The sequence below is a fragment of the Myxine glutinosa genome, chromosome 4 (assembly GCF_964187855.1).
Source record: "Myxine glutinosa chromosome 4, kmMyxGlut1.1, whole genome shotgun sequence".
NCBI classification, from domain to species: domain Eukaryota; kingdom Metazoa; phylum Chordata; class Myxini; order Myxiniformes; family Myxinidae; genus Myxine; species Myxine glutinosa.
The window spans coordinates 161,231,485-161,303,573 of record NC_136264.1 but is presented as its reverse complement, the minus strand read 5'-3'; the positions used below and the strand labels follow the sequence as shown (position 1 = coordinate 161,303,573).

Here is a 72,089-nt window from a genome sequence, read left to right as displayed (position 1 = left end):
CAAGATCACACCGCTGCCCCCCACCACCAACAAGATCACACCACTGCCCCCCACCTCCAACAAGATCACACCACTGCCCCCCACCTCCAACAAGATCACACCACTGCCCCCCACCTCCAACAAGATCACACCGCTGCCCCCCACCCCCAACAAGATCACACCACTGCCCCCCACCACCAACAAGATCACACCAGCTGCCCCCCACCTCCAACAAGATCACACCGCTGCCCCCCACCTCCAACAAGATCACACCGCTGCCCCCCACCCCCAACAAGATCACACCACTGCCCCCCACCTCCAACAAGATCACGCCGAAGCCCCCCACCTCCAACAAGATCACACCGCGGCCCCCCACCTCCAACAGGATCACACCGCTGCCCCCCACCTCCAACAAGATCACACCGTTGCCCCCCACCACCAACAAGATCACACCACTGCCCCCCACCTCCAACAAGATCACACCGCTGCCCCCCACCCCCAACAAGATCACACCACTGCCCCCCACCTCCAACAAGATCACACCGCTGCCCCCCACCCCCAACAAGATCACACCACTGCCCCCCACCCCCAACAAGATCACACCACTGCCCCCCACCTCCAACAAGATCACACCGCTGCCCCCCACCCCCAACAAGATCACACCACTGCCCCCCACCTCCAACAAGATCACACCGCTGCCCCCCACCCCCAACAAGATCACACCACTGCCCCCCACCTCCAACAAGATCACACCGCTGCCCCCCACCCCCAACAAGATCACACCACTGCCCCCCACCTCCAACAAGATCACACCGCTGCCCCCCACCCCCAACAAGATCACACCACTGCCCCCCACCTCCAACAAGATCACACAACTGCCCCCCACCCCCAACAAGATCACACCACTGCCCCCCACCCCCAACAAGATCACACCACTGCCCCCCACCTCCAACAAGATCACACCGCTGCCCCCCACCCCCAACAAGATCACACCACTGCCCCCCACCTCCAACAAGATCACACCGCTGCCCCCCACCTCCAACAAGATCACGCCGATGCCCCTCACCTCCAACAAGATCACGCCGATGCCCCCCACCTCCAACAAGATCACGCCGATGCCCCCCACCTCCAACAAGATCACACCGATGCCCCCCACCTCCAACAAGATCACACCGATGCCCCCCACCTCCAACAAGATCACACCGCTGCCCCCCACCACCAACAAGATCACACCACTGCCCCCCACCTCCAACAAGATCACACCACTGCCCCCCACCTCCAACAAGATCACACCACTGCCCCCCACCTCCAACAAGATCACACCGCTGCCCCCCACCCCCAACAAGATCACACCACTGCCCCCCACCACCAACAAGATCACACCAGCTGCCCCCCACCTCCAACAAGATCACACCGCTGCCCCCCACCCCCAACAAGATCACACCACTGCCCCCCACCTCCAACAAGATCACACCGCAGCCCCCCACCTCCAACAGGATCACACCGCTGCCCCCCACCTCCAACAAGATCACACCGTTGCCCCCCCCCCACCACCAACAAGATCACACCACTGCCCCCCACCTCCAACAAGATCACACCGCTGCCCCCCCCACCCCCAACAAGATCACACCACTACCCCCCACCTCCAACAAGATCACACCGCTGCCCCCCACCCCCCCCCCCAACAAGATCACACCACTGCCCCCCACCCCCAACAAGATCACACCACTGCCCCCCACCTCCAACAAGATCACACCGCTGCCCCCCACCTCCAACAAGATCACACCGCTGCCCCCCACAAGATCACACCACTGCCCCCCACCCCCAACAAGATCACACCACTGCCCCCCACCTCCAACAAGATCACACCGCTGCCCCCCACCCCCAACAAGATCACACCACTGCCCCCCCACCTCCAACAAGATCACACCGCTGCCCCCCACCCCCAACAAGATCACACCACTGCCCCCCACCTCCAACAAGATCACACCGCTGCCCCCCACCCCCAACAAGATCACACCGCTGCCCCCCACCCCCAACAAGATCACACCACTGCCCCCCCACCCCCAACAAGATCACACCACTGCCCCCCCCCCACCTCCAACAACATCACACCGCTGCCCCCCACCCCCAACAAGATCACACCACTGCCCCCCACCTCCAACAAGATCACACCGCTGCCCCCCACCCCCAACAAGATCACACCACTGCCCCCCACCCCCAACAAGATCACACCACTGCCCCCACCCCCAACAAGATCACACCACTGCCCCCCACCTCCAACAAGATCACACCGCTGCCCCCCACCGCCAACAAGATCACACCACTGCCCTCCACCCCCAACAAGATCACACCGCTACCCCCCACCTCCAACAAGATCACACCACTGCCCCCCACCTCCAACAAGATCACACCGCTGCCCCCCACCCCCCACCTTAAACAAGCTCCTCACATCGAGTGCTTCTCACATGTTGAACCGTAACAAGGTTCAACGAGAACGGCGCTCAGTAGAGAGCAAACCTCTGCCTCGTTGGCCATAATCACTCAATGCAATGCCAATGCCAATGGTGAAGAATCACTTAAAAAATTAAATAATTAAATAACGGAGACTTTGACGATGATTCCACAAACTATTTCGGCATTAGAAGAAAATATATTAAAATTTGATATTTCATTCACCAAGAGAGTTCCATCACGTCATGTCAGGTCACCTCACGTCACGTCATGGCGTTAGATTCGGGTTCGGCCCTTTAAACAGCTTCCTTCCGTTCACATCCCGGAAAAGCAGAGGACCTCGGCTAGTGGATCGGCACGCGTGCCCTCCACTACCGGCTAGTCCGAGTAGGCCTCACAGCAAGGCCCCAACAAGTCCATTACAGCTGAGGCCTTACCCCGGGCTTTGTCGGTCGGGTAGCGTTAGATTCGGGTTCGGCCCTTTAAACAGCTTCCTTCCGTTCACATCCCGGAAAAGCAGAGGACCTCGGCTAGTGGATCGGCACGCGTGCCCTCCACTACCGGCTAGTCCGAGTAGGCCTCACAGCAAGGCCCCAACAAGTCCATTACAGCTGAGGCCTTACCCCGGGCTTTGTCGGTCGGGTAGGAGTTTCTCAGCTTTATGGAGGAATCGGAGTGCCCGGTCCTTGTCACCAGCCGCGAAGAGCTTGTTGCGCGATGTCCCAACAACGTTCAGCTTCATCTCGGTTCCCGTCCATAGCGAGGACCGGAGGATGACGTATCTACAATCGCGGCACTAGGGGAGCTAAAACTAAGCCCGGGTTGTTGGGGTTCGGGGAAGAGGGGAGGGAGAGAGAGGTGGGAGGAGTGAGTGAGAGGTGGGAGGGGTTAAGGCGCAGGGGTGGGGTTAAGGGGAGGGGGGAGGAGTTAGTGGGAGGAGGAGGAGTTGGTGGGAGGGGAGGAGGAGTTAGGGGGAGAGGCGGGGAGGAGGAGTTAGGGGGAGAGGCGGGGAGGAGGGGAGGGGAGAGGTGAGGGAGAGGTGAGGGAGAAGTAAGGGAGAGGTAAGGGAGAGGTGAGGGAGAGGTGAGGGAGAGGTGGAAGGGGTGAGGGAGAGGTGGGAGGGGGGGTGAGAGAGGTGAGAGAGAGGTGGGAGGGGTGAGAGAGAGGTGGGAGGGGTGAGAGAGGGGGGAAGGGGTGAGGGAGAGGGGGAAGGAGTTAGGGGGAGGTGGGTGGGGGAGGGAGTTAGGGGGAGGTGGGTGGGGGAGGGAGTTAGAGGGAGGTGGGTGGGGGAGGGAGTTAGGGGGAGGTGGGTGGGGGAGGGAGTTAGGGGGAGGTGGGTGGGGGAGGGAGTTAGGGGGAGGTGGGAGGAGGAGAGGGGAAAGGTGTGAGGAAAAGGTGGGAGGGGTGAGGAAGAGGGGGAGGGGTGAGGAAGAGGTGGGAGGGGTGAGGAAGAGGGGGAGGGGTGAGGAAGAGGTGGGAGGGGTGAGGAAGAGGGGGAGGGGTGAGGAAGAGGTGGGAGGAGTGAGGAAGAGGGGGAGGGTTGAGGAAGAGGGGGAGGGGTGAGGAAGAGGTGGGAGGGGTGAGGAAGAGGGGGAGGGGTGAGGAAGAGGGGGAGGGGTGAGTAAGAGGTGGGAGGGGTGAGTAAGAGGTGGGAGGGGTGAGTGAGGCTGTGGGAGAGGTTACGGGGAGGGGTGGGGGTTAAGGGGAGGAAGAGGAGGTTAGGGGGACGTGGAAGGGTGATGTTCCATCCGTTTCCGTCCCAACGATGACAATCGAGGCACCCGATGATAATTACCAACCGGCTTTGTTTCATCACCTGGACAACTCGCGTGCCTGTTCTGTAAACATTAACTGTAACATGCGTTACCGTCAATATATTATATATGCATTTAAACTATACTCGTGCTAGTTATTGTTTATCCTTTTTCATTAATTAGAGCCGCTGGGAATAATCCGCCGCTGAGCTGAGCCGTGGGTGCAGCACGAGCACGATGGTCCAAACGGTCTTCTGGTCGTGATTGCGTGATCAAACCGTGAATGACGAGGAAAGGTGCACTCACTCACCTGTCAAACTTCCAGAAATATTTCCACGGATTTGGAAATCAGAGTCTGGGATTGGAAACAGGGAAGGAGTTAAAAAAAGAATGGCCGTTTTATTGTGATAATTAGCACAGCTTTTAGTTCCAAGGGCTTTGCTTTGAATCATGTCTGGCGGTCCCCAGGGTGTTCATGGGGGACAAACTCAAGACAAAAACCTCACAAGAACATCGGATCGTGGGCAGGAAAAGCATGGACACCATTGTGTAAATGAAACATTTTGGTCCTCTTCAGCTGAAAAGTTTGTGGATAGATTAGGAGTTTCCTTGCTTTGATATCGAGTTCGATTTCTTCTTGTGACCAGTTTATTATTCCGCAACACTGATAATGATAATGCAACTTAGTTTATGCCTTTGATTTTGTTCCTTGGAGACAGGTAAGTTTTCACGATCATCCTCGTTCAATGCAGGTATTATTTGGCAATTGTTTCCACCGTTTGTTTATGACATTTGCTGGGAAATGATGACGCTATAGGTCACGTGGTATGGCAGCCATCTTGGATAGAAAAAGGTACCTTATCCGATCAACACGAAACTTCACAAACGTGATCCCCTACCCATACATATGCAAAGTACATTTTTGATGTCATATGTCACGTGGTTTGGCAGCCATCTTGGATAGAAAAACGAACCTTATCCGGTCAACACGAAACTTCACCAAAATGATCCCCTACCCATACATATGCAGAGTGTACATTTTTTTTATGTCACATGTCACGTGGTTTGGCAGCCATCTTGGATAGAAAAACGAACCTGATCCGATCAACACGAAACTTCACCAACATGATCCCCTACCCATACATATGCCGAGTGTACATTTTTTATGTCGTGTGTCACGTGGTTTGGCAGTCATATTAGCTTGAAAGCCGATATTTAAAAAACCCTTCTCCAAAACCGCTTCACCGATCGATGTGAAACCTGTCATGTCTGGTAAAAATGTGATAATAGAGAACAGCTGAAGGGATTTAAATCAGACTTGATTATTTTTAGGGCAGTCAACGAGGACATCTATCCATCGTCACGGGTAGGGACAACGCGGAGACATATTGGCGACACAGTCGCAGGGCTCTAGTTATTCATAATTCAAGTACGTATAGATTCCAAAAATCCAATGTTGCCGCTTATTCGGTTGCACGTTAATTTTCTATGACGTCATCAAATTTGCATATGCCCATTCAATATGTAGAATCAATATCGGACGTTTAAATCCGTCAGCAAAGTGACTGATACTTTTGCTAATCTATCTATAAATTTCAGTACCGTATTTAGAATATGGATAAATTTGATTGATGGAATTGGGCTTAAAACGTTAGAGTTTACAAAATAACTGAATCGACAATTAATTCAAATAACTACTTTTATAAAGTGTGAAATGTTTTCTACAAATAAAATGTTATATTGAAGATTATGAAGAAGTGATTGTAATGTGTGCAATGGTGCCACCTGCGGGCATTCCGACATCACGTTAACCTTTAATGGCGGAAAGATACTGAACTTTAATTTACCATCCTCCCAACAGTATCTCTTCTTATACAAAATGTCGAGGCTCATAAAAGCAGTCCCATCGGCGTGTACACAAATCGATTAATATTGTAAAGTATTGCCAAAGTTCATGGTCATCAGTTTCCCTCATCAACTGCTCGACGTTAGTTTCCGACTCACCTCTAGCTGAGCGTTATGGCCACGGATTTGCACGACACTTGCTGGACAGGTTGGGTGTGTGACAATGAAGAATTGGTACAATTTTGGTGAAAATTTGAATCCGGATCAGAGAATTGTTTTTTTAACGATTCTTCACCATTGAATGATCGGGCTGAAACCGATATTATAACACGATATCTCAAAAAGTTATGGATGGATTCAGACAAAATTTGGTGAACAGGATTGGCGTGTGACAAGGACAAATCGAATTGGTTTTGGTGAACATCAGAATCCGGAAACGAGAATTTGTACATTTTTAAAGTGATTCGTCACTATTGAGAGAGATGGCCAAAAACGATATATTTCAATTATAACGAGAACGACACTCGTAAAACGCATAGTCTCACCTCACACGTTCATTCTTAACAAAGATACCATTGTTAACTGCACACGCTATGGCCCATACATCTGTGTCAACCATGCAACCAATTAATATGAAGTCAGTTTCTTGGTATGGGTTATGTACGTCACAAATTTAATTCGTCCATCACATCAGGTCATACGTCAGAAATATGAAGTTTCAGATATTTTGGATAAAGATTTCAATTCAACCAATTATGGCTGGAATACCACTTCACTACTGACGTCATCGTTATCACCCCATATACATCCCATGGGGAGTTGATATATATCAAATTTCATTTTTTTTTCGTTGAGCTGTTTGAGAAAATGACAAAAAATTTCCTTTAATCCAACATGGCTGCCATACAATACGACCTATGATGTCAGAGTTCTCCATGGGGAGTCCCTCGCACATTTAAAGTTTTGCATCGATCGGACAAGCGGTTACAAAGAAAAACATTTTTAAAGCAAAATAATATGGACAAAGACGACAGAAAAGCAAACACATACACCCACTACATTCGCATCCTTTTCGGGGTGAGTAATAAAATAACAATTTTAAAGATCGTTTATAAAATCCAGAAGTTTAGCTCTCCTGAAGCAATTTTATACACCACCCACCCTTATGCACACTGTGATAAGACAACATTGAGTCGCAATTCAGGACATGGAGGCTTTATTGATAATGAGAGCGCAGCATCAATCAGCATGGTCATTATGGCGGCGCATTTTTTACCCCGATACACATGCCACACCCTCTAATGCTATATTATATATCGATGTACAGTATTGCATGGTTCTTGGGAGTATTATGAAGGCGACTTGTTTTCTACAGTCTTGAAGTATATAATTCAATTTAAGTAAAGGTTTAAAGATTATATGAATAAAAAAAATCTGGGTTTTACCGCCATTTTTCCCAGTGTCTATTACACCACCCCATTTAACACATTAAATTACTTATCCATGCCTGTTGTTTGTGTCCATTATGACATCCTTAAAACGGTAAATTTCCTGTTTGGAATGATTTTCAATTTTGCTTGACTGCTACGTAGGCAGACAGCAAAATAAATTATCCCACTCCTCTCTGCGCATGTGTGAACGGGTCAATACAATGTGACATGTATGTACGTGCAAATGTTCCCTGTTCAAACGGTTCTCTTTACGTTTCCAGGAGTTATGCCAGAGTGCAAATGGCGTGGACGTGAAACAGTCCTGTATTCTGAGAGTTAATAAATGTACGACAAGCGATCGATGTCTGTCGACTTACATTACACAATGCGTAAAACTTTTCTCCTTCACGTCCTCCGCTGAGCGATAGTCATGTCAATCACACCTTCTTCCTCTTCACAAGAATCGTGAGGGTTTTGGAAAATTTACTCCCAATGAGCTTTATAGTTATACGATCTTCTGCCGCTCAACACAACATATCTGGTTCAGTTGGAGTAACATTTGCCTTCCTCTTTCTCGTGTGACTGACTTCATCCACCATGATTTTATTTTTTTTCAGGCAGAGGAGACAGTGCAATGCATTGTGGGACATTGGCATCTACCAATCAAACGTTTATCCAGCGGATATCTACCCAAACGTACTTTATCTGAAAATAGTTAACTATCAAATAAAAATCTTAACCACAGGCTAGTTCTTATCCAGTGGTTAATTCATCCGGGCTTCCAGCAACCGGGCCCTGGTGCTGTGGGATGGTCCGGATGGTGGGGGAGGCCATCACCACCCAGAATAGCACCTCATGGCCTAGCGAAGGTTTAAAAAGAACAAAGACAAATTTACGAAGGGTAGAACATAAAACAAAGGCTCGCAGGGATGGTGATTTTAGACATGTCAGAGTGGGTAGATCTCATCTATCTATTACATAAGCTACATATCGAATATCACAATTAATTATTTCACACTTGCTCTTAAGACATTTACTAAGGAACTGCCCAAACGATACTAAGCAATGTTAGTTAGCCTCTAGGAGTTACTACCACAAAAATACATGGAAACACGCAAAAAACATTTTAACACTCATTGTTGCTGCTGTTGTGGCTGATTGTTGTTGTGTACCTTAATTGTTTTTACGGCGTAGCCCATTGGGCAAAGCCGTCGAGAAGTGTTTCTCTGTCCGTATGTATGTCCCCTCAAAGTACACCAATCAGAGCTGAAGATCTGGTCACATGACAGGGGTGATGTGATGTCACTACGGCGGTTCGACTGCTGAGTGCTGATTCCACACATCGCCATTTTGATTCCTATGCCGTTCAGGCCGAACGTATTATCGTCAAAACTGTCATGTATCACAATCTGTATGCTCCACCTTTACGTTTTTCATTCAGTGTGAAGACACAAACACGTGAAACACATGAAGTAAACCCCGTGAAAATAAGGATCTTTTATAACACTCGATTGTTATCATGGCTGTGGTTGTTGTTGTTTGTGCGTTCTTCTGTGTAGTTTTATATATTATTTCTCTATTGCTTTGTAAAATATCACTACTGTATATATAATTTTGTATGCTCGTTCCGTGTTCTTCTAAAGTGTTTCTGTCGTATAATAATAAATGTTTCCGTTCAAACTGCTGTGTAAATAAACCATACATTAGCGCTTCTTCCTCTTCTTCAACCTCACAGAGGCTTTTATAACTGGCAAATTCGTTATTCAATAAACGATTTTTTAAGGAGTAGATGTTTGGTTTCTGTGTTTACAGAGTTTGTCTGTCTATGTATGTATGTCCCTCACATATTATTTTAATGAGTTTTATTGCCGACAATTACGCTTCTGAAAGGTAGAATGCAATGAATGCCATTTATGTTCCTTTCAACACCCTTTAGGCTTAGGGAACGTTCATATATTACGTCATATACCAGGTTGGGGCAAATTATCATGGATTGGGAGGAACTGAAATTATGACAACGAGGTGATGATATATGGAGGGGGGAGGAGGGGGTGCATGCCTCCCAGATCATATATAATTAAAACTGATTGAGGGCTCTTCAAACATTGAAGCATTTATTATGACTGCCTCAAACCACCCTAAGCCTGGTGGTAACACTTCATTTGTACTCCAGCCGCAGTAAAACACCTCATTCCGTAGCACACAGTGGTGTGTATCGGGATGGTGCTGAGTCCACTTTGATAGTGTTGACTAACTGACCAACAAATAGAATAAACCAGGTGTCTCAATGCAATCTCTTCACTTCCATGGTGACAGACAGCTTAGAAGACATACAGTACTTCAAAATAATTTAATACTTACATTATTTGTTAACTGGGGTCTCCACGCAGGTCATACTTTCCTCTTCAACTAAAGTATCAAACAAGCCCGGCTACGCCACTGTTAGACTTTCGGTCTTGTTAATATTATAGGACATGAGCAGCCACATGAAAGCTCGAGGTCCTGCTTCTTCACGTAACAGACATCTATTAACAGTAACCACCCATTGCCTCCAGAGGCAACAAGGTGTCAATATTGGTGGATTGCAAATTATAGAATCAAATGGCAGAGCCAGACGTACATAGACAATTACCGTATTCTGGTAGGTTTCGAGCGTACAAAACCTGTCTTTGTCGGACTTGATAATACAGATACTACAAGGACAGCTATTTGTAATGCAGATTTAACTGCTTAACATTTACAAATCCAATCCAAAAGTGAATCAGTGTTGCTTTGGAGCACAAGGTTTCAATGTCAAACCTCAATATCAAAAGATGAGATATTCAGACTAATGAGAATTCTTTGGACAAATCCTACATTTTTTTTTTTAAACCAGAGCCCAATGTTAGTGAAGATGTGCAAGTGAATGAATGTGCAGTGAAAGTGAATTTTGTGCAGAATTGAATGAAAATGTGTGGTACCCCCATTTTTTCACATACCATAAACCAAATTATCAAGCAAACTCCAAGTTTACAAACTTGCAAGCCCCAACTTCACAAACTGTAGAAGTACTCGACAACTAAACATGGTGGACCGTTTCAATTTCAAAAACTCAAACGTTCATTGGTAAATGGTCCAAAATGTGATCCTTTAAGTTGTGCAACTGCTCTTGTGTATCGGTTTTTGTTCAATAACCTGTCCGAATGAAGTTTGTACCCCTCAATGTGTACTCGATCAGTACACCTGGGTTAAACCTAAACAATCACTTGATACAGAAATTTGTTTTTAAATGTTAAGCTTACACCAAGTGACCTAAAGGAGATTTTAGAACCTTGAAAAAGTTCCAGTACAACAGTTTGCTTCCACACAAACGCAGCAACTTGTCAAAACGCAACAAGTCAAAAGTGAAGTTAAACAAGGAGAATTTTGCAATGCATGTCGACTACTGGTCCCAATGAATATTCTTGGATTCAAAACGCTCAGCAATTTTGAGCCATATACAGGACAAATCGTTTTCGGTATGCAAAGCCACACAAGTTGCAGTTTTTGCAACTTATCATAATAAAGCCATGTACCACGTTTCAGTTCAATATGTCAAAGGGTAAGGGTAAAAAGTCTGGAAAACCGACCCATATATAATGTGACATTTTCGAAGTTCAAAAAAAAGGGCATAATAATAATAATAATAATACATTTATTTTATATAGCGCTTTTCAAGAAGCCCAAAGGTGCTTTGACAGAGTACAAAAGCCAAGTGCAAAAAGACAAAAATCAATAGGTAAATAATCAAAGCAAAAGGAAGGAGAAGTAGAAGAGATAGTCAGGGGTTCAATGCTGTGGGTTAAATGTTGAATGCAGTGTTGAACAGGTGGGTCTTGAGTGATGTTTTGAATGTGGTGAGTGAGGAGGAGTCTCTGATGGTGTGAGGTAGTGAGTTCCAGAGGGTGGGAGCAGCGATGGAGAAGGCCCTGTCCCCCGAGGATCTGAATTTGGTCCGCATGGCGGGGGGGGGGGGGGGGGGGTCAGGAGGTTGGTACCAGCAGAGCGGAGGTTGCGGGTGGGAGTGTGTCTGTGTGTCTGGAGAGGTCAGCCAGGTAGGATGGGGCCAGGTTATGGAGAGCTTTGTAGGTCAAGAGGAGGATTTTGTACTGGATTCTCTGGGGGATGGGGAGCCAGTGAAGCTTGTAAAGGACGGGGGTGATGTGGTCACGGGTCCGGGAATGGGTGAGAAGACGGGCAGCGGAGTTCTGAATGTATTGGAGTTTATTGGTGATTATTGAGGGTGAACCAAAGAGGAGGCTGTTGCAGTAGTCCAGACGTGAGGTGATGAAGGCGTGGATGAGGGTTTCTGCAGCCGTGGAGGAGAAGGATGGACGGAGACGGGCGATGTTTTTCAGGTGAAAGAAGGCTGTCTTTGTGATCTGTTTAGTGTATTTGTCGAAGGAGAGGGTTTGGTCAAAGATGATGCCAAGATTCCGGATGTGAGGGGAGGTGGATACTGGGAAACCGTCGATGTTGAGGGCAAAGTTATGGGTGGATTTGGTGAGCGTTTTTGGGCCAATGATGATTATTTCAGATTTATCATAGTTAAGTTTGAGGAAGTTGATTTGAAGCCAGGATTGTATTTCAGTGATGCAGTTTGTCAGGATAGAGTGGGTGGCGGTGGAGATGGACTTGGTGGAGATGAAAAGCTGGGTGACATCGGCGAAGCAGTGGAATTGGAAACCATGACGGCGGATTAAGTGACCAAGGGGGGACAGGTACAGGATGAAGAGGAGGGGGCCAAGAACTGAACCTTGGGGGACACCTTGGGGGAGGAGAGCAGTGGGGGATTTGCAGTTATTGATGGAGATGAACTGGCGTCTGTCGGAGAGGTATGATTTGATCCAAGAGGGAAGTGCCGGTAATGTTAAAGGTGGTTTCAAGTCGGGTGAGGAGGATGGTGTGATTGATGGTGTCAAAGGCGGCGCTGAGGTCGAGGAGGATGAGAATGTTGAGGTTGCCAGCGTCAGAGGAGAGGAGAAGGTCGTTAGTGATTTTGAGGAGAGCAGTTTCAGTACTGTGGTTGGAGCGGAATCCGGATTGGAATGTTTCATACAGGTTATTGGCAGAGAGGTGATGTTTGAGTTGAGTGGCTACAGCGCATTCCAAAACCTTTGACAGAAAGGGTAGGTTGGAGATGGGTCTGAAGTTGTTTAGGGTGTCAGGGTTGAGTCCAGGTTTTTTCAGAATGGGGGTAACAGCAGCAATTTTGAGGGATGGTGGGGCGATGCCTGTAGACAGGGAGGAGTTTATTGTTGCAGTGATAAGTGGAGAGAGAGCAGGAAGGGAGGCCTTGACAAAGCTGGAGGGGATGGGGTCAAGAGTGCAGGTGGCAGTTTTCATTCCTATGAGGAGTTCAGAGAGGTCAGTAGGGGAGACTGGGGAGAACTGAGACAGGGGTTGGCAGGATAAGGGGGGGCAGGTGGTTTGAGGAGGAGCAGGTGCGGTGGTGGTTAAGCTGCTGTAGATGTTGTCAATTTTGCTTTGGAAGAATGAAAGGAAGGAGAAGCAGTTGTCTACTGTGAATGACTGGGTGGTGGTGTCCAGGGGGCTGAGGAGTTTGTTTATTGTAGAGAAGAGTGCTTTTGGGTTTCCAGAACCAGAGTGGATAATTTGAGAGTAGTAGGCGGAGCGGGCGCGGGAGAGGGCATCTTTGTAGTGTTGTCGGTGGTCCTTGTCGGCTTGGGAGTGAATTGTGAGACCTGTTTTATTGCGGAGTCTTTCAAGTTGGCGAGCACGAGTTTTCATCAGGCGGAGTTCAGGGGTAAACCAGGGAGCAGAATGGGTGAAAGAAAACGTTTTGGTTTTTATAGGCACAAGCTGGTCAAGGTAGGAGGAGAGAGTGTGCTTGTAGTAGTCAGTGAGGTCAGAAGGGGTGTGGAGGTCAACGAAGGGAGAAGTGGACATTTTTTCAGAGAGGGTGGATGAGAATGAGGGAGGTGAAAGAGCGTTTAGCTTACGGAAGTTGATAGTGCGATAATGCCTTGGTGCTGGGGTGGGGATGTTGATGGTCATAGTGATGGCCAAGTGGTCAGAGAGGGTGAGGTCGGAGCCAGAGAGATGGTGCTCGGTGAAAAACTGGTTAAACACCACCACCACCACCACCACAACAACAACAACATGCATTTTAAGGCCATTTTCCCTGCTAGAGCGGGGGTTAGCCTTGACAATCTTCTCCATCTTGCCCTATTTTCTGCATCTCTCCTTGTTAACCCCCTTGCCCGCATTTCTTCTTCCACCATCTTTAGCCAAGTCTTTCTCGGTCTTCCCCGTCCTCTACTTCCTTCTACATTCATTTCCATCACTCTTCTCAACCAGTCACTTTCATCCTTCCTCAACACATGACCAAACCATCTCAACCTGTTCCTCTTCACAGCATCAATCACAGGCTCTATTCCCATCATTTTTTGCAATTCATCATTTGTCTTCCTCTCTCTCAACGACACTCCGCACATCCATCGAACCATTCGCATTTCCACCCTTTCCAACCTTCGTTGCTGCTCTACATTCATTACCCATGTCTCGCTCCCATAAATCATAACACTTCTCACACATGCAGCATACACCTTTCCCTTCAGCTTCAACGGCACTCCCCTCCTCATCAGCACGCCACTCAGTTCCCGAAACTTCTTCCATGCACATCTCACTCTAGCAACCGTTGCCGAGTCTGATCCACCTTCTCCATTCAGCATGTCTCCGAGGGAGCAAAATGTTTTCACACCTTCCAGCTTCACGCCATCTCCAAGATCCAACTCAACATTTCCTCCATCTGCAGCTCCCTCTGTGCACACCTTACATTTGAATGTAGCTGCCACACTGGTTAATGACCCTCTCAGACCACTACGTTATTGATGAACCCACTCAGCGCACATTGTACATTGAATGGAGTTCACTCCAACACCCTTCCTGCATACAGCACAGGGCCACTTCCCAATTCTTTCCACCTCACCACATGCTTTACCACTTGCCATCACCTTCGGCTTTCCGATATTCACCTTCACACCTTTTGTCTCCATACATTCCTTCCACTTGTTCATCTTTTCCTTCAGTCCATCCATACTTTCCGCAATCAACACCAGATCATCTGCATACAACTCCCACGGTAAACCCTCCTTTACGTTCTGAGCCAGCACCTCCATCACAGCTACAAATAGTAGTTGACTTAGTACCGACCCCTGATGCACTCCCACCTTCACCTCAAACTCACCACTGTTCCCGTCCTTCGTCCTTACAGCTGTGCGCGCTCTTTTGTACATTGCCATCACTACTCTGATCAACCATTCCTCCACTCCTAACTTCCTCATTGCCCATGTCAATACTTGGCGTGGAACCCTATCGAATGCTTTCTCCAGATCAACAAGCCCAAGAAACAACTTCTTCCTCTTCTCCATGTACTTCCCCTGCAACTGCCTCACAATAAAAAGCACGTCTGTCGTTCCTCTTCCTGGCATAAATCCAAACTGCATTTCGTCGATCTTCACCTTCTTCCTTATCCTCCTCTCCAACACCCTTTCCAATACCTTCATCCCATGCTCCAATAACTTTATCGCTCGGTACGAGCCACACTCTAGAGCTGGGGTGGGGAACCTTCGGCCTCCGGGCCGTATACGGCCCGTGAGACCATTTGATCCGGCCCGCGAGGCAATTCATCTATCTATAATTCCAGTAATCTCTCCTTTTCAAGGTTTTAAATTAATCGGACAAAGGGTAACCAAGTTATGGCCAAAAACGATTCAACCAATCAGAGAGGAGCGAGCTTTCACGTGTTGTAACAGTCAACGAATGCCGAACGTGGCGAGCAGACGCTGCCTCGGACGACACATTTGAGAACTTATTCATTTATTTGACATTGGCAAAATATGTTGGCGCTAACAGAATAATTGCCATCAAATTAAAACTAATTTGCGATTAATCGTAACTGCGATATGCGACCTTCCGGCGAGTCAAGTGAGTTCCGGACAGTCGTAACTGCGATATGCGACCTTCCGGAGAGTCAAGTGATCGCGTGATCTCATGTCATCATTTCATTCAGTATATGCAAACATGGCGACTCACAAGAAAAGAAAGGTAGATGCGGAATGTCGCACTTTCCAAGAGAAATGGGCAAACGATTATTTCTTTGTGGAAGCAAAAGGCAAGCCAGTATGCCTAGTTTGTCGGTAAGCACTCTCGGTGATGAAAAAGGCCAACCTCGAGCGTCATTACAGCTCAAAACATGCTAAACTGGACGAGTTGAAAGGACAAATGCGCTTGGATAAAGTTAACGTTCTTCGGCGGAGTTTTGGTGCTCAACAAGCAGTCTTCATAAGACCACAATCTGACCGAGGCAACACGACACATGCTAGTTTTGTGGTGAGTGAGATTTTCCCATTCTGAGGAGACATGCACTGAAGTTTGCATCACTGTTTGGAACGACCTACAGCTGTGAGCAGTTCTTTTCAAAACTGACTCTTGCAAAGACTCGGTTCCGCTCAAGACTGACTGACCCAAACCTGCAAAACCAGCTGTGAGTAGCATCATCATCACTACCACCTGACACCAAACACCTCGCCAAAGAGAAACAGTTCCAGCCATCGCATTAGGTGAGTCCGATATATGTATTCAATAATTTAGCATGGCCCTCGAAGGATGTTCTAAAAATCGAAATGGCCCTTGACAGGAAAAAGGTTCCCCACCCCTGCTCTAGAGGGTCACCTTTCCCCTTGTATAGAGGGACGAGGGTACTTAGTTCCCAATCCACTGGAGTGCGGCCTTCTTTCACCGCCAGATTATAGATCTCTGTCATTCTCTTCACACCCCAACTTCCTGCTGCCTTCAACATATCTCCCACAACTCCCGCTTTTCTACTCTTCATTGCTTTTATCGCTTCCTCAACTTGCTTCTCAGTTATCTTCTCGGCCGGTCCTAAAACTGGGTTACTCTCTATGTTGCCATCCCATTCATTCTCTGTATTCAACAGCATTTCCATATATCTTTTCCATCTTCCTTTAATTCCATCTGGGTCCACAACGATTTGTCCCACTTCATCCTTCAAGCAACTCACCCCCATCACATCACACAACTCTTTCGCTATCTGCTTTGCAATCCTGAATACCGCTCTCTCTCTCTGACCCTCTTCCGAATCCAAGCGTTCTCCAAACATTTTCCTACATGCCTCCTGCGCCTTTGCTACCTCTTTCTTTGCAGCCTTCCTGGCTGCCTTATAACTTTCATGCTCTGCTGTTTCTGCTCCCGTACCCTTCGCCTTCTGCCACTCCTTGAACTTCTTCCTCTTCTCGTCAATCCTCTTTCCAACTTCATCATCCCACCACCATGTTTCCGAGTGCCTCGGTGGTCCTTTTTTCCATCCACATTCCACATACCTCACCAACGGCTCCCAACAGACTAGCTTTCATTGACATCCAACCACTTTCAAGCTTAACCACATCATCCTCTACCCTACTCAGCCTCTCTTTTAATGCCTCCCTTACTGTCACCTCTTTCAACCTCCACACCTTCATTCTCGGTTGGTACTTCACCCGCCGAGCTCTCCTCGCACCTTTCACCCTTATGTCGCAGACAACCAAGTGGTGCTGTGAAACAGCCTCCTCCCCCGGGATCACCTTTGCGTCCCGGAGGTGCCCCCTATCTCGCCTACGCAACATCAGGTAGTCAACGGTTGTCGTCGACCCACCTGACGTGTATGTAACAAGCTTATTGTCCTCTTTCTGGAACTGAGTATTACAAATCAACAAATCAGCTCCATCAGCAAACTACGGTTAAACTACGGTTTCAGGGTTAAACACCCTGAAACTCAAAATTGTTCTGTAACTTATGATAAAGCAATGTACCAAGTCTCAGTTGAATATGTTAGAGGTATGGAAAACAGTCTGGAAAGAACACAGGTGGGATGGACAGATAGCAAACCAAAAGTCCCCTCTGGTGAAACCGGTATGGGACTAACAAGCACAGACTTATGCAAACCATGCAAAGGTTTAGGACTGGTGCATTAGAACATAGCTTAAAATATTCCGATTCTGCTCAATGCACAATTTTATGGACGACGTCTGCACACAATTATAATTGGGAGTGCAAATCAAGATGAAGCTGAAAAATAAAATGAATAACACATTTCTAACTTTTATTTATTAAATGCAAAAATATAATTTCAAAACTACAAACTACTTTCACGTAGCAATGCAACTCCTCGTATCAACAGGTGATGTATAACAAGCTGAGCATTACTAGATATGTTAATACAATTTGAAATGTCAATTTGGAATAAAAGGAAATGCATCAAATGCAACTCCATACAAACCATGTACTGGGAAACAAAATCTGAAATCACTATGTTCAAATGGAATAAAAGAGAGCACGTTATTTCGGCGAATCCAGATGGATTTATTTTATAGCTTGGAGGGTTGGGGGAAAGTGGAGGGGAGGGGGTGGGGGGAGTAGGGGGAAAAAAACCAAACAGATATCACGAAACACTCATTTATTCTGACTATCATTCAAAAAGTGAAACAGCAGATTTATTATTTTTCCTTTTACATAATCCATTGTGACATGCATCGACATATTGCATGACAACTTTAAGTTGTATGCAATTTGTAGTACTGGAGGATGGAGAATGTAGGTAGATGCCATGAAAATACCTTACTGGTTACATTATTGGGTACCAGAGAACAAGGCAACCCAACAAGCTTTCAAAATGATGGAAAAACAACTCCGTGTTCCATCCGAATTGTTGTAATGAAACACCAATGAACAGAGAACAGGTGTGGAGGAGGGCCATGCAAGGTGTGGTTAAAGAGCAAGTAAAGCAATGGTGATAGATACAAATGCAAACAAAAATGGAAGAGATGAAAACTTCAATGTACATAAGCATTAAAAACATATACAACAGAAAGCACACCATGGAATTGCTGAACGATCTGGTGTACACAGCATGAGACCATTCCAAAAAAACGAATGAAGATGAAACTTTTTCTTTTTTTTTTCCATACACTGGCCCAACCTGGAACGTTTGATTTGGTCAATCCGTACAAACCACGAGCATCTGCAAAGTCTCCAGTGAGGATTGGGACGAGATGGCAGAGTTTAAAATAGAAATAGACAAAGTAGAGTCCGTAACAAGCAGACGGGAAAGCTTTTCAGGCAACATGGGCAGGTTGGAGAGAATCCGATTTTTGTGCAAAATTTGAATGTCATTTCCTCTCAAAGCTTTCCTTGGAGAATGCAAAGGTAATTTTACTCGACCCTGCAGCAGTTAATGCTACTGTCAGCATGGTTGTCACGTGATAAAGGCCAATGCAATGGCTGCACCTGCTAAAAGCACAAACTAACCAACACTGTACAGACCTGAAACGCATGCTAAACAATGACATTTCAATCCTGTTATACCAGAAGCCAAGCAGTGCTGTAGGCGATGCGATGATGGCATAACAATCAGCCGGTAATACTGCTCTGGGAATGCAAGTTATATGGTAGCAGACCTCAGGATGAAAATTAACATTTTACAATATCTGTTTACTCAGCAACCTAATGAAAATAAAATTGTCATGGGTTAAAAAGGGTATAGTAGTGAATAGTTATTGCATCACTATTTAACCAGCACCCACACCCCCACCCCCCAACCTTTTCAAAGACATTTTGAGAAAAGTTTATTGCAAATGTGCCTCATTACAATGTTGATCACGAAATTTGAACACCGACTTACGAATGCTAGATTGTTAATGCAAAGTAACATTTTCCCAAGCGATTCAATAATTGGCACGACCAATGACAGATCAAAGCAAAACGTGCTTGCAGTGTCAATCTTGAGAATCCAAGGCAAACGTTTCATTTTGCAGCCATATGGTGCACTTTAAACCTTGGGATCCATTAGGGAAGGAGAAGGGGTTGGGAATGGAAACCGGGTGTTTAAAGGGCTCATATAGGAGTCAAAGCTTGGTATGAAGGAACAACAATCTCAGACGATAATAGGTTGACGAGGTCGTAGGTCACCATAATTTTTTTTTTTTTTTTTCCAGGCAGTCAACCCCTACAGAAAGTAGTCTGGTGTACGCCGTGTGACGTGAGGCTCCCCACGACGTGGCGCAGGATCAAACTGCAAACTGCACAGCACGGGATAAACTTTGTTTCGTTCCAAGCAGTCAACTACATTGTCCAAGCCAACAACAAAACAAACAAAGTTATCAATTCATAATATATGCAGGATGGGAAGGGGAGATCCTGAATTGAGAAAATTTAAATGGGTGGAGGAGTTAGGAGAGAAAGGGAGTGTAGGAGTGTGTTGGGAAATTCAGTAAAGGAATTTGGAAAGAGTCCATCTGCTTGTAAATCCACAATCACTGAATTACATAAAAAGTACAAAAATGGATCCCCTTAACCACAGACTAAACAGCTTACTTCCAATCATCAGCAAGGGCAGGTAATCCATCATAAATGTTGATATAAAATCCTTCCTTTTCTCCAATGGCCTCATCTCAGATCACCAATTTAGATTCAGACCAGGTCACTCCACTTTGGACCTGCTGCTTCTACTCATCCAATGGATGGAGGCCCTCTATGACAACATGAGATCAGAGCTGTGTCTCCAGATACAGTGCCGTCCATAAGTATTGGAACAGTGAAGTCAAATTTATTATTGCTACATACTCAAGAAATTTGGATTTGAGATCAAAATATTAATATGAGGCAAAAGTATGGGTCAGCCTTTATTTCTTGGTATTTCTACGCATACATGTTTTACCATTGTTGAACAACAGCACGTTTGATGTACAGTCACCCCCCCCCCCCCCCCGCCCCCCAGGTAATCACAAGTGTTGGAACAGATGAATTTAAAGTAAATTAAAGTAGTATAATAGTTAGTATTTGGTTGCATATCCATTGCATGCAATAACTGCATCGAGCCTGTGACGCATCAACATCTCCAAACACTTGGTATCTTCCTTTGAGATGCTTTGGCAAGCCTTTGCTGCAGCCATTTTCAGTTTGTTTTGTGAGGTTTTTGACTTTGGTCTCACTTCAGCAAGAAAAATGCATGCTCCATTGGAATTTAAATCAGGAGATAGACTTGGCCAATGTAAAATAATCCACTTTTTCCCCCTGATGAACTCTTTGGTTGCATCGTCAGTGTGTGTTGGGTCATTGTCTTGTTGCATGGTGCAGCGCCACCCAATGAGTTTGGAGGCATTTTCTTTTACATGGCTGACAAAAAATTTATGCACACTTCCGAATTCATTCTGCTGCTGCCTTCATTAGTTACTTCATTAATAAAGATGAGTGAGCCAGTTCCAGAGGGAGCCATACAAGCCCAAGTATGCTACCTACATCACACTACCTACATCATTCTTCACAGGTGAGGTGGTATGCTTTGGATCAAATGCAGTTCCTTCCTTTCTCCACACTTTCACCTTTTCATCGCTTTGGTAAAGATTTATCTTGGTATCATCTGTCCATAAAACTTTGTTCCAGAACTCTACCGACTCACCTCAACTTCTCGGCAAATTCTAATCTGGTCTTTTTATTTTTGGTGCTGATTAGAGGTTTGCATCTTACGGTGTAACCTTTGTAATTATGCTGTCGATGTCTTCTGCAAATGGTAGATTGTGATACGTTCGTCTCTGTTCTCTGGAGGGTGTTGGTGATGTCACTGACAGTTGTTTCAAGGTTTTGCTTCACAACTTGGATGATTTTTCTGTCAACTGCAGTTGTTTTCCTTGGCCGACTTGGCCGTTGTCTATTGCTAAGTATATTAGTGGTTTCTTTCTTTTTCAAGATATTCCAAACTGTTGTATTTGCAATGCCCAATTGTTGTGCTATGGTTCTAGTTGAATTATTCTGTTATCTCAGCTTCCAATTTGCTCGCTTTTCTTTCAAAGACAATTCTCTGGTCTCCATGTTGGTTTATGCCTGTAGACTCCAACGGTGATGGTTTATGCCTGAAGGTGAATATCGGAAAAACGAAGGTGATGGCAAGTGGTAAAGCTTGTGGTGAGGTGGAAAGAACTGGGAAGTGGCCGTGTGCTGTGTGCAGGAAGGGTGTCGGAGTGAACTCCATTCAATGTACAATGTGCGCTGAGTGGGTTCATCAAAAATGTAGTGGTTTGAGAGGGTCATTAACCAGTGTGGCAGCTACATTCAAGTGTAAGGTGTGCACAGAGGGAGCTGCAGATGGAGGAAATGTTGAGTTGGATCTTGAAGACGGCGTGAAGCTGGAAGGTGTGAAAACATTTTGCTACCTCGGAGACATGCTGAATGGAGAAGGTGGATCAGACTCGGCAACGGTTGCTAGAGTGAGATGTGCATGGAAGAAGTTTCGGGAACTGAGTGGCGTGCTGACGAGGAGGGGAGTGTCGTTGAAGCTGAAGGGAAAGGTGTATGCTGCATGTGTGAGAAGTGTTATGATTTATGGGAGCGAGACGTGGGTAATGAACGTAAAGCAGCAACGAAGGCTGGAAAGGGTGGAAATGCGAATGGTTCGGTGGATGTGTGGAGTATCGTTGAGAGAGAGGAAGACAAATGATGAATTGCGAAAGATGATGGGAATAGAGCCTGTGATGGATGCTGTGAAGAGAAACAGATTGAAATGGTTTGGTCATGTGTTGAGGAAGGATGAAAGTGACTGGTTGAGAAGAGTGATGAAAATGAATGTAGAAGGAAGTAGAGGACGGGGAAGACCGAGAAAGACTTGGCTAAAGATGGTCGAAGAAGAAATGCGGGCAAGGGGGTTAACAAGGGGAGATGCAGAAAATAGGGCAAAATAGAGAACATCGTCATGGGGACCGCAAGGCTAACCCCCGCTCTTGCAGCGAAAATGGCCTTTAAATGCCTGTTGTTGTTGTTGTTGTTGTTGTTGTACTCCAAAGGCAGACTCCCAAGGCAAAAGCAAAGGTTAAAACCAAGACTAGACATTCACAGCTCTTTTATGCGTGAACAATCAATGCAACAATAAACACCTGTCAGTCATATGTTCCAATACTTAGGCTTACCAAAAATGGGAGGACTGAACATAAAAAAGTGCAATTGTTGTACAATGGCAAAACATATGTTTAGAAATACCAATAAATAAAAACTGACCATCTGTACTCTTGCCTCATATTCATCTTTTGATCTAAAATCCAAATTTCTTGCATATACAGCAATAACAAATTTGAATTCACCGTTCCAATACTTATGGAAGGCACTGAATATCTCGTGCTTTTGATAGTTTGACATCCAGCCTTGCTCTCCAAATTCTCTGCCTATGTCATCCAAGGACAGCTCCACACATGACTTACTGACTTTCTCTACTCTCACAGCCAACATGTGGCTTTCAACAGAATTCTTTAATCTCCTCCCCCTGTCAAGACTGGAGTGTCCCCAAGACAGTGTTCTGGGCCCAATCCTATTCCTGATCTTCATCAATTATCTCTCTGGAAAATCCCCTTTATCTCATTGCTGACGACTCCACCCTCTGCTGTGCCATCCCCCATCCTTCAGACAGGCAGGCATCAGCCTCTTCCCTTTCTTCAGATCTTGACAAAAATCACAAACTGATCAAAAACTTGGAATATGTGTTTCAATCCTGACAAATCTCTCACTCTCTTCGCCAAAAGGACCAGATGGTAAATCCTCCCATATACTTTACCAATCCTCTTGAAGAAGGTCAGGCACTCAAACTCCTGGGTCTCACTATCAGTTATTATTTTTCTTGGGCAAACCACGTTTCAAAGTTGGTTTCCAAAGCCAGCAAGCCAAATGGGCATTCTCAGTCATACAAAACCCTTCCTTGGCATGCCTAAACTCCTTTCCACTATCAAGGCTTTCATTGGCAGGTTGTGTGCTGTGCTCCCCAATGGGTTGGCTCTCCTGCCTCATACCTTGCTCAACTTGATACCGTGAAACCCAAGGCCTTCAAGATTATTGGAATCTCCCATGCTGAAGCTGAGTCTATCGGCCTATCACTTTCCCATCGCAGACAGGTCAGTGGTCTGTCTGTGTCTGTATCTGTCTATTCTCTTACCACTTCCTTTCTTGTCTTACACCCTCTGCCCTTTCAGTGCTTTCTCCCCTCCCCTCTTGCACCTCCCCACAGGTTTTTGCAGGGCTCACAATCCACAATCAACCCCTTCTGTTGAATACCTAAATCCAGGAACACTGCTATATGTAGGTTATCAATACATAACCACTGAGCAACAGACTACCATGTACACACCGGATCATTTTGGTGCGGGTGCATGGCAGTGAATCTATAACACAATGCTGTTAAGCATTACAATCCGAGTATGACATGCATAAAATTATCATTCAATGATTTGCACACCTCACCAAAAGACTTTTAGGCAGTCAAATTATATTTTATCGTTTCCAAACTTGACCGTATCTGGGGGGAAAAAAAACAAAACAAAAAAAAACACCTTCATCAGACAAGCCCATGCAAGGTATATCCATACTTACAATGAGTATTTCAGAGTATCATCCAGCTCCATAATCGAAGCCTGGTTCCCACAGCGGTAGCAGTAGTTTGGAGCACTGAAAATAGTCACCACATTACGATCGTGACACCAATTGTATCCCTGGAAAGAACAACAGCCTAGGTGTCAATAGAGGCATTTTTCTCAGGCTGGCATGCCACAATATCTCAATTCAACAAACAAACAGAATATAACTCTTCGACGTCGACCAATATGCCTGCCCCCACATTATTAAATCATTATTACAAACAGCATCAGCCCACGGGTCCTAAAATCCTGCTCTGCCGCTCGTTCACACCCTCTCTCTATTCTCTTCACCCTCTCTTTTGCTCAAGGTCATCTGCCATCAGCTTGGAAATCAGCCAACATCACCGCTTTACACAAAAAAGGTGCAAAAACAGATCCTTGCAACTACAGACCAATCAGCCTTCTCCCAATTATCAGCAAAGTCATGGAATCCATCATTGCTTAGGATGTCAAATCCTTCCTCTTCTCCAATGGCTTGATCTCTGATCATCAATTTGGTTTCAGACCAGGTCAATCGACTCTGGACATGCTGCTTCTGCTGTCTCAACAATGGATGGAGGTCCTCATTGCCAAACAGGAAATCAGAGCTGTCTCCCATGACATATCACATGCCTTCAATACAGTCTGGCACCCTGCCCACCAAACTCTCCTCTTATGGTATCCAGAGAAACCTCCACACATTGCTTGCGGACTTCCTCTATGGTCGTAGTCAACGTGTGGCCCTGAATGGATTTCTCTCATCACCCCTTCCTGTTCAGGCTGGAGTTCCCCAAGGCAGTATTCTGGGCCCTGTGCTTTTTCTTGTGTTCATCAATGATCTCTCCGACTCTCTGGAAAATCCTCTCTATCTCTTTGCTGATGACTCCACCCTCTGCCGCTCCATTCCTCATCCCTCAGATCGGCAGTCTGCAGCCTCCTCACTCTCTGCAGACCTGGACAAAATCACAGACTGGTCAAACAAGTGAAACATGTCTTTCAATCCTGACAAATCTCACACTCTTACTATGTCTCTCCGAAGAGACCGACTGGACAACCCTCCCATCTACTTTCTCAACAATCCTCTCCAAGAAGTTCTGTCACTCAAGCTTTTGGGTCTCACTATCTGCCATAATAATTCCTGGGAAAACCACATTTCCAAGCTGGCCTCCAAAGCCAGTCACCAACTGGGCATCCTCCATCATGCAAAGTCCTTCTTTGGCACACCTAAGCTCTTCACCACATAAAAGGCTTTCATCCACAGCTCAATGGAATACTGCTCTCCCCTCTGGGCTGGTGCTCCTGCCTCACACCTTGCTCGGCTTCTCACTGTTGAATCCAAAGCTTTCAGAATCATTGGAATCTCCCGTGATGAAGCTGACTCTGAGGACCTTTCACTCACTCACCACAGGCAGGTAGGTGGTCTGTCTTCTACCGACTCCTATCCAGCCTGGCTCCCCCAGCTCTATCTGTGCTCTGTCCCGCAAATATTCCTACAGGTCGCACAAGATCTGCTAGAAACCCTCTTCTGGTGAAATTTCTAAAATCAAGACTCTCTATTCACCTTCACTCTTTCATTCCTCATTTCTCCCACCTCTGGAACAAACTCCCTCACTCTCTTCAATCCCACTCTTCCCTCAGGGTCTTTAAAACGGATGTACACCACCATCTCTTATCTTCCCCCATCCAAAAGTTTTATCTTTTCTACCCCCGTTAATTCACCCCAGATCCACTTTTTTGAAATACCAACTTCTTTCCTGGAAGTCCTAGCAGTGTCCATGTATTTTGTACCTCATTATATAAAATTACATCATTATACAAGCTTGTACGAAGTTAGATTTCAATCCCTTCGGCTGTTCTAAAGTATCACGTTTTACCTGACATGACCTCTGACCATTGACACTGAAATCTAATGAGTTCACTTTGAATCATGATAGTCGGACCACGCTATTGGCGGGGGGATGTGTTCCTAGAAAATCCGCTAATAGCGAAACCCACGAATAGCGGGGCATTGTTTCAATGGAAAAAGGGTGATAGGTTCCCGAGTCGCGAAAATCCGCAAATAGAGAGGACCAAACCGCGAACGGCGAGGCAAAATCCGCAAATGGTGACACAAATCCTGAGAATGTCGAAGATAATCCGCGAAGGTTGATGAAAGCCCCGGAAATGGCAAGACAAACCCCATGAATGTATGCCGTGGCATTGTTTCAATGGGGGAAAAGCGAGATACGTTATAGGTTCCCGGCGGTTCCTGATTCATAGAGGAAAAATTTTAATGTTTAAAATGTTTTCGACCGCAAATGCACATGATTACAGTTTCGCAAAAAATGCTTCCAAAAAAAACAAAAAACAAAAAACACCAGGTACCATTTCCAATTTGTCGAAGGATTACGCTTACAGTTTATTAACAGTGATTAACCATACCACACTGTGAAAGTAAAAAATATATATAAAAAAATAAACACCATCATGTACCGTTTAACCCTTTGAGTACGGGGGTTTTTTTGATAAAAATACCCCCGGTACGGAATTAATTTTGCATTTTGGTACGGGAATGCAACCACGTAGACGATCTATTTATAGGTATAGTCAATGACGTGTAGCAACGTCATCCGTACACAAAACTTTTTCGCGGGTTGCAGCACTGGACGTCATCCGTACTCAAAGGGGTAAAAATTTGTATTTTACAAACGCACAACTTTCAAATGATGATGCTGATGACGATACAAAAAAAAAAAGAAAAAAAAAAGAGCTACATTTATTCCTCGAACTCTGTGGATGACCCAATGATAGTCCTGCAACGTCATGCACCGAGGGAGAGGCAGGACAGGCAGCAGTTTAGGGTGTTGGTGAGGACGCTAGTGAGGACACAGAGGGTGGCAGGAGAAGAGGGGGCTAGTGGTGTTTAGGTGGAGGGAGCAGAGTGAAAGAAGTGGGTAATGGAGAGCTGCCTGGCAGATTGCCGCAGGTTTTGAGGCAGCTCTTTGTCGGGGGGGGGGGGGGGGGGGGGGGGAAGCAAATCATCCAAGCTTCTCTTGAACTTGAGGTACTTCTCCATGACTGGGTCAGCATCTTCCAACTTGTCGACAAGTGTTCGCATGCCATGCAGCAACTCACCCAGGAACTGGACTGTCAGGTTAGACCTCGGCACCTCTTCCTCATCACTGCCCGCCTCCTCCTCCTCAGAAACCTTAATAATGGCCTCCAACTCCTCCTCAGTGAGGTTGTCGCCATGTGAGACAATGAGATCCTCCAACACCTCAGGCTGAATGTCATAAAATCCTTCCCCTCCCAACTGCCGTGCCAACCCGACAATCCCATGCCTCTCCTCAGTGTTATCAGGAAAGCCAGTAAAGTTTCTGACTGCCTGTGGCCACAGGTTGTGCCAGCACACGTTGTTGGTGGAGGCTCTCACCTCTTCCAGCGACTCCTTGATGGCGACAATGCAGTGGGCAATGTTGAAATCCTTCCAACACTGCCCGACGGTGAGCCCTGGGTCAGACTCCATTGCATCCAAAATTCGGTGAAAGTTGTGACGGGTGTAATAAGTTTTAAACGTTGAAATCACACCTTGGTCGAGTGGCTGGATGAGGGAGGTGGTGTTGGGCGGCAGGAAGATCACCTCGACGTTCGGGTGAGCCACGTCCAGGTTTGCGAGGTGGCCAGGAGCATTGTCCATGAGCAAGAGAACCTTGAACGCAAGGTTTTTGCCCAGTGTGTACCTCTCCAACTGAAGGATGAAACAATTATGGAACCAGTCCAGGAAGAATGCTGCCATCACCCAGGCTTTCCTGTTGGCCCTCCAAAACACGGGCAGAGTTTGCTTGTTCTTGCCCTTGAGAGCACGCAGGTTCCAGGAACAGTACAACATCATGGGTTTCAGCATGGGGTCCCCTTTTGCGTTTGCACAGAGGAGAAGAGATACCCAGTCCTTGGCAGCATTGAATCCTCAAGCTTCGAGCTGAAAGTTCTCGTGGGAATCTTTTTCCAGAAGAGGCCAGTCTTGTCAGCATTGAACACCTGCTTGGGAGGTATCCCTTTCTTCGATCAGCTTCGCGAGTTGAGCAGGGAACTCTTTTTCCACCTCGTGGTCCACGGAGGCACGCTCCCCTGAGAGCTTCACATTTTTGAGACAGTACCGCTCCTTGAAACGATGAAACCATCCCCTGCTTGCAGTGAATGAGGTCGCGCTGCATCTACCATCATCACTCGGCGCATCACTCGTGCTGACACACCACCTGCGCCAGACAGATGATCGTAAATTTGTTTGGCCTTTTCGCGAATGAGAGGTCCATACAAAGGCATAATTTTCTGCATGTTGTCCTCGATCCATATGCTGAGAGCCTTCTCCATCCCTTCTATGTGGACATCCTGGACATGGGTGACCACCTTCGTACTTTATAAAGCGCTCGCTGGAATACTGTCTCGAATCGCCTTCTTGTTCTTCCGTATGTAGCAACCGGTGGATTAGTTGATGCCATAATGCCTGCCCACAGAGGCCGCACTCTCTCCTCTCGAAATGCTGGTCGAACAGCTCCACTTTCTGGCTGAGGCTCACGACTTTCTTCTGCCTCTTGGTAGTGAACGCAACTCCAGCACTGGTCTTGCGCTTGGGAGCCATTATTGAACGATGAGCAGAGCAAGTCAAAAACACAGGTCAAAGCAACGGGACGAGAACAATGATCGAAATCTAGGACAGTCTGTATATATGAAGGATTGAGAGCAATGTGGGTGTTGAGCCTATCTGCTAATTTCAATACGTAATAGATTTAATGAAGCATTTGCATTCTATAATTCATGAGGTTGACACGTTTTCCTAGCTGATGAAACATCCCCCGAAGCGTTTCCATTGTGTAGCATTTCTGATGATGCTTTACCATAAATTGCAAACTGTAATCGATTTAATGAAGCCTTTGCATTCCATAATTCATGGAGGATGACTTGTTTACACACGGTGGGATATCCTGCAAAGCTCTTTATTATAGTCCAGCTAAAATTTGCGGCTGCAAAAGCCATGAAAACGCATATCACACAGCAGTCTTGCTCGCAGCTTGGAGAAGATTTTTTTTGCGTACGTCCGCCTGCTTTTTGCATGGCTGGTAAAAGATGGTTTTTATATATGTCAAACTAGCGGCTTGTGAATTTTTTTTTGCGCCCTTGAAAAACTGCGAATTCGCTGTACATGGCCATGAATGGAGGGGGGGGGGGGGGGCGCTATTTCACGGAACACAGCCGCAAAAAGAAAAAAAAAGTGAATTTTGCAGGGCATTTTTCCACGAATAGAGAAACATCGCATTTTAGTCACATTTTATCAACCGCAAATACGTAAATTCCGTGAGTATCAGAACCGCGAATTACAGGGTCCGACTGTATATACTTAATTATCCCATCACCAGTTCAAAGGTTAGTGCAGTAACAGAATTTTAATTCTTACCTAACGAGACCTCTGAACTTTGACCCCAAAATCTAAACAGTTCATCAGAGCATCATTAATACATACTTTACCAAGTTTGACTTGGATCCTTTCAGCTTTTCTTAAGTTGTCACGGTAACGAAAACCTTTCAAGGACGGATGGAAGCACGGATGGACAGCCCGAAAATACAATAACTATGGTCACTTCGTCGGCAGAGGCATTAAATTAAAAAAAAGAAAAAAAAGAAAAAAGGTTTCACCTTGACCGACATGTTATTTACTAAAGACGATAGGAGAGGCCAAAAACGCTGTTGTAATATTTTAGTAAAAAGGAAACAAGGAAGGACTTTTTATTATCTCTGCACACCCAGTGTGCTACTTTGCTTACCTCCATAACCAGCTGATGTGCACGAGAAACCAGTGTAAGCCCATTGCTGTGATTGAAAGTTTCAGATATATCCTGGCCAAACGTATAACCAGCACCACGCGGCGAGATCCCCCATCCACCACGATCATCGGGGTCTGACCACAGCAGGTCACACATTGGGCCCTGGGGAAAGCAAGGTTCAGTGCAAAACCATCAACATGCAACAATGACAAGATCAGAACACAAAAGGAAACCTGTTGTGGTTGAATGCACAGCAGGTAACTCTTAATCTCTCACTCCAGCAGCAGGCAGAAGAAGAAATACAATACACAGAGGTAAAAAGATAAAACAAAAACAATGCTACTTTGGCCGGCAAGGATTACAGCAAGTGTGGCAACGGGGGTGGCAATGCAATAAGATCTGAGAGTGTCAGTTCAAATCCAGTTGGAGGCTGCATTAGCAATTGGGATTCCAATATTCATGAAGTCAAGCCAGTATCTGAACTTCCACATCACGAATGGACTGTTGGCAGAAACTCAACTGCCTCTCTGATGATGTACAGCGGTCTAATCTATCTGCCCTACCTGGTCTGGTCCACATGTTAGGCTAATCCACTCACTGTGGCCAACTCCTATTTCCATTCCTTTTTACAGGAGGTTGTTCAGAATGGATATGGGTTCATCCCTATTCCTCCACTTTCCACGAGAAAGATAATAAATAAAATAAAACACGAATGGTGTGTCACCTCATGTGGAACCTCCTGCAGGCGATCCAGAGCTCGGATGTGATCCAGTGTGTCTATGGATGGCGAAAGCCCACCATGAAGGCAAAATATCTGCAAAGAGAAAAGCAAATGAAACCACTTTACTACAATCAATGGCTTATGGGGCTGGTTGGTGTCTGTCTTCTAAAGTCTGAAATGCAAAAGTGCATTGCAACAATAAATAGAAGGGCACTCTGTTGAGCACATACCTCCAACAGGCTGAACACTTCTTCTTTTTTTTTGTATATAAGATCGAGGCTCGTGTAAGAGCTAACATCAATCACAAAAAAAAGGGGAAAAAAAGGACACACAAAACATACAATAAAGGGAGCGGGAGACAAGATGGGGAGAGAGGGAAGCACACAAGTACAACAGCAGAGAACAGGGACATCGGAAGATCTGTGGGAGGGAGAGGGCTTGGGGGGAGGAGGAACGGGTAGGCGGTGGGGGAGGGGGGGTGGGAGAGGTATAAAACACATGGACTCTGCTAGAACGTCCAGGAAAGAAGTCAGCAATTCAAAAAAAGTGGATCTGGGGGTGAATGAATGGGGGTAGAAGAGATCAAGGTTTTGAATGAGGGAAGAGAAGAGATGGTGGTGAACAGCTGTTTTAAAGACCTGGAGGGAAGAATTGGATCAAAGAGTGTGGAAGTCAGCTCCACGGGTGGGCAAAGAGCAAAACATGAGTGGAGGTGAGCAGTGGTTCTGGATTTAGGCTGTTTCACTGAGAGGGGTTTCTGGTGGACTACATGCATCCAGCAGATACCTGGGGGAGAGGGGGGAGGGCTAGAGCACTGAGAGGGCAGAGGGTGCAAGACCAGAACTGAGGCAGAACAAGACAGAGCCCACTGACCTGTCAGCGATGACGAAGTGAAAGGTCCACAGACTCGGGTTCACCACGAGAGATTCCATTGAAAGCCTTGGTTTCCACGCATCAGGCTGAGAAAGATGCAAGGCAAGGGAGCCAGCCCAGATGGGAGAGCAGTGCTCCATCGAGCTGTGGATGAAAGCTTTGTAGGTGGATAGCTCAGGTGTGCCAAGGAAGGACTTTGCACGACGGAAGATGTCCAGTCGGCATCTAGCTTTGAAGGCCAACTTTGAAAGGTGGCTTGCCCAAAAGAGAACATGGCTGAGAGTGAGAACCAAGAGGTTGAATTGACTGAACCTCACACAGTTGTTGAGAAAGTAGATGGAATGGTTTGCAGAATGGAGACAGAGTGAGTGTGTGTGATTTATCAGGATTTAAAGACATGTTCCAGGTGTATGACCAGTTTTATTTTGTCAAGGTCTCAGGAGAGGGAAGAGTCTGCTGCCTGTCTGAGCAGTCATCAGGAAAGAGATAATAAAGATGATTTTCCGAAGAGTCAGTGAGATCATGGATGAAAACCTCAGGATTTTTTCAAGACATCAGATTGAAACTTAGAGCTTATTTGTGTGCAGGAAAGCAGGAAGGACTTTTTTATTATCTCGACACACCCACCCCACTGCGCAATGCGCATGTGTAGTATATGTGTATAAAATCTGGTTTAAATTAGTCAAAGATCAAGATAAATGGCGTCTAAAACATGTAAAACACCTATTAGGCAGCAATTAGAAAATGTATCAACCACATTAATGGAACAGGGCAGATGCGTTGCTAACGTTGCCACTTCGGATATTATATTTTGCTCTACCTATAATATTACCCTTTTTTACGGCGTAGCCCATAGGGGAATGCCGTCTACAACATTGTTTGTATGTATGTCCCTCACAAACATCCACCAATCAGAGCTGAGGATCTGGTTACGTGATTGGGGGGGGGGGGGGGGGGGGGGGGGGGAGACAGTGTTTAGTAACCATTAGTTTCATATTTTACTAAAATGAAATATAATAACCTTTCTGTGGAACATTTTGGGGTCCCAAGCAGGTGTCATAAGGTAGGTTTCAGAAATTCCTCAATAAAAGTATGATTTTGAAATGTGATCGACACGGATCTTGCTCCCAAATCCGGAAGTGAACAGATGGTTCGCTGGTTTGCTAAAATATCAATGCAGGTACAATCGTGTTTTTACATTATATTTTGATATATTAATATTGTTGCGGATTCGGGGTTCGGCGCTCCCCTTATCGAGGGGGGGGGGGGGGGGGGGTTAATCCTCTTGTCCTTTAAGCTGGCCGTCCCGAGTCCTGGAGCTATGACGTCACTTCCGGTCAGCGCTGAATAGGGTGGTAGGCCAAATTGTTCCTATTACCTATTTACCAGCGCCTTCCGGGAAGCGAGGAAATGAGCCCCACCCGAGCCGCGGCGGTAATGGACACGCCGAGCGAAGCGAGCCGCGACCCAGACTGTTAACGGTGACTAGACCCGATTCTGAGCAGTTCCTAATCATGCCACAGGTACTCAATTGAGAAAAGACCAAAGCGATCGGATGGAGAGGAAACCAGAGTAAAGGAAGAACAAAGAATGGTTTATTAATTATTTACAAAACCAAAGAGGAAACAAAAGGAACGAATGTACAGGAAGGGAAGAAGAAGGACACAGGACAGTCTTACTCTACAACCCCAGACAAACAGACACACTCACACGGGAATTGTAGCGGGCAGGGTGGAAGGTCCAGGTAGATGGTTCCAAGTAGGTCGACTCCGTCCAGGCTCCGGTTCCGTGGGCGAAGAACGGCAGGCAGCTTCGCATGTCGTCGACCGCGAGCGGACCTTACATATAGCGGGGGGACCGGGATGCTGCGTACGTAATACGTTTATCGAGCAAACGCTCTCTCTCTCGCAAGTTCATACAAGGGCTTTCCGAAGCAGTTCGTCAAAGGGCTCTGCGCAGCTTCGTCTCTCAGCAGCCGACACTCCCAGCAGACCTCCCACAAGCAGTCCGTCTCAGCCAGACCCCACAAAGCGCCGTCTCCAACCCGAGTCGACTCTGTGAAAAGGCTCGCGCTGGCGCTTATATTACGCGCCCCCAGATTACTCCGCGCTTCATCGAGCCATGCCTGTGATGGTATTCACTCAGCCCTGGTTGGCTGGTGGAGCTCACCGGCCACGCCTCCGACGGCTGGTTTACAGGCCACACCTTCTCCTTGGCCGTCCGCCCCCTTTCTTCGGGCCTGACCGCATGGTTAATGGCGGCGTAATGAGCTCAAATACCAGTTTACTGCAGCGAACGCTGCTGATCAACCACGTGATGTTTGGGGAGAGACAAGCACCGCCTGTAGGGGCGCATAATGGCGCCGCTTGGAGAGAGAGATTGGAAAAGAAGCGAATGGGGCCTATCTTATTTGATTAATGCAACGCAGATTCAACTATTGGGAACACGGCCTTACCTAAACACATACTAATGAAATAACTAAAGTTCCTATGGTGGCCTACGTGTTGCATATGGACTAATTAAGGGTGCAACCTTTAACCTTTTAAATGATTGGATATTTACAAGAATTATTTACAAGGTGAGGGTTCTAAAACCACAACAATATTATTGTATCAATTTGTGATTGGAATGATGAATGATGCTGTTTGGAATGAAAATAGAGATATTGAGTTTAAAGCAGAATGAGGAAATGATGCAAGGGTTTCCATCGATAACATTCGCGAATTCCCCATTTGCAGTTTCGCCATTGACTGGATATAGCAACATTCAGACTAGGTACTTTTTTTGTCCAAATCCTTCACAAACGAGTTGTCAATACCTGATGTTCGACTGATGGTGGCACAGGAATGTGGAATTTATTGGTTCATCATTTGCCTTTTTTTTTTTTTACCGAAGTCATTCACGAACCAGCTGTCCATGCCAGAAGTCCAAAAAAATTAATACTTACATTTTTTGCTCACTGCTAACTGGTATCCCCACCCACATCCTCTTCACCTGAAGTATCAAACCAGCCGGCTACGCCGTTGTTAGACTATCGGTCTTGTTTATTAATGACATTTATATTCAAGTGCACATGCGCATAAATGGAATAAAAAAAGAATTACCAGACATATTTACCGAAAAATAATCCTCTTCCAGAAGCGGAGGAAGTTGGTGGTACATCTTCTTTTTAACCTTTCTTCAATGAATGTGGGCATGTTTATCAATTGGAGGCAAACTTGACCCGGCAACATCGGCGGCATATTCACCAGCATCCATTTGGACGAATAACATCTAATTAAACTTTTCCGGTAACACTTTTACAATGCCTCTTAGTCAATTATTATTATTATTTTTTTGAATCCAAGATCGAGGCTCGTGTAAGAGCTAACATTAATCACAAAAAAACAAAAACAAATGGACACACAAAACATACAATAAATGTGTGTGAAGCAAAGTACAGTATTTCTTTCATAGATTTTGTACTTCAGCGATATATTTTGGCATCTTTATCAGTCTTGTAAGTTATGAAAACACTTAAGAATAAAAGGTGTGGCTTTTAAAATTGAACAAGTGCGAGTTGAGACGACAAAGATCGAGAAGTGGAATTCATAACATGACGATATATGTGTGAAATGAAATAAAAAGGGGGAATGTAAACCTCAAATCGATATCGATAACTGAGTCGATAACAACCGATTTTTCTTTTTTGGCCACAAAACGAAAACAAACATTTTCCCACAACCTATAATTTGAAGTCACTAAATACAGGGACTTTCAAATGATGTAATGCAGCCTAGAATGCTCAGTGCGCAAGCACAGAAGCCCCAAGAAAGAGCGATTTTCAGGGCATCATAAAGTATTGTACCGCATATAGTGCGTGTGAGAAAAGGAGTGTTACCTAAAATGCCTCACAAAGCTTCTAAAATAAAACACAAATACTTGGAAAAGTACCTGAGAGAAAGGGCTGTGCCTCTGCACAACGAAAAACTTGGAGAACTTTCTCAGCTCACCGAACGGGCAGCTTACCGGACTGCAAATTCCCAAGCATGTGGGCCGATCTAAAGCCTGAGTGAACCGGCGTGTGGAACCCTCACTACCAATGAACCCCACTACCACAAACCCCCTCGCTACCAGTGAATACAACACACAACAACATGCATTTTAAAGGCCATTTTCCCTGCTAGAGCGGGGGTTAACCTTGCGGTCCCCATGACAATCTTCTCCATTTTGCCCTATTTTCTGCATCTCTCCTTGTTAACCCCCTTGCCCGCATTTCTTCTTCCACCATCTTTAGCCAAGTCTTTCTCGGTCTTCCCCGTCTTCGACTTCCTTCTACATTCATTTCCATCACTCTTCTCAACCAGTCACTTTCATCCTTCCTCAACACATGACCAAACCATCTCAACCTGTTCCTCTTCACAGCATCAATCACAGGCTCTATTCCCATCATCTTTCGCAATTCATCATTTGTCTTCCTGTCTCTCAACGAAACTCCGCACATCCGACGAACCATTTGCATTTCCACCCTTTCCAACCTTCGTTGCTGCTCTACGTTCATTACCCATGTCTCGCTCCCATAAATCATAGCACTTCTCACACATGCAGCATACACTTTTCCCTTCAGCTTCAACGACACTCTCCTCATCATCAGCACGCCACTCAATTCCCGAAACTTCTTCCATGCACATCTCACTCGAGCAACCGTTGCCGAGTCTGATCCACCTTCTCCATTCAGCATGTCTCCGAGGTAGCAAAATGTTTTCACACCTTCCAGCTTCACGCTGTCTCCAAGATCCAACTCAACATTTCCTCCATCTGCAGCTCCCTCTGTGCACACCTCACATTTGAATGTAGCTGCCACACTGGTTAATGACCCTCTCAGACCACTACATTTTTGATGAACCCACTCAGCGCACATTGTACACTGAATGGAGTTCACTCCGACACCCTTCCTACACACACAGCACAGGGCCACTTCCCAGTTCTTTCCACCTCACCACATGCTTTACCACTTGCCATCACCTTCGTCTTTCCGAAATTCACCTTCAGACCTTTTGTCTCCATACATTCCTTCCACGTGTTCATCTTTTCCTTCAGTCCATCCATACTTTCTGCAATCAACACCAGATCATCTGCATACAACAACTCCCACGGTAAACCCTCCTTTACGTTCTGAGCCAGCACCTCCATCACAGCTACAAATAGTAGTGGACTTAGTACCGACCCCTGATGCACTCCCACCTTCACCTCAAACTCACTACTGTTCCCGTCCTTCGTCCTTACAGCTGTGCGCACTCTTTTGTACATTGCCATCACTACTCTGATCAACCATTCCTCCACTCCTAACTTCCTCAATGCCCATGTCAATACTTTGCGTGGAACCCGATCGAATGCTTTCTCCAGATCAACAAACCAAAGAAACAACTTCTTCCTCTTCTCCATGTACTTCTCCTGCAACTGCCTCACAATGAAAAGCGCGTCTGTCGTTCCTCTTCCTGGCATGAATCCAAACTGCATTTCGTCGATCTTCACTTTCTTCCTTATCCTCCTCTCCAACACCCTTTCCAATACCTTCATTCCATGCTCCAATAACTTTATCGCTCGGTACGAGCCACACTCCAGAGGGTCACCTTTCCCCTTGTATAGAGGGACGAGGGTACTCAGTTCCCAATCCACTGGAATGCGGCCTTCTTTCACCACCAGATTACAGATCTCTGTCATTCTCTTCACACCCCAACTTCCTGCTGCCTTCAACATATCTCCCACAACTCCCGTCGGCCCTCCCGCTTTCCCACTCTTCATTGCTTTGATCGCTTCCTCAACTTCCTTCTCAGTTATCTTCTCTGCCGGTCCTAAAACTGGGTTACTCTCTATGTTGCCATCCCATTCTTTCTCTGTATTCAACAGCATTTCCATATATCTTTTCCATCTTCCTTTAATTCCATCTGGGTCGACAACGATTTGTCCCACTTCATCCTTCAAGCAACTCACCCCCATCACATCACACCTCTCTTTCGCTATCTGCTTTGCAATCCTGAATACTGCTTTCTGACCCTCTTCCGAATCCAAGCGTTCTCCGAACATTTTCCTGCATGCCTCCTGCGCCTTTGCTACCTCTTTCTTTGCAGCCTTCCTGGCTGCCTTATAACTTTCATGCTCTGCTGTTTCTGCTCCCGTACCCTTTGCCTTCTGCCACTCCTTGAACTTCTTCGCTACCAGTGAATGGACTACGTATTTGGATTAGGTGCTTCGGAAAAACGGTCGGAAAGACACATTTGGGGCTAATTAATGCACAGGTAAGTTTTATTACATTTGCTATTTATCATGTTGAGGGGGGGGAGGGGAGGGGACACAGGAGTACTCCCATGGAGTGGATTTTTCCCAGTTACCCCTGCCAGAGTGTGTTTGCTTGTCTGTGTGTCTGTTTGTCCACACAGAATAAATATGATTTTCTCTGCAACCATTGGTTCGATTGACAGGAAATTTTCACCATCACTCAATTTTTAAAATGAGAATTATGACGTCATAGTTCACGTGGTACGGGCACCATCTTTTTGAAAAAAAATTGCACCTCTATATCTCCGAAAGCACTGCATAAATAAAATTGAGACATGGCTCATTGTAAAGAACTCTCAATGAGGAATAACATATGTTAATGGTGGTCATAATTCGACAAGTACAAAACTTCATCTGATCAAGATGAAATTCCTTGAGCGTCATCTATAGATAAATTGGTGGAGAAAAAATAATAATAATGAGGATGTCATTGGTCACGTGGTTCGGTCTACATGTTTGTTTTAACACAAAAGCCTTAAAAATCACAAAAAACATCCTGGCGAGGGTCTGTATCTCTGATTGCTCTTTTTTATTTTATTTGTGTCTTTTGTGCATGTTGCGGAATTAAGTGTTTTACGGTGGCCGGAGTGCAAATCCTACCGCCAACTTCCTACAAAGAGGTAAACCAAGTGTAGGACATCCACAGACAGTTGGGCACCAGATATGGATAGCTGTTGGCTCACGAGGAGCTCCTCTGCTCTGATAGGTTTTGTTTTTCATTTTGTTGGGTGTCCATATCCATACACCCTCCTCACCAGGAAAGCTGGTGGAGGAGATGCTTTAGTTGCCGACAACCCAACCATGAAACAGGTTAGTACAGGTTTATAGTTGGCCAGCCAAGGGACGTTAAAAAACTTTTGATGGCATGGCGTGTTAAAAGCAGTCAGCCATGCTTAATCAATTATGTGGCACCTGTAGCAAGTCACAGATCTGATCTGGCCCAACCCGTATTCTTGGCCCGATTCGCCAGATTGTTTAGTGTTGCTCCTCAATCCGCCATCACATTGCTCTTCCCTGAACTTAGGTTTTGCATTTGCAAATGGTATCATCGTCTATCTTTAGATTTCTTTCTGTACAAGTCTGTGAAGAAAACCATAATTAAAAGTGCCATGCAGCACATGCAACAATGACATGCATGCCTCATCTCATATCTATGAAGGACATTCATTACCTGGCCATCAACAAGTGCAGTTAGAGGCAGGTAATCGAAGAGATCTGTGAAATATTTCCAAACGTTGGCATTTCCATATTTGCGCAGACACTCGTCATAAAACCCGTACACCTGCGTGATCTGGCGGCTCTCGTGATTTCCTCGAAGAATGGTGATGCGCTCGCGGTACCTAACCTGTCAGGCAGTTGAGATGTTCCGATATTAGTTTGCAGATAGTATCAATGGTGTAGCAAATATCATCAACAAGGATCAAACATTGTTAAATGCAGACTTGCAAATCACTGTCTATGTAATCACGTCACAGATTTGTGTATTCATAGAATAAATATAGACCCCTTCACCACCCAAAAAACAGTAGTTACCTTATCACTCATACATACCTTCAAGGCAACGAGCTTTGTGACTGTCTCTACCGAGTAATAGCCCCTGTCCACATAATCTCCCATAAAGAGGTAGTTTGTGTCGGGCGATTTTCCACCGATGTTGAACAGCTCGACAAGGTCGTGGAATTGTCCATGTACATCCCCACAGACAGTAACTGGACAACGCACTTCTTGTACATTGGACTCCTTTGTGAGTATTTCTTTTGCCTGGAATAGAATAACGATGAGGGTGGAGGGGGAGGCGACTTTAGTAAATTTTGGCAAACTTTAATATTCTCCTTATTGCATGGACTTTTCAAAAACTATTTTAAACAAGAGGAAGAATTGCTTTGCAATAAATGGCCCCTATCAAGCTTCAGTTCAATATGTTAAAGGGTAAGGGGATAAAGTCTGGAAAAATTTTCATACCAGTAAACACATCCCTTTATTTGGGTGGTGTATAATGCTGCGTTCAGTGCCACAAGTAATAAATAAAAAAAACCCAATGTACATACATGAAGCAAAAACATGTGCATATATAATACATCACAGTTATATACCTGGGACCATTCCAATTACATTGGGCCATGAACTGGCACACAGGCCTAAGACCCAAGGCATGCCAATCTGTGCAGCTTTATTCGGGTTAGAGTCAGGCCAATTGTCCAGCCAATGGGTGAAAAGCCATGTGGTGGCGTCAAGGCAGCTAAAAACTGAACCATGTATAATGGGTGAAATTTTCTAAGTTCAGAAAGGGCATAAACTCATTCATATATATATATAATTAAAAATATATGACAAATTAGTGAAATGCCCCAAAACTCAAACTTGTTCTGTAACATATCATAACAAAGCCATGTACACCAAGTTTCGGTTGAATAATGTTGAAGGGTATGGGATGAATCGATTCGATTTTGGTGTAGATCCGGATACGATAATTTATTCCATGTTTCAATTGCAAATCAAGGGGGCTCCCAGGAAGGGGGAGAGAGGAGAGGGGAGAGGGGAGAGGGGGGAGGGGGGGAGGGGAGAGGGGAGAGGGGAGAGGGGAGAGGGGAGAGGGGAGACCCCCTCCCCCCCAAACTTCGGATCCCTACTCGTTCATTATTTACCAACAGATTGCTCTGAAACCTGATACAGCCCTTCTACTCAATGGTTCGCAGGATCGCTCAGTCTTAGGTTTTTTTTCGATTACGCATCAGGGGGCCTCCCAGAGGACCAGGGGGCTCTGAGGGGGATTCTCCCAAATCAGCAGAGGTCTAAAATACAACCTCAAGAGATGACCATCAGCCCACTCAGAGCTATTTTTTATGATTAAACAGACATTTCAATCTAGGTAAATTGATTAATTAGCTTTCCAACCTGAACCAAGTAACCTTATTATTAACTTTCCAATGTTGTCTTTTTTTTATACGACAGTAGGAACCCTTCGACGAAAAGAGTGATGGACGTATGCAACTTTTAGTACTATACACATTAATTATCAAGGTACAAATTATTGTTTGCCAGTGATTATTTATTTTTGCTTGCTCACAATAACCACCGACGAGCTCAAATGGAAAGGGACCACAGGGGGCTGCTGGGTTCAGAAGGGGGGAGGCGGGGGGGAGAGGCGCAGTTTGTTTCGCCAATCCCATATCCCACCCCCACCCTCTCCTCCTCAGGGGTGCTTATTGGTAAGGGGGATAGGGTGGGCATTCATTGGTGGAAATGCATTACATCAATTTGAGCATTTTTGGTGAAATGGCTCAAATCATTCTGCCAGCATTCAAAATACATAGCCCATCAACTAATCAATGATACTTGGGGCTACAGTGGGTCAAATAATGTGGTATCCCAAGGCCAGGAGTATTAGCCAAGTGAATAATAATTCAAGCAGAAGTGCCAGAACTTCTTCACATCTCAGCAGTACAACTTTAGAATCTCAGTTAGCTGGATGCTACAAGAGGTTTGGATACCCCAACTGGCCACATCACAATGTGCTTCAAGGGTGATGTACAATCGCCAAACATTTCTATTTAATGACGGGCATTTTTATTTTTTCAAGTTAGATAATAATAAAAAAAAGAAAAAAAAAAGGTACAGCTGACCATGGGACATACAGTCACGTGAAAAAGTAAGTACACCCGATGGACAATTTTGACTTTTTCAACATATTTCAACATACAGCTATTTGATCTTCATTTCAACAATATTGATAGATAAAAGTAATATAATATACCAAATATCATGAAACATTTACATTTTGTAGTCCATTGTATAATTTAAATAAACATAAATGCAAATTTTGCATGTGGAAAAAGTAAGTACACCCCCACATTTATCACTACTTCAAATAACTAAAATTAGGATCAGGTGTACCAGCTCAGGTGGAAATGATTAGAACATCATTAGAGAGGATCTTGGAGGAACCTGTCTTATTTAAACCTCAGACATTTAGTTTGGTTTGCTCTTTGTTGTTGAAGTGTGCGGCGTCACCATGCCGAGATCAAAAGAGCTCTCTGATGCCTTCAGAAAGAAGGTTATAGATGCCTACGAGTCTGGGAAGGGAGTTAAAAAGATCTCCAAACAATTTGAAATCAATCATTCGACTGTCCGGAAGATCATCTACATGTGGAGAAGGTTCCAAACAACTGCCAACTTGTTCAGGCCAGGCCGCCCCAGCAAGTTCAGCCTGAGAGCAGACCGGAAGATGCTGAAAGAAGTCTCTAAGAACCCCAGAATGTCATCACGGGACCTACAGATAGCTCTTGCCACTGTTGATGTCAAAGTGCACGAGTCTACCATTAGAAAGAGGCTGCACAAATTTGATCTACATGGGAGGTGTGCCAGGAAGAAACCTTTGCTGTCCAGAAAGAACACCAGGGCAACACTAAAGCTTGCCAATGAACACCTCGGCAAAGACCAGCACTTCTGGAACAATGTGCTCTGGACAGATGAGTCAAAGGTAGAGCTATTTGGCCACAGTACCAGAAGACATGTTTGGCGAAAACCAAAGACAGAATTTGACCACAAGAACCTGATACCAACTGTAAAGCATGGTGGTGGAAATATTATGGTTTGGGGCAGCTTTGCTGCATCAGGGCCTGGGCAGCTCACCATCATAGAATCCTCTATAAATTCTTCATTGTACCAGAGGGTGCTTGAGGATAATGTGAGGCCATCTGTCGGAAAGTTGAAGCGCAACCGAAGGTGGACCTTGCAACATGACAATGACCCTAAACATACCAGTAAATCCCCCAAGGAATAGCTGAAAAGAAAGAAATGGAGGGTTCTGGAATGGCCAAGTCAAAGCCCGGATCTAAATCCCATCGAGATGTTGTGGGGGGATTTGAAACGAGCTGTGCATGCAAGAAACCCCTCAAACATCGCAGCTGAAATAATTCTGCATGGAGGAGTGGGCAAAAATTTCTCCCAGTCGATGTCAGAGACTGGTAGACAATTATAAGAAACGCCGACTTGAGGTTGTATCTGCCAAAGGGGGCAATACCACCTATTAGAGCCAAGGGTGTACTTACTTTTTCCACATGCAAAATTTGCATTTATGTTTATTTAAATTATACAATGGACTACAAAATGTAAATGTTTCATGATATTTGTTATATTATATCACCTTTATCTATCAATATTGTTGAAATGGAGATCAAATAGCTGTATGTTGAAATATGTTGAAAAAGTCAAAACTTTACATGGGGTGTACTTACTTTTTCACATGACTGTATCTGCACCAAAAGACATCTTTTAGGGCCACCTACATATTGTGTACACAAAGGAGAAGTGCAAGTGGACAAAGTAGAAAAATTGAAACAAAAATATGAGAGGAGGCAATAGGGACTAAGGAGAAGGGGGACACACAATTAACAATGAGTTAAAAGGGGGGAGGGGGCAGAGGGACAGCAAGATTATATAATATTTGCATCGGTAATATATGGATCATCCCTCATCACCAATATATACTGGCCATCATTACAACAATCCTTCCTACCGGAGTTGGAGGTGGACTAAGTGGCATGTCAATTAAAATCAAACATCCTTAAAATGGTGTTATTCTCTTCCCGAACTCTTAAATAAAATCAAATATATATTGGGATCCAAAATATCAAATGTAGACCCAGCAAGGTTGACACAAAGGCAAATCCATCATCACACCCACAGCTATTACAAGCATGAGTCAAGAAAACGTAATAGCATTTATGGCACAAGATCCAAGAATGAAAGTTGAGACATTCAGACAACCAAACATTTAATCATAATATAAATAACGTGCTGGGACTGGATGCACCACACGTGAGCATCAAAAAGTAAAACTATGTCTGGACTACAGAGCTTCTCCACACTTGTATAAATAGTTTGAACTGATCGACCAAGCACAGCAAAAACCACCTCAATCACGTTTTGCAACAGAAAAAGGCCAAAAAGCCTGCTATCTCGAACAAGGATTATCCGAAACACGAATACTGAACATTTATGAGCAGAAGAGATCAATAGTGCAGGTTATCATTTATTAAACAAATGAACAGAATTTTAGGACAACACATTAATCGTCCAGCAGGCATGCAAATCAGACACGCTCCTTTTTGACAAACTACATGCCCAAAGCAAATTTGGAGCAACGCACTCACTCATGCACCATTTTATGAACCACTCGCGTGTTAGCTGTAGACATGACAGATCGTCCTGGTGGTAACTGCTGTACTGCACTTTGGTGATAGTGAATGGCTGGCAGTACCCACAGCAGTGATCCATATTATGGAAAGTACATTTCTATGGTATTAATTATTACTATTATCAACATTATGGCAATAAAATAAACAAATAACTAAAAGCATGCAAGCATTTGGCAATGGGATTACCTCAATACAAACCATCAAAAACAGACTGAAAGATCAACTGCTTGTACTCCAAGTTTAATTTCGTGATCTTGGAAACTAAACATTGTGGCTTAGAGGTAGGTAGGTATGCACACTCGTCTCTAACTGTCTAGCCTGGGTTAGAATCTCGGCCCAGCTATAAAGTATCATCCCAGCCCAGTGTTTCACAGCCACGGTGATTCATCAAGGTGTGTACAGTCCTCAGATGGAGGTTAAACTGGGCGTCCCGTCTGCATTAATTGGTGGACGTTAAAGATAGCGCGGTGTCCTTCACAAAGAGGAGAGCTATAGCTGGCATGAACAAATTACAAATTCCTGCCTGCGCTTACTTTGGTCACCATCAGGCCTGGCAAGCCATTTTGTGTAAGACTTGGGCCAACCTTTCTCCTCCCCCCATAGAATGTGGGAATAATTGTGGTTGTACAGAAAAAGAAAAAGCAGAAGAGAAATAATAAGAAGCTAAACATTATAATCCTGATATGATGAAGGCAGCAAGTTTTTGCTTTAGTCTTTGAACAGCGATTCTTTTTTTGTATTATTGACACCACCACTACCCTCACCACCACTACCCTCTCCACCACAGCTTTTTGGATCCAATCAGTAAAAAAATTGAAAAGGACACTTTGGGCTATGCACGTGCTGATAATGCAGATCCTGCTGCTCACTATGCGATCACTTTCATGACAAGTCATGCAGCGGTGTTCTAAGCAAACGCTAACATCATATCTTCAACCTTGATGGGCACGCTTCATCCTTGAACAGGTGTTTTCTAGTTGGCAAAGAACAGATTCCCAAAAACCCCTCCAAGTCGCACTTTGTGAGGCATTTTATCTACCATGAGACACCGTCAATGCTACGGGACCAGGAACCATATGCCACAATGGCTATGACCAAATGGATACCGAATTCCTGAAACAAGACAGGTCTTCCATGCACAATTCCATTTGTGGTCCACAAAAGCAAATCTGGAGGCAGCAGGTATGATTGCAATTTTAAACTAAAGAGAAGTCGATGGCGTGCCATCGCAAATCCCAACACTTCTCACCTAAAGCAAAGTTGAAAGAGGGTTAAATGTTCCACCAGGAATGACCAAATTTTAAATACAGTAATTTTGACCTGTGACCACAAATTCACCAACCCCCTGGGGATGTGAACCAGGGTTCACATCCAAAAAAATTATATTTCATGAGTAACCAAAATGTTGATTGCATATACAAGGTTTCATGAAAGAATGATTAAAAACGTGCCCACAATTGCATTGTTTTTATATATTTGACCGTTTGACTGTCCCAGGGGGCAGGGCCAAAAATGATACTATTCTCCACCTTCATGCCATTATAGTCGATTAAAGGATCCTTTTTACAATCGCCAAATGATACAACTATAAGAAGAAGAAGAACTGCCTTTAGAGGCCATTTTTCCCCACAAAGCGGGGGTTGGCCTTTTTCGGGCACCGTGGTCCCCTTTTTGAAGCAATGTTTTATGGCCGGATGCCCTTCCTGCCGCCAACCCTGTTGGTCGCCTCTTGCGACACACAGGGAATTACCAGTGAACTGGTACTCAATTAGCCGACCTCGGAAGGATGACGGGCTGAGTCAACCCCCCTGGTGTTAATTCAGCGATCGACCGGGATTCGAACCCAGGATCCTAGGATCCAAAGCCGGCACCCTAACCGCTAAGCCAACACCAGGCTTGATCAACAAATGATACAACTATGATTAGTATTCATTAATACAGTGCCTCAAGAAAGTATTTGCACCCTTTGACTTTTTCATATTTTGTTGCATTCCAGCCGGAATTTAAAATCGTATTAAAATATGCAATTTCGTGTCTCTCTGTCTGACTACAATACATTCAATCGTTACACTCCACTCACAACCAAACTTGACAAGAGTACCAAGTCACACGATAGAAGTTGTAGCAATTTAACTCCCCCCCCCCACCAACCTCAAGGGGGGGGTTCCCTGCCAAGGGACCTGCGTGTTGAGGTGCATATCTGTGTTAAGATAGCTTTATCGTATTTTTTTTTCCAGGACCGCTTCCAATAACAAAAGTAACTAGAAAGGCACTCGGTAGAGCGCATACCTCCATTAGGAACCACCTTTTGAGACCATTTTTCCCTGCAGAGCGGGGTCCCCTGCAGAGAAAGAAAGAAAAAGAAAAAAAAACATTTTTGAAAAATAATAAATAAAAAAAAGGTTCATTTTTGGGGGATTAAAAAAAACATCTATAGTGCCGAAGCCTTTTTGATTAATGACAGTTATAATTATATACAAGTACACATTCACATAAATAAATACAAAACAATTTACAAACATTTGGACACAAATAAATCAAAATTCCAGAAGTGTATGTTGTTGGTAGTAAGTCTGCTTCTTCTTCTTCCTGATCGGCATCACACTTAACTCAAACGTGATGAATGGCACATTCACCAGCAGATAACAACAACAGGCATTTTAAGGCCATTTTCCCTGCAAGAGCAGGGGTTAGCCTTGCGGTCCCCATGACAATTTTCTCCATGTTGCCCTATTTTCTGCATCTCCCCTTGTTAACCCCCTTGCCCGCATTTCTTCTTCGACCATCTTTAGCCAAGTCTTTCTCGGTCATCCCCATCCTCTACTTCCTTCTACATTCATTTCCATCACTCTTCTCAACCAGTCACTTTCATCCTTCCTCAACTCATGACCAAACCATCTCAACCTGTTCCTCTTCACAGCATCAATCACAGGCTCTATTCCCATCATCTTTCGCAATTCATCATTTGTCTTCCTCGCTCTCAACGATACTCCACACATTCACCGAACCATTCGCATTTCCACCCTTTCCAGCCTTCGTTGCCGCTCTACGTTCATTACCCACGTCTCGCTCCCATAAATCATAACACTTCTCACACATGCAGCATACACCTTTCCTTTCAGCTTCAACACACTCCCCTCCTCATCAGCATGCCACTCAGTTCCCGAAACTTCTTCCATGCACATCTCACTCCAGCAACCGTTGCCGAGTCAGATCCACCTTCTCCATTCAGCATGTCTCTTAGGTAACAAAATGTTTTCATTCACCAGCAGATATTCGACGAAAAAGTAAAATGATGATTTGACATTTGTGATGGATTCTGATTTGGATGCAATTGCTTTTCCATTATATTTGCCCTCATTTCAAATATGTTATAGTTGATTTTTCACTTGAGCAACGCCGGGTACTCCAACTATAAACACTTTTATACTTTACTCGGGCTACAAATACAAATACAACTTTGGCTTGGGGGTAACATAGGCTATGTGGCCGCGGCCTCATTCGGGGGTGTGGGGGACCAGGAGAGTAGCGTGAATTCTCTATGTAAATGTGTACCGTGTAGCGCCACCTGGTGATGGTGGCAGAGGGTATTACAATTTCCTTTTTTACCTGAGAAACACTGAGGTTAAAGCACTCTTTGCATGGGTAAATTCTTTAATTCTTCCTCCTTCCCTTCCCCCCCATCCCCCAAGACAGAGGAGCCTTTCAAAGCCCCGACCCCCCCCCCCCAAAAGATGTTTATGTAGTATATCTTTCCCCTCCCACTCTCTTCCCCACCCCACGCCCTTCCATTCACCCCATTCCCTTCCTCAACCCTCCCTCTCCAGCCTCCCCCCTCCCCTCCTCACCCGGCAATGCCGGGTACCCCTTCCTGCTAGGATGTTATATATATTGCTTTTCACCCGATCTCTCAATGGTGAAGAATCACTTAGGAATTAAATAATTCTCGCATCCAAATCCATATTCAGCCTGGTGTTAGCGTAGCGGTTAGGGCGCAGGCTTGGGATCTTAGGATCCTGAGTTTGAATCCCGGTCGATTGCTGAATTAACGCCAGGGGGGGTCGCCTCAGCCTGCCCTCCTTCCGAGGTCGGCAAATTGAGTAGCAGCTTGATGGGATGAAGGATCCCGGTGTGTACCCCGATTTAGAATAGGTACACCATATCCCTGCGCATTGTAAGAGGCGAATAAGGGATTTTGACATTTGTGAAGTCCTTCCATTGAAGGAAGTCCATTTGTGAAGTCCACTCGTGAGGTCCATTTGTGAAGTCCTCCGTCGTGCGAAGTCCTTCCTCGGCACACCTGAGCTCACCACATACAAGGCTTTCATCCGCAGCTCAATGGAATACTGTTCTCCCCTATGGGCCGGTGCTCCTGCCTCACACCTAGCTCGGCTTCACGCTGTTGAAACCAAAGCTTTCAGAATTATTGGAATCTCCCGCGATGAAGCTATCTCTGAGGGCCTTTCACTCACTCACCGCAGGCAGGTAGGTAGGTGGTCTTTCTGTCTTCTACCGACTCCTCTCCGGCCTTGCACCCCCAGCTCTCTCTGTGCTCTGTCCCCCAAATATTCCTACAGGTCGCACAAGATCTGCCAGCAACCCTCTGATTGTTAAACTGCCGAAATCTCGGCTCTCTGCTCACCTTCACTCTTTCATTCCTCTTTTCTCCCGCCTCTGGAACAAACTCCCTCACTCCCTTCAATCCCACTCCTCCCTCCAGGTCTTTAAATCAGCTGTTCACCACCATCTCTTATCTTCCCCCATCCAAAACCTTGATCTTTTCTACCCCCGCTAATTCACCCCAGATCCACCTTGTTTGAAATTCCAACTTCTTTCCTGGAAGTCCTGGCCGTGTCCATATGTTTTATACCTCTCCCACCCCCCCAAAGCCCTCGCCCTCTCTCAGATCTCTCGATGTCTCGATGTCTCCATGTCTCCATGTCTCCATGTCTCCATGTCTCCATGTCTCCATGTCTCCATGTCTCCATGTCTCCATGTCTCCATGTCTCCATGTCTCTCGGTCCCTGCTCTCAAATGTTGTGTTTGTGTCCTTCCCCCTCTCTCCCCATCTTGTCTACCGCTCCCGATGTTATATGTTTTTGTGTCGGTTTGTCTTTCTGTGTGATTAATGTTCGCTCTTTCACGAGCCTCGATCTTGTATACAAAGAAAGAAAAAAAAGGGGTGGCGCCAGGAAGGGTATCCGCCATCCGGCCATAAAAACCTTGCCTCAAACAGGGAACCATGATTGTCAAGGGGCCAGCAAGGCTAACCCCCGCTTCTAGCAGGGAAAATGGCCTTAAAACGATCATTCATTCATTCATCCGAATCCATATTCAGATCTTCACCAAAATCAAAATGAGTCGTCCTTGTCACACACCCAATCGGCCCACCAAGTTCCGTCCAAATCCATCCATAACAGATATCGTGCTATGTATTGGTTTTAGCCTGATCACTCACGGTGATGAAGAATCACTTAAAAAATTCTACTAGCCAGATCCGGATCGTCACCAAAATCTAATAATTTAGTCCAAGGTCACACACCACCTCTCTGCCAAATTTCGTCCAAATCCGTCCACAACCTTTTGAGATATCTTGTTCACAAACAAACAAGACAGACAAGGGTGAAAATATAACCTCGATCCACCTTCAGTGGCAGAGGTAATAACACCAACGATAATAGCATAATATTAACATTATTACAAATCAATATTAATACTAACAAGCGTTACGCCTCGGTCCCCCATCGGGGAAGTGATGTGAGTTGACAAAGTGGAAGACGCAGAAAACATTATATGATATGATATTTCGCTCATAAGGTTCAGACATACATGGAGGCGGCCATCTTTAATTTTGACGTGGCGACCCAATTTTCAATAGCGTTCTTCCTTATGCCTAGATACACCCACACACCAGATTAGAAGTTGGTACTTCGCTTATTTTTCAAGATATTTCGCTCACAAGGTTCAGACATATATATGGTAGAGCCATCTTGGATTTTGACGTGGCGACCCAATTTTAAACAGCGTACTTGCTTGTGCCTAGATACACCCACACACCATATTAGAAGTTGGTACTTCGCTTATTTTTCAAGATATTTCGCTCAAGGTTCAGGCATATATATGGTGGCGGCCATCTTGGATTTTGACGTGGCGACCCAATTTTCAATAGCATTCTTCTTATGCCGAGATACACCCACACACCAAATTGGAAGTTGGTACTTCGCTTATTTTTCAAGATATTCATCTCAAGGTTCAGACATACATGGCGGCGGCCATCTTGGATTTTGACGTGGTGACCCAATTTTAAACAGCGTTCTTCCTTGTGCCTAGATACACCCACACACCAGATTAGAAGTTGGTACTTCGCTTATTTTTCAAGATATTCAGCTCACAAGGTTCAGACATCCATGGCATCAGACATACATGGCGGCGGCCATCTTGGATTTTGACGTAGGTTGCACCCACACACCAAATTCGAATGCGGTCCTTCGCTTACGCATGCACGCACGCAGGCCGGCACGCACGGACGGACGGACGGACGGAGGGGAAAACCATAGTCCCCCTTTCGCTCCGCTGTGCGAAGGGGGACAATAATATCCTCCCCTCACCAAGAGGGGTTTTCCACCTTGAACAAATGCCGTGTAAGCATGTATAAACAGCTTATGGTAGCATTTTCATGGGAGCAACGGCCCCTACCAGAAGCAAAAATGTTATAAACCAAACACTTATGATTAACTTTTGAAATAGTCGCTAATGCTGTTTAACACTAAACTGAAAGGGAGGAAACCCAAGGTGTTCAGTTACTAAGCAGCGAAATAGCGCATGCCAAGCCAACCGTTCCTCATCAACGGTTTTGAAGAGTGCTTGCTCGACTGCTTAAACCACTTGGCGAGCGCTCTAAAAGAACCTTGGTAAATAAACATACCCCCAATGTTATTGAGGCCCAACCCAAGATCTACTGTAATCTCTATACCCCCAGAGAAGTTCGACTCATCCTGCTGCTCCCGTAGGGAACGGGTGTAGTAATGGATTAAATTTAAACTTTGTCACCGATTTACATAAAATACCCCAAAATGATAAAATGAAAACATGTTTTTAGAATTTTGTTTCACTTTTATTGAAAATGAAATACAGAAATATCCAATTTACACGAGTATTCAGCCCCGAGTAAATACTTCATAGAAGCGCCTTTGGCAGCGATTACAGCTTTGAGTCTTCTTGGGTATGTCTGTATCAGCTTTGCACATCTGTATTTGTGGAGTTCCTCCCATTATTCCTTGTAGATTTACTCAAGCTCTGTCAAGTTGGATGGGGAGCGTAGGTGAACAGCAACCTTCAAGTCTTTCCACAGATTCTCAATGGGATTAAAGTCTGGGTTTTGGCTGGGCCACTCAAGGACTTTCACATTCTTGTTCTGAAGCCATTCCAATTTTGCTTTGGCTGTACGCTTGGGATCAGTCTTGTTAGAATATAAATCTTCACCGGAGTCCAAAATCTTTTGCACTCTGAAGAAGGTTCTCCTCAAGGATTTGTCTGTATTCAGCTCCATTTATCGTTTCCTCGATCCTGACAGGTTGTTCCCTCTACCCCAGTCTCCCAATCCCTGCCACTGAAAAGCATCCCCATAGCATGATGCTGTCATGACCATGCCTCAACCCTCCCTCTCCAGCCTCCCCGCCTCTTCACCCGGCAATGCCGGGTACTCCTGCTAGATGGTGTTAGATGGATACCCTGAAGCAGGTTCTGCTCAGCTGTGCTCGGTTTCCACAAGACGTGGCACTTTGTATTCCTGCCAAATACTGCAGTTCAATTTTGGTCTGATCAGACCACAGAATCTTTTGCCTCATGCTCTCAGAATCTGTCACGTGCCTTTTTGCAAACTTCAGGCATGCAGTCATGTGCCTTTTTCTCAGGAGCGGCTTCCGTCTCGCCACTCTCCCATAAAGCCTAGATATGTGAAGTGCTATAGAGATTGTTGTCCTTCCAAGCAGGTTCTCCGATCTCAGCCAAGAAACTCTGTAGTTCTGTCATAGTGGCCATTGGGTTCTTTGAAACCTCCTTGACCAAGGCCCTTCTTCCCGCGGTTGCTCAGTTTGGTCAGACGGCCAGCCGTAAGGAAAAGTCTGGGTAGTTTAATAGTCTATTTCCGAACGATGAAGCTCATGTTCCCTTGGGATCTTTCAACACGAGAAATTGTGTTATACCCTTCCCCAGATCTACGCCTCCTCAGAATTATATCTTGGTTCTAAGGACAGTTCCTTGGACTTCATGGTCGAGTTTCTGCTCTGACATGCACGAGCAACTGTGGGACCCTATGTGGAAAGTTGTGTTTCTTTCTAAATAATGTCTAACCAATTAAATTGGCCACAGGTTGACTCCACTCAGGTTGTAGAGACATCTCAAGGATGACCAAAGTAAATTGGATGCACCTGAGCTGAATTTGGAGTGTCATAGCAAAGGGTTGAATATTTATTGACTCAGGACATTTCAGCTATTCATTTCTGCATAATTTGTAAGATAAATCGAAAAAAAACAAAAAAACAAATTCCACTTTGACATTATGGGTTACGTGTAAATCGGTGACAAAAAAAATCTCAATTTAATCCATTTTAAATTCAAGCTATAACAAAGTGTGAAAAAGTAAAGGGGTGTGAATATTTTCTGAAGGCACTGAATATGCTTTGTTACAATGTCATCATCGTTTGTTATGACCCTGTGCTCGCGAAGCAAAAAGCAGGGTTAAGCATTCAGTTGCGTATGTGTGCCGTACACCGTACGTGTCTGCAGTTTAAAAATTCATTTTCGCAGCAACCGGTGGTCCAAATGACACGTCATAGGTCATGTGGTATGGACACCATCTTGGAAAAACGTTACACCTCAATATCTCCCAAACCGCTCAATGGAAAAAAATTGAAAGATGGCTCATTGTCAAGTACTCACCATGGGGAATAAGATATGTTAATGATGTCATCAGTGCTATGACGTCATAATTCGACAAGTACAACACGTATCGATCATTGTGAATTTCTTTTCTCAGCAACTGTTGGTCTGATGGGCACATAATGTTCACCATAGGAGCGCCTCCTCATGTAGAATATTTTAATGATAATCATGACGTCATAGGTCATGTGGTACAGGCGCCATCTTGGAAAAACCGAAAAAAGTTGCACCTCGATATCTCCAAAACCGCGGCATGGAATATGCATGGAAATTGCAATGTCATAATTTGACAGGGACAACGCTTAGTCCGATTAGGAAAAGGAAAAACCTTCATCATAATCTATTTTGTCCTCTTCTGAAAACCTACAATAATCTGCAAAATTGCTTTCCAAACATTATCAACAAACTACAAAGACAAGCACAAGCACTACTGAGACCTGGTCATAAATGAGTGCATTTAATGGAAAGCCTCGCCAGGGTCTAATCGAGATCTGCGCGTGGACAGACTTCAGTCCTTTGGCCAAAAAAAACAAAAACAAAAAAAACCTCCCACACCAATGTCTTAACAAATATTTCTGGCATCCAACACGTACATCATGCAGCGATCCTACTGACGCATTTCTTGTACAGAACATAGATTCATCCTTGTTCACTGATTCTGTCCGGTTACATTTTTTCCAACCCATTGAGGTTTTTAACGTGACAGACATTTATATTACAAGCGCAATATATTTGTTTTGTGACTAGCAAATCACAAAAGTACAAGCAAACATACCAATAAATGCAATGTTCTTTGCACACTTCATCTCATCTATAACAAAAGTGTGTGGCCGATACAAGTTCAACTTTTTACCACCGAAGGTGAACTGAGGTTATGTTTTCAACCCTGTCTGTTTGTCTGTGAGCAGGATATGAAAAAATTATGGACCGATTCAGCCAAAACTTAGTGGACATATTGGGTGTGAGAAGGAAGAATACATTCGATTTTGGTGAATATCCAGATACGAGAATTTATAAGCAATTCTTGGTTCTTCACCATTGACAGATGTGGCCAAAAACAATATATTGTTGTGGATTTGAGAAGTGTTTTTTTTGTGTGTAAATATCACCCTCCGTAGTGTAAAGGTCAAAAGGTCGTCCCTTAGTTGGTCCATATACAATCACGTAGCAAATCATAGATTTCCCTTTTCAGTAGTTATTTCCTTATTAAGTGTATTAGTTTAAGGCTGTCTTCCATTAATTGACACTGCATTGCACCGAATTCAAATAAGGTAGATCCCCTTGCAAATCCCCTGTCAAGTGCAAAGCCTCGGTTGCCAACTGCATTCGTCCTCCATTACGCACGCGGTCGGTTCGGGGAAGAAAGGCGTGGCCCCCACCTCATCATAAAGGGTGGAGCCCCGAACGACCAACCACAGGCTCGGTGGGTATGGCTTGGTAAGGCGTGATATAAAACCCGCGGCGGGACGCCCCCAGATGAGATGAGATGAGACGAGACGAGCTGCGAGAGACGATTTTGAGAGGAGTCCTTGGAGCATGCGACGCACCAGCACGCAGGAGCTTTGGAACCATCGCAGCTTTGAACGATCGCAGCTTGAACCACCGCAGCTTCGGGGCTTTGACGGCAGTTTCGACCGTGGCCGCGAAGGAATGGCGGCTGCTGAACGCGCCGATCGAGAAAGGGCGGCGGCTGCTCATTCCCGGCCCGACCGTGCTCCGGTTCCAGCTGAACCTTCCTCTCCCTCCAGCCATCCACCTCCTGCCATTCCTGTCATCATCCCCCATGTAAGTGTGCTTGTAGTCTGTCTTTTGTCTTGTCCCTGGGTTTAAGTAAGACTGCAATAGGTAAGCTAGTAATTGCGCTGTGTCTTCTGGTCTTTCCATCCTTTCTGTAAATTATTTTCTTATTCTTCCTCTTCCTTGGTTTCTTTTGACTTGTAAATAGTAGTAATAAATCCTGTTATTTCCTACTTTTGTCTTCTTCTTCTTCTTCTTCTTCACATCCGTTTCGTCCTTGTCTTTTCCCTCATTGAATACCTGTGGCGCGATTTTGGCCAATGTTCAGGATCGGGTTAGTCTCTGCTAATGGCTCGAACGTCGTGTTGCTAACACCGCTCGGCAATTATAACATCTAAAACCGGGGTTCGAGCGGGAGTCCCTCCCTTGCTCGCGGTCAGGAGTGGCACTCAGGTCCTTGGGACTTTTTGTAGACCAAATACCCTGGCTGCTCCCGACCGGGAGGAGCGTTGGGACCCCCAGGACTCACGTCTGTCAGTCGCGGACAAGGGGATTAATCCCCCCTTCTTAAGGGGAAAAAGGCCGACGAAGAGATCCGCAACAATATATAGCATGATATTTTAAAACGTTGTGGATGAGATACGACAAAACTTGGTGGACGAGTTGGTTTGGTGACAAGAACAAGCAGATTCGATTTTGGTTCAGGTCCAGATAACGATCCGGCCTATCAGTGGGATATAAAACGTATACTGTTCAGCCTGGCAGAGGTGTGCGCTCTGACGAGTGCCCTTCTAGTTAAAAGCTGTTACCACCTGAGCCCATTGTTCATGGCACTATGTACCAATGTCCTTATCCTGTATCGACATTCTCTTCCACAAGCACGAGTCATGGTAAAGGGATATAAAACAAAAGGAAATAAATAAATAAACAAATAAATAATGATTAGCTGGTGTTTCTATGGGAAAGATAAAATATGAAAAACATTTGAAAAAAAAATGCACAAAATGCAGAAACAGCAAAGCCACGTCTTTTGCAACATTCTTTCGATGCCACTTGCACATGCCGCACATTAGTCATTACATTTATCAGCAAAGTATACGTTAGAAGCCCCATCACACCATGCAGTGAATCACGCCATGTCTACAAGGTGCATACATCTAAATAGCTAAACAAAGTGCCACCAAATAAGCCGGTTGCAGCATACTCCCACATTAAAGCTATGGAAACGCGGTCGTGTTTCTATTTCTGTAAAAAATAATAGTATAAAAACAATACCCTGAGGGTAGGTAGCTCAAGTTGTGTCAAATTTTCCATTCCTTCATTGCTACTTTGGGGAGCGATGGGGCATACAAAAAAAATTTAATGGAAAAATCAGCTCATCTTTAATTTGAATACATGTGGTCAGTCGGTCAAAACAAGACCTTTAGACTATGCTACATCTTGATTTGCCCAATAGGATTGCGCGCAAGGTCATTTTGTCAACACGGGCAAATGATCGGTGAACCAAAGACTTCCCATCCCAGTGTCCAAAATGAAAAAGTATCCGGTGACTATTGCCATGAGAGCTGGTAACTCGTCGCCAGGTGCAGACGTGCATCAGCGCAGGATTGGGGAGCGATGGGGCATACAAAATACAAATTGCAATTTGCACGTCAACAGATTGATTTTTTCCACCATGATGGTAAACGATGTGGAGATTGTGTTGTACTAACACAGAAATAATCAAGGATGCACAATTATATAGCGTACACTGCAAAACTTTTACAGGAAGCAAGAAACTCATTTGAAGCATTGAACAAAACCAAGGTGGTTGCCAAGTCACATGTGCTGAGGAGCAGAGAGAGGGGGTTTCGTTCCTCATGAAGACAATCATTTAAATGAGAGGATATTCAGAGGAGACTTTCAACACAATTGCTAAGCATATCTTTCTCATGATGTGTATAAATAGTGCAGAGGTAAAAAAAATGGCCACCATGTGGTACATGGTCAGCATTCACACTGTATGTATCCAATGGCTGTCACTCAAGCAAACAAACACGAACAGATAACTTTGGAGAATCACCAGATGATGACACGTAAAAAAAATAGCAGAAGAATTGGATGTCAGGGTTAGAAGAATCGAAATAATCATTCGTTCGGATTTAACGTTAAAGATACAAGATGTGTAGCAAATAACCAAGTGTTTAATCAAAAAAGTAACTCATGGAAACTCAAGTGGCTATTGAAATGGTTTTTGGAATGCTACTACAAGGAAGGTGATGATTAATGATTTGTTAAAGAAGATTGTGACATGTGATGACACCTGGGTACATCATTTCACACCCGAGCCAAAGCGAGCCAACAGATATTCTTAGTCTCTTAGTCTCCCGCACCCCCCCATACAGATTAGGGTTCAGTAGCAGGTGGAAAGTTTAGGCGAGAGTGTTGTGGAACCTTAAATGGTTTTGTGAGGCATTTCTCAAACATGGGAAGACAATCATTGCACAGTCAACCCCTCCCCATTCCCCTTCACGTCAATGTGCACTGGAGTGCCTTTTGATGTGAAGATCCTTACTATGGAGGAGTTTAAGAAGCCTCTATCTGCTCCACCTCGACAAACGTGGCAGCAACAGAGTGCTAATGACTCCGCCATTTAATGCAATGTGAAAAAGGTCAGTTCGTTCACCTACCCATGTGTATACCACTAGTACGGTGATAACTGGCAGGCTACGCATCACTGGTAACCTCGCAACAAAATGCAGAGACGGTCAGGTAGATGTGAATGGGTCCCAGCTAATTTGATGCGGACATTTTATCAGTTCGATACGCTGTTTTCAAAGTGATATGTCCAGCACTACAGTGCTCATGTGAAGAAGGCTATAATTACCAATTATACAACATGAAGTAAGATGAGCAATATGGCAAGGCACAACTCCACTGCACACTAACGTTCACCCTAACACAGTAAATGCAACTACTACTACACTAGCGGAAATGGTTTGTGAAGTGCCATATCTCCCATTCGGTCCCCAATTGTAACCTCGCAATTTTTATCTCTTTGGACCAAAAAAAACCACCAAAACATCTGAGTGGCATTTTCTTATGAATAATAACGACAAAGCAAGTGGCCTGAACCTGAGCCAAAGGATTTCTACACAGATGGCATCAAGACACTGACATTGATGGGACATGTGTGGACATGAAGCATGTGAATACCTCAAGAAACAGGTTGTTTCATCTACTTCCCTTCACTCAGATTTTTATTTTATTTTATTTTAAAGAGCAGCTCAAGTACCCACACAACAATTGTACCCACACTTTTTGGGAAGAAGAAGAAAAGAAGAAAGAAAGAAGAATAAGAAAAAAAAAAAAAAAAAAAAAAAAAAGGTTATTGCAATCGGCTCCGTCCGTCCGTCACGCTATCATCTCCAAAACAGTTGCGCAGAAATTCCCCAAATTTGGTAGTTATGATAACCACATGGCAAGAAAGTGTGAGAGCAGTATCATTTTTGACCACCCCCTGGGACGGGGTTAAAAGTTCAAATACCAGAAAATGCAATTCCCGGCACATTTTTTCATGAAACTTTGTATATGCAATCAACATTGGGGGTGCTTGAAATATGAAACGATTTTTGGGGATTTCACCTCTGGTTCATGCCTCAGGGGAACAAAACAAAATTTTAACTCCAAATTTGATATTGGATAATTTCTGGTGGAACTTTTAGCCATCATTCAACTTTGCTTTACGTGGGAAGCATGGGGAATTGTGATGGTGCACCATCAACTTCGCTCGAGTTGATCAATTGGTATCTCTTGGTAAAGAAACTCAGAGGCACAAATAAAAAGTATCGCTAAGCTCAGTTTTGGAGCAATATGTAATACGAGCTGAATTGCACCACAAAATAATAATTAATTATCCAACGCTCTGAAAAAAAAAAAGTGGGGGAATATTGCAATTGGCTCCATCAGTCCAGTCCGTCCATCCGTCTGTCATGCTACCTCCTACTGCACGGTTGGGCAGAAATTCACCAAACTCGTAGTTATGATCACCACATGGCAAGAAAGTGAGTGCAGTATCATTTTGATCTTGTAACATTTTGATCTGCACAAGAAAGTGCGAGTGCAGTTCACTCTTGTTAAAAGTTATCAAAGCACAAGTGCATCTGATTGACAGAAAAGGCATTTTGAAGGAGATAGCTTTTATTTTCACACCAATTTAAGGGCTTTTACATCTATATTTTGGGTTTCAAAATTGCAAATGATCAATTTTATAGAGGAGCATTCATCCTCAAAAGAGGGGCATTCAAACCATTCTAGGAATGAGTTATTCATTGGTATTCGATAGTCACTGCTTTCTTGCTCATTATTGCACATCGGATTTTTATGTGAAAAAAGGAAAAATATTTTTTTACATAAAACGGCTTTTTTGCGCGCAAAAAAATTATTTTGCTATTTTCGGAGAAAAAAAATATTTCACCCTTTTTCGGGAAAAATAAAATAAAATGCCCTTTTTGGTCGAAAATGTCTGGCAACGCTAAAAAAAATTAGGGAATTTTTCGAAATTTTTAACTGCGATCGATCTCAAAAACAAAACGTTGCGTCCACTTGCGTGCGTTGCGTCCCCAGCGTGCACAGCAGTGAGGCGGTGTACTACAGTGAGAGAGTGTACACAAAGTGTGAACAAGTCTCCTCTCAAGATGAGTGCTGCTCTTCGTGACAAGTGGCTGAAGGAATTCAACGCTGGCGGCGATGGGGCTACCTTCAAGTACGTGTCGAGTGACACGGCTTTCTGTCGAGCTTGTGAAAAGACTTTCCGGGCGAAGCAGAAGTCTGAGCTGGCCCAACATGTCCGAGGAGACCGCCACAAGAGCAACTTGGCCTTGAAGAAGAAGACGGTCACGCAAGCCACCATGGAGGACTTTGGTGGCGGAAAGAGGCACAAGTGCGACGTCGTGGCTCAGGAGCTGTGCCAGGCCATGCTGGCCGCTGGCATCCCATGGTCGAAATTGGAAAACCCTGCCCTCCGGTCGTTCCTGGAGAAGCACATCACTCTCCAGATCCCCGATGAAAGCTGGATTCGAAAGCACTACCTCGACAAGTGCTACGACGAGGCCTTGGCGGGGATCCGTGCCGACCTCGGACAGCAGCCCATCGAGCTGTCCGTCGACGAGACGACCGATTCGGCAGGTTGATATGTGGCCAACATCATCGCAGGACGCTTGTCCAAGGAGGGGTACTTTCGTCCCCACCTCGTCCAGTGCATGTTTCTGGAGAAGACCAACTCCGGGGAGATCGTGCGCGCAGTCAGACACGCTGCGCTATCTTTGGCCTGATTTCAAGCCGGAGTGCCTCAAGGTCCTCGTCAGCGACGCCGCGGCCTATATGATCAAGGCCGGCCATGCCCTGAAGGAACTCTTCCCGGACTTGCTGCATGTGACTTGCGTTGCCCACGCGCTCCACCGTGTCTGCGAGACAGTCCGAGAAATGTTCAAGGACGTCAACGACCTGATTGCCACGACGAAGAAGGTGTTCGTCAAAGCCCCGTCGCGTGTTGTCCTTTGGAAGGAGCAGCAGCCCAATCTTTCTCTCCCCCCGGAGCCCATTCTGACTCGGTGGGGGACGTGGATCGACGTCGCGGTGTTTTGCGCCGAGCACTTCGAGGCCGTCAAGGACATTGTGGACCAGCTGAACGATGACGACGCGATGGCAATCCGGAGTGCCAAGGACCTGTTCGGAAAGGCGGACATCAAGCTCAGTTTGGTCTTCTTAAATGCCCACGTGTCGTTCATCCCGAAGATCCTTAAGCAGCTGGAGGAGGCCGGCATGGAGCTGGCCAAGGCCTTCCAGCTCCTTGATCAGGCCAAGGAGGAGCTCGAAAAGATCCGAGGCTGCCGTAAGGAGATCCTGCTCACCAAGTTCAAGGCGGTGCTGCAGCGCAATCCCGACATTGGTGTGCTGAGGACAGTGGCTTTGATCCTAGATGGAGATCAGCACGGATCTGAGGTTGGTGTGCCGGCTGGAGTCAAGCTTGCCGACATCCCCCTCTTGAGGTACTGCCCCATCGTCAGCGTCGACGTGGAAAGGTCCTTCTCCGTCTACAGAAACGTCCTCACCGACCGCCGACACCGCCTCACCAAGGAGAACATTACCAAGATAATGATTTCAAACACCTCCTTTAACCGTTCCTAAAAGGGTCTTGTCAATTTCTTCTAGTCCTCTACTTATCAAACAATGCGGTTGCAATAAAGGTACCTGAACGTCATTTTTTACCTGTTTACTAGCCCAGAGTGCTTAATGTTGTGGAAGAAAAAGCTTACCATTTTTTGTTCTTTTTTTGACTGATTTCTGAAAAACTTGGTAATAATAAAAAATGAATAACACGGGGGAAAAAAATATATCGGGATTTTTTCACATAAAAAAAATATATTTCCGCTTTTCAAAACATAAAAGGCCTATTTTCTTAACATAAAAATCCGTAGTCTACTCATTATACACCATTAGATTCATTAATCTTTCATTGTTAGTCGTTTCGGAGTACACAATCCAGAATCTTGCAAACATTTTACTGAAATTCAGCATCAAGGAGTCATCAAAATTTTGAGCAAACTAGGTGCCAGCTCAAAAGAAAATAAAACATGGTGGCCACATATTGCAAAGGTTCACTCTCGTATTCTCCAGGAGACAAATGGGCAGCTAACTGACTTAAGCGTGGACGAGAGTCCTTTGATGATCTCAGATCAGGAAGACTGGCAGATGCACAAGATTATGCCCAGGTTGAGACATTAAATTGCAGAGGACTACAGTGGCAAGGTCACCCAAATACCCCCACAACTTGGGAATTTCTCCACGCAGCATTTTTCATAATCGTCATAATCATTCACAAACATGCATGTGCAAGATGAGCGCACCAAAACCTCAGCACATATGATCGACCACAGCAGCTGACAATGTTATGAGCTTCTTGAACCATTCAATGCAGATCCAGCCAACATCAGCAATCTGGCAAAATGTGGCTTCACCCAAGACCCCAAAACCAAATTGGAGTCCATCCAATGGAAGCACAAAGTATCACCCCACACGACCGCAATTGCCTAAATATTTTGAGTCATCACTTAAGAAGCCACATGACTCGTACAACTACAATCACATGCGAATTGTGGCATTAAACAAAGAAGAATTATAAAGAGATGCTGATCAGTAGGTACAATGAACATTGCACCACAATTGTGGCTTGAACAGTTGGATCGCAGCCTCCCATCCCCTCCACCACCTGTCAATACACCCAATATCTGGGCCCCAGTGATTCTCATCTGCTTCAATTAGTTGAAGCCCAAACTACATCGTCACCCATTTGTTGACCATGAGGAACCAACTGAAGGAATGACTGTGTGGCTGAAGATGTGATGGCACTCGGTAGAGCACATACCTCCGCCAGGCTGAACAGTTTGCGTTTGGTAGATATTACTAGTAGGCCGGATCTGCATCCAGACCTGAACCCGAAACCTAATCGGATTGTTGTCACGTCACCTACCAAACTCATTCACCAGGTTTTGTCCGAATGCGTCCACAACTTTTTGAGACATCGTGCTATATATCGTTTTTGGCCCTCTCAATGGTGAAGGATCACTCAAACATTTATCGTAGCCGGATGCGAATCTTCACGAAACTATAATCAATTTGTCCTCGACACGCACCCAACATTGCCACCAAATTTCTAGTATTATATGTACGTTTGCATATTGACGGTAGTGAAAGTGAAAACACAAACTACCAAATGATTTTGTTTCCAGTGTTGCTCAGTTCCCTTCCTGGAACGATATCAAAGCTGTATTGATGGGTCGTTTGGCAGAGGGCCCAAGGACGTACGTCGCACACCCTCAACTCAGAATGAGCACTGAAACTATAACACAGACAATTATACAAAAGACACAATCAAGCTTTTAACCTCAAATCGAAACTTTCGACTGACAAACAAAATCAGATGTTCAACTCCACACGGATGGCATCGACAATGTATCAAATGTATTTTAGCTCTTACACGAGCCTCGATCTTGTATACAAAAAAATAAACAAACAAATAAATAAATCACCTTCGAGATCGATGACAGAAATCCCATGTAGTTCGAGGCAAGTCACAATAAAGTGGACCATGATGCCACCCATATGCAGTTGAACATCTGATTTTGTTTGTCAGTCGAAAGTGCGATTTATGGTTAAAAGCTTGATTGTGTCTTTTGTATAATGCTCTGTGTTATAGTACACAATTACACAATTAAATAATTCAAGGAACATTTCCTTTAAAAATAAATAATAAAAATAATTTAAAAAAACAGTTTCCAACTGGAGTCCCGATTACACAAGACGTACAAAAAGCGGAACTATTTTAAGGACAAATATCTTACACCGCTCCGAGAAAAAGCTGTGACGTCAGACACCAAGGATGCTCATTTATTTAATCATCCAAACCTATTGGTAGTTCTGGGAAGGCAAAGTTGATACCTGCGAACAAGTCCGATACAAACGTCTACCGGTGCATGATAAATACCTGAATAAAGACACAGAGGTTAAATCCTAGTTAATTAGACGGGACGTCAAATCAAGGTCACCAGGTCATCACTCGTATACGACCGAGGAACGAAAGTGTTAATAAGTAGTAAGTACCGGCAGCTCGATTCGCACCGAAATACCGCGCCGGGTCAGCGGGCCCGTCCTTCAGAATAGCACATTAGGAATGAATAAAAACTGATCGAAGGACGAACAGCAATGAAAACGCAATAAAGAGGGGGACACCAGCACACCAAGGGGGCAACGAGCACAGAACAAGAACAAGAACCGCAGAGAAAGTAGACCTGGCTTGGGCCGAGGCTTCCAAAATGGCCGGGACCTCGCACACTCACCTTCTCGCACAGCGTCTTCACTTGACTTTCCGTGAGCTGTTTACACTCAGACAACTGCTCGATCCACTGGTCCAGCTCTTTGAGGAAAGGTTTCTCCTCCATGGCGCTCCGAATGTTTCGGGTACAGTTCTGCCTGGTGTTTCTGTGATTCTTTATTACGAATCTCCTAACCGAGCTGACGCCGCCGCGCCCTGCGGCTCGCTCTAAAAGCTTTACCACGTGATCCCACCTCCGTACGCCGTGACGTCATCACGTTCGGTGGTATCTCTGTGCCGGTTTAGAAATGTATTTCGACTTTCCTCGTAGGAGAAGCCGAATTTGTGCCTGGTGCGTGTTCATTTACTCCGAAAACATGATGTATTTATCCAAATATATGGTATTATAATTATATTGGACATTTCATGATAAAGTGAGCAAAGAATATCGTGTACTGTTTATTGGTGCTCATCACGGAAAGAACGTCATTTGTCCTTTTGTGATTTGCCAGTTGCATTGCCCTCTGATAAATTATCCGAATACAGAGCTCGGCGAGCATAGAATACCAATAAAATATTTTTTATATTCTCGCCTTCAACTAAAAAAAAAGTGTACAAGACTCAAAACGATCCTCTTTACGAAATCAATAACCGTGCAACAAGAAATGAGCTCGTGCTTGAAGACGTCACCCAAGGGCCAAGGCCAATACCATATTGATGACGTCACCCAAGGCCAATACCATATTTATGACGTCACCCAAGGCCAAAACTAGCTTGATGACTAAATAAAAGTGTGGGTTATCATCGTGTTTTGTGTGTACCCACGGACGCCAAGAGCCAGCACAGGCCCGGGGTAAATGACGTCGCAGGCCCCCACCCTCTCCACCCTCCATTTTATTTTTTACAAATTTCTGCCCTAGCCTTTAATAGTCGAACATCAAGCCTGGCGAGACAGTTCGTGAAAGACTTGAGCCAAAATCCTCCCACCCCCGGCCATCCCCGTGAGAATGTGGGACTTCAAACAAAGCGCAACGTGATTATTCACCGGCCATGACTCATCAATCATGTAATGATGAGGAAGTGAGGACGAGCTGACGAGGGGTTCCACTGTACAGTGTACTGTTAAAAGACTTACAGGAGAAGTTCGGGTCTCCTCGACGGACCCCGGGCCCAGAGGCAGCAATCCCGCCTGACCTCCCTCCTCTCATCGGCCCTGTGTGTACCATTGTAAAGTATCTCGACAAACTGCGATCAATTGTCGTACGCGTTTATTCACTCTGCCAATCAAGGCCCGATTCACAGCAGCGCCATCCGAGCTCTGGCGTAGGGATACAACCCGGTCCCGGTGTAGGGATACAACGGTGAACATTTGCACTGCATACATGACATCCTCCCCTTTAAGTCCAAAATTACCAAGAGCAATATACGTGCTAGATTTCCAGAATTGACATTTCAAAAGCAACATTTCCAAAACATGTGAAAATATGTGTGCAAACGGTTATGAGAATAATGAAAATACGTGAAAATAGAACATGTGTCAACGTGAAAAAAAAAACATCTTCAAAGATTCAACCGGTCGGGTGCTTTTCTCTCACGCATTGAGCGTCGCGGTGTACCAGTGGATACAGAGTCCGAGGTGATTCCTTTGGGTCGCGGTGTACCAGTGCATACAGAGTCCGAGGTGATTCCTTTGGTCTCCACGAAGGGTGTAGCGTTTGCAGAGGTTTTCGGGGCATCCGAGCTGGCTGGAGCGGCCACGACGATCTCCGGCAGTGGCGGGTCGAACTGTTGTCCTGACTGTGACGATGCTACAGGCTCCATCGACTCACAGTGACGGTAGGTTATGTGGTCCTGATGTCGACGAATTTCGCGGCCGTCCTGCAGGCGAATCACACTGGACAGTGGACCTGGCTTCTCGATGATGTCTCCCGGTAGCCACGTCGCACCTGCACCAAAATTTCGGGCAAACACTGGATCTCCAATGTTGATACATCGACTGTTGGACGTCTTATCGTGCACCAACTTTTGATTAAGCTGGCTCTGATAAACATTTGATGATATGTCTGGTTTGAGATTGTCAAGTGTCGATCTCAAGTGTCGTTTCATCAATAACTCAGACGGAGCTGCTCCGGTTGTTGATTGTGGCGTGATGCGGTATTTGAACAGGAGACGAGACAGCTTTGTTTCCAGGGTTCCCTCCTGAAGTTTCTGCAATCCGGATTTGATGATTCCCACGGATCGTTCGGCCAAGCCATTTGAAGCCTGGTGATGTGGGCTGACAAACTTATGTTTGATGCCGTTCCGACGTGTGAACTTGGCAAACTCGGTACTGGAAAAACACGAACCGTTATCACTCACGATCATCCTGGGCAGACCATGAGTGGCGAAACAGCGTCTGAGTCTTTCGATGACAATGGCTGACGTAGTACCACGCGTCACATAGGCATCAATCCATTTTGTGTGCGCGTCCGTAATTATTAGAATCATGCTGCCGTTAATAGGCCCGGCATAATCGAGATGTAGGCGATGCCACGGTTCGCTGGGCCATTCCCAGGGATGCAGTGGCGCTTTCGCAGGTGTATTCCGGGTGCTCTGGCAGGGGTAACAATGTCGAACATGATGTTCGATATCAGCATCAAGATTCGGCCACCACACATCGTTTCTGGCGAGTGACTTCATCTTCACAATCCCGGGGTGACAGTCATGGATTTCATCCATGACCCTGGAACGCAGATTTTTCGGGATCACGACACGACATCCCCAGAGTAGGCAACCATTTTCCACGCTGAGTTCGTTTTTACGTGCTTTAAAAGCCGCAAAATCTGGGTCACCCTCAGGTAGCAAATGCCATCCAAGCTGTACAGCCTGGACAGTTCTGGACAAAACGGGGTCTCGTCGAGTATGAGTGCGGATCTGGCCAGAATCGACAGCACAATCTTCCAGATGATCCATCAGTGCGATAATGGATCCTGGTGTAGGCGAATCATCAACGGATTCTGGAAGGGGTAACCGACTCATGGCATCTGCATTTGTGATAGACGAACCGGGCTTATAACATATGGTGTAGTCATAAGCAGCGAGAAACAGGGACCAGCGGATGATCCTGGGCGGTAGTGTGTCAGATGTCGCCTTAGTTGGACCAAACAGACTGATCAGCGGCTTGTGATCAGTGCGAATCGTGAAATGATGTCCAAGAAGGTACTGGCGAAATTTGCCAACGCCGAAAACGATTCCCAATCCTTCCTTGTCAAGTTGGGAATAGTTTTTCTCTGCCGGGGTCAACGTTCTGGATGCAAATGCAACCGGTCTTTCTGTACCATCAGGCATCACGTGCGATAATACACTCCCCACTCCATACCGACAGGCATCGCATGTCAGCACAAGATCCTTCTCTGGATCAAAATGAACGAGAACATTGGACGATTTGAGCAGATCCTTAGAGGTCTGGAATGCTGATTGTTCACTAGACCCCCAGCTCCAGGAGACTCCTTTCCTCAAAAGCCGATAAAGGGGGCCCAAAACGTCGGTCACATTCGGGATGTAACGACCATAGAACTGAAGCAAACCGAGGTATGACTTCAATTCGGTCACATCTCGTGGAGAAGGAGCATCCTTGATAGCTCGGACTTTCTCATCTGTCGGGTGTAGACCCTCGGCATCAATCGTATGACCCAGGTACGTGACTGATGGCACCATAAACTTGCACTTGTCTCGACGCAAACGTAGGCCGGAGTCCGAAATCTTCTTCAGAACTCTCTCCAGGTTCTGTAGATGTTCCGCGTCCGTACGACCAGTAACCAGAATATCATCCTGGTAACAAACGACGTTGCGTTCGGCGGCAAACAAACTGTCCATGACACGCTGATAAATTCCAGGTGCAGATTTCACTCCAAAACTAAGTCGGTGGTACCTATACAACCCACGATGCGTGTTGATGGTAAGATACTGTTTCGAATTCTCGTCCAAGCAGAGCTGTAGATAGGCGGATTTGAGATCGAGTTTCGTAAAAGTCTTGCCTCCCGTGAGACGAGCATAGAGGTCTTCGATCCTCGGGATTGGATATTTATCCAATGAAGAACACCTGTTCACGGTCATTTTATAATCTCCACATATGCGGATGGACTGGTCCGATTTTATGACTGGAACGATGGGCGCCGCCCATTCGGCATACTGGATTTGCTCGATGATCCCCAGATTTTCAAGATGATCCAGTTCCTTGTCAATCCGCTCACGCAGGGCGAAAGGGACTGGGCGAGCCCTGCAAAATATAGGATTGGCATCCCGGTCAACCCTGAGTTTAGCCGTATGTCCTTTCAAGGTTCCAAGCTCATCCTTGAAGACATCCGGGTACGTATCCAGCACATTTTTGAGTGTGTATGCTGCGGTAGGAGAAACATTGGCTGCCCGGAGTTGATGAATGCTTTCCCACTTCAGTCGAATTATGCTCAACCAGTTCCTGCCGAGTAAGGAAGGGCCCTTTCCAGGAATGACGATCAGGGGTAGGTGAAACTCACGGTTATCGTAGCCCACCGTGACATCACATGTACCGCAGGGAACAATCTTCTCACCTGTATAGGTGGAGAGTCCATAGGTAGTAGGTTTCAGATGGGGTCGGTCAGCATCACTCCACAGGTTTGTGAAAACAGCATGGCTGATGAGCGAGACGGCCGCACCAGTGTCGACCTCCATTTGCAATGGTCGATTGTTGACGACAACATTGGCAAGAAGAGGGTCCCGCCTATGGTGAGAATCAATATGAAGCAGGTCATACGATTCTGAGTTGTCAGAAACAGAGCTCACCTGGTCAAGCTCGGGTTCCTCCGAACCGATAAACTGATGAATCTTGTCAGCAGCTTTTCCTTTTCCCGATTTGCGAGTGATGCAAGCTGGAGCAATATGGCCAGTTTTCGAACAGAAATGGCAGGTGGCATCTTTGAACCGACACGTCTCCGGAGGGTGCTTTCCGTTGCACCGAAAACAGTTGTTGTGGGTTTGAGACTGCACTGGCTTCTGACGAGGAGCCTTGTTCCAACGTTGTGGCTGAACATGATCCAACCGATTCACAGCAGGGCTGGTACCAGATGAGCGAGTGGCACCGATGCTTGTAGCGTTGCGTTCAGCACTTTCCATGGAAATTGCGGTGTCTCTGGCATTTTGGAACGTCAGTCTTCTCTCAGCAAGCAGGCGTCTACGAGTGCGGTCATCGGACATGCCAACCACCAGCAAATCACGAAGCATGTCATCAATCGTGTCCCCAAACTCACACAGATGTGACAGTTTTTTGAGGTGTGCAATGAAGTCTGCGATCGACTGACCTTGCTGCTGTCTGCACATGTAAAAATTAAACCGACACAGGATGACTGAAGGAGATGGGTTGCAATGTTCCTTCAAAGCGGCCTTGAGCTCTGCATACGTGAGCTCCTGGATTGTCCGAGGCCGAATCAGGTTTTTAACGAGTGTGAACGTCTCACCTCCGCAAACGGACAGGAAGACGGCCTTCATCAGGCCTTCGGTCGCAATGCCGTTCGCCTCGAAGTAGAAAGACAAACGCTCAGAATACGTGTCAAAATCCCCCTCATGAGGGTCGAATTCATCGATATGGCCGAAAGATGTCATGGTCTCGATGTTTACCTTCGTCGCCATGTAAAGTATCTCGACAAACTGCGATCAATTGTCGTACGCGTTTATTCACTCTGCCAATCAAGGCCCGATTCACAGCAGCGCCATCCGAGCTCTGGCGTAGGGATACAACCCGGTCCCGGTGTAGGGATACAACGGTGAACATTTGCACTGCATACATGACACTCCCTCCTCTCATCGGCCCTGTGTGTACCATGCGATAAAAGGTCCTGTTCCACTTGAAAATGATGTGGAGCCACATAAAAATACACGGACTATTCCATGTCTGCTGGCTTTTGTTGTGTAAATTTGTACCCTGCGAAATTCAATGGAATGCTCCAATAATTACATTTTAAAGGTCTTAGGGATCTTTGAGGTCTAAAGAGTCTTTGGGGGTCTTCAGGTTCGGGTGTTTGGGGTATTCAAGGGTCATTGGGGTCGAAAGGGTCTTCGAGGTCTTAAGGGTGTTAATGGTCTTTGAGGTCTTAAAAGGTCGAGAGGATCTCAAGGGCCTTAGGGGGTCCAAATGGTATTTGGGGCCTGGAGGGTCTTAGGATCTTCAAAGGTCTTTGGGGTCTTGAAGGTATTAGGGTCTCAAAGAGTATTCAAAGGTCTAAGCCCTAAGGGGTCCCAATAGTCTAAACGCTAAAGGTTTGAAAGGTTTAAAAGTTACATTCCAATAGTACAAAATTAATAGACGTACGTATCGTCAGCGTGCAACTGACGTTCAAACAGTATGTAATTAATAGACATAATAGTCACACGGCTTCACGGACGGATGGAGTCTTAAGCGTCTTCAGGGTGTTCCGTGTCCCAAGGGTCTTGAAGGTCTTAAAGAGTCTTAGGAGTCCAGTAGTCTGAGGGGGGGGGGGGGGGGGGGGGGGGGGGACTACACATTAGCATCCACACAGGTTTTTTTTTGCTGTTTCATGACCTTTGGAACACCTATCCCCCCTCCCCCAGATCAAGATTCCACTGGGTGCCACCTTGGCACACTTAAGCATTTTTTACAAGAGCCATTAATATGCAAATTAGCTGCTACCAATATAGAAATTGCTAGTTTACCTTATATTACGATAAGTACTTATCCAAACCTAAAACATAGGGGCAATCCCCCCCCCCCCCCTTCACATGCCTCCCCCCCTTCACATGCCTCCCCCCCAAAGCCCTCTCCCTCCCACAGATCTCTCGATGTCTCCATGTCTCTCGGTCCCTGCTCTCAAATGTTGTGTTTGTGTCCTTCCCCCTCTCTCCCCATCTTGTCTACCGCTCCCGATGTTATTTGTTTTATGTGTCTGTTTGTCTTTCTGTGTGATTAATGTTCGCTCTTTCACGAGCCTCGATCTTGTATACAAAAAAAAAAAAAAAAAAAAAAAAAAAAAAAAAAAAAAAAAAAAAATACCCCTGGCGCTCATCTGTTAGAATAAACTATACGACACAGACTAAAGATATTTTAAACCAATTTGAATGGTTTCTAGAAGACAGGGTTGTAGAATCATACTAACATAATCATAAGACTTTAAACAAACAAAGAAATAAAAAAACCTATTTTGGGGTGCAACCCCTACCCCCCCCCCCCCCACCCCCTCCCATCCTGTATACCTCTTCAGACCCCAATTTTTATAATGCCTTCAGCAAACATTGGTACATCGCGGGTAAATGAAGGTTGTGGGGAAGTTTCATTGAAATTGTGTACGTAGTTTCAGAGAAAAGAGCAAATATCTATTTTGGGAGGCAACTCCCCAGTAGACCCCTCATGGCCAGATTTTTTTTAATGCCGTGAACAAACCTCAGTACATCACGGGTGGTGAAGCTTTCCTCTTTGCCATATTATGCTTGCCCTTTCCTCTTTGCCATATTATGCTTGCCCTTTCCTCTTTGCCATATTATGCTTGCCCTTTCCTCTTTGCCATATTATGCTTGCCCTTTCCTCTTTGCCATATTATGCTTGCCCTTTCCTCTTTGCCATACCAAGCTTGCCCTTTCCTCTTTGCCATACTATGCTTGCCCTTTCCTCTTTGCCATACCAAGCTTTCCCTTTCCTCTTTGCCATATTATGCTTGCCCTTTCCTCTTTGCCATACCAAGCTTGCCCTTTCTTCTTTGTCATACCAAGCTTGCCCTTTCCCCCTTGCCATACCAAGCTTGCCCTTTCCTCTTTGTCATACCAAGCTTGCCCTTTCCCCCTTGTCATACCAAGCTTGCCCTTTCCTCTTTGTCATACCAAGCTTGCCCTTTCCTCTTTGTCATACCAAGCTTGCCCTTTCCTCTTTGCCATATTATGCTTTCCCTTTCCTCTTTGCCATATTATGCTTGCCCTTTCCTCTTTGCCATATTATGCTTGCCCTTTCCTCTTTGCCATATTATGCTTGCCCTTTCCTCTTTGCCATACCAAGCTTGCCCTTTCCTCTTTGCCATACTATGCTTGCCCTTTCCTCTTTGCCATACCAAGCTTTCCCTTTCCTCTTTGCCATATTATGCTTGCCCTTTCCTCTTTGCCATACCAAGCTTGCCCTTTCCTCTTTGTCATACCAAGCTTGCCCTTTCCCCCTTGCCATACCAAGCTTGCCCTTTCCTCTTTGTCATACCAAGCTTGCCCTTTCCCCCTTGTCATACCAAGCTTGCCCTTTCCTCTTTGTCATACCAAGCTTGCCCTTTCCTCTTTGTCATACCAAGCTTGCCCTTTCCTCTTTGTCATACCAAGCTTGCCCTTTCCTCTTTGCCATACCAAGCTTGCCCTTTCCTCTTTGCCATACCAAGCTGGCCCTTTCCTCTTTGCCATATTATGCTTGCCCTTTCCTCTTTGCCATATTATGCTTGCCCTTTCCTCTTTGTCATACCAAGCTTGCCCTTTCCTCTTTGCCATACCAAGCTTGCCCTTTCCTCTTTGCCATATCATGCTTGCCCTTTCCTCTTTGCCATACCAAGCTTTCCCTTTCCTCTTTGCCATACCAAGCTTGCCCTTTCCTCTTTATCATACCAAGCTTGCCCTTTCCTCTTTGTCATACCAAGCTTGCCCTTTCCTCTTTGTCATACCAAGCTTGCCCTTTCCCCCTTGTCATACCAAGCTTGCCCTTTCCTCTTTGTCATACCAAGCTTGCCCTT

General features: G+C 45.4%; 2 protein-coding genes across 2 annotated transcripts in view; both read right to left on the bottom strand.

The window, feature by feature from the left end:
- LOC137425455 (dnaJ homolog subfamily B member 12) overlaps nt 1-3,229 on the bottom strand; it is an 80,193-nt gene extending 76,964 nt beyond the window's left edge. The window contains 3 exon segments of the mRNA XM_078776661.1: nt 3,057-3,078; nt 3,080-3,130; nt 3,132-3,229. Of these exon segments, the coding sequence (XP_078632787.1) occupies nt 3,057-3,078; nt 3,080-3,130; nt 3,132-3,191 (133 nt within the window). The 5' untranslated portion in view covers nt 3,192-3,229.
- A 14,713-nt stretch (nt 3,230-17,942) lies between these two features.
- LOC137425454 (serine/threonine-protein phosphatase 2A catalytic subunit alpha isoform) lies at nt 17,943-63,651 on the bottom strand. Its single transcript, XM_068113912.2, has 7 exons — nt 63,392-63,651; nt 39,190-39,399; nt 38,810-38,983; nt 30,451-30,540; nt 29,727-29,888; nt 23,906-24,024; nt 17,943-19,578 (listed from the first exon to the last, which is right to left on the bottom strand). The coding sequence occupies exons 1-7, from the start codon at nt 63,491-63,493 to the stop codon at nt 19,506-19,508; spliced, it is 930 nt and encodes a 309-aa protein (XP_067970013.1). The 5' UTR covers nt 63,494-63,651; the 3' UTR covers nt 17,943-19,505.
- Nucleotides 63,652-72,089: the final 8,438 nt, after the last annotated feature.

What these genes read in the sequence shown, in the direction of transcription:
- LOC137425454 (XM_068113912.2), bottom strand. Translation starts at nt 63,493, where the DNA reads ATGGAGGAGAAACCTTTCCTCAAAGAGCTGGACCAGTGGATCGAGCAG. An exon ending in CTGCACTTGTTGATGGCCAG is followed by an intron (nt 30,541 to 38,809) that starts GTAATGAATGTC and finishes TTCTCTTTGCAG; the next exon opens with ATATTTTGCCTTCATGGTGG. An exon ending in GATACTCTGAAATACTCATT is followed by an intron (nt 19,579 to 23,905) that starts GTAAGTATGGAT and finishes CGTGCTGTGCAG; the next exon opens with TTTGCAGTTTGATCCTGCGC.